At 38.1% G+C, this 72089-nt stretch overlaps 5 protein-coding genes and 1 non-coding gene across 9 annotated transcripts in view; 4 read left to right on the forward strand and 2 right to left on the reverse strand.

The window, feature by feature from the left end:
* Positions 1-16059: 16059 nt before the first annotated feature.
* On the forward strand, positions 16060-23235 carry LOC107798306 (protein farnesyltransferase/geranylgeranyltransferase type-1 subunit alpha). Its single transcript, XM_016621277.2, has 5 exons — positions 16060-16424; positions 16761-16870; positions 17566-17686; positions 21510-21605; positions 22351-23235. Exons 1-5 carry the CDS (start codon positions 16188-16190, stop codon positions 22831-22833), a joined length of 1047 nt encoding a protein of 348 aa, XP_016476763.1. The 5' UTR covers positions 16060-16187; the 3' UTR covers positions 22834-23235.
* Positions 23236-23878: 643 nt separating this feature from the next.
* LOC107798302 (endonuclease III homolog 1, chloroplastic) lies at positions 23879-32071 on the reverse strand. Of its 4 annotated transcripts, none has more exons than XM_016621271.2 (12): positions 31870-32071; positions 31596-31717; positions 31296-31359; positions 29680-29739; positions 28440-28588; positions 27071-27137; positions 26343-26434; positions 26038-26175; positions 25860-25964; positions 24854-24937; positions 24400-24456; positions 23879-24158 (listed from the first exon to the last, which is right to left on the reverse strand). In XM_016621271.2, exons 1-12 carry the CDS (start codon positions 32000-32002, stop codon positions 24123-24125), a joined length of 1107 nt encoding a protein of 368 aa, XP_016476757.1. In that variant the 5' UTR covers positions 32003-32071; the 3' UTR covers positions 23879-24122. The 4 variants fall into 4 exon arrangements, 3 of the variants coding, with proteins under 3 accessions (XP_016476757.1, XP_016476756.1, XP_016476759.1); XR_012704990.1 differs by lacking the exon at positions 23879-24158 and adding an exon at positions 25025-25088 and having other exon boundaries at positions 24434-24456; XM_016621270.2 differs by having other exon boundaries at positions 23879-24456.
* Positions 32072-39836: 7765 nt separating this feature from the next.
* On the reverse strand, positions 39837-39943 carry LOC142176868 (small nucleolar RNA R71). The gene has a single exon (XR_012705673.1). It is a non-coding gene; the product is annotated as a small nucleolar RNA R71 (small nucleolar RNA).
* Positions 39944-40766: 823 nt separating this feature from the next.
* On the forward strand, positions 40767-42044 carry LOC107792929 (uncharacterized). The gene is made up of 2 exons (XM_016615192.2): positions 40767-41277; positions 41386-42044. Exons 1-2 carry the CDS (start codon positions 40767-40769, stop codon positions 42042-42044), a joined length of 1170 nt encoding a protein of 389 aa, XP_016470678.2.
* Positions 42045-60442: 18398 nt separating this feature from the next.
* LOC142175855 (uncharacterized) lies at positions 60443-61133 on the forward strand. The gene is made up of 2 exons (XM_075242855.1): positions 60443-60575; positions 60628-61133. The coding sequence occupies exons 1-2, from the start codon at positions 60443-60445 to the stop codon at positions 61131-61133; spliced, it is 639 nt and encodes a 212-aa protein (XP_075098956.1).
* Positions 61134-66760: 5627 nt separating this feature from the next.
* The window catches only part of LOC107792930 (gamma-secretase subunit APH1-like), a 7931-nt gene continuing 2602 nt past the window's right edge, over positions 66761-72089 (forward strand). The window contains exons 1-5 of the mRNA XM_016615194.2: positions 66761-67034; positions 67863-68018; positions 70523-70608; positions 71204-71329; positions 72011-72089. The exon at positions 72011-72089 is cut by the window's right edge and continues 49 nt beyond it. Coding sequence (XP_016470680.1) covers positions 66922-67034; positions 67863-68018; positions 70523-70608; positions 71204-71329; positions 72011-72089 — 560 coding nt within the window. The 5' untranslated portion in view covers positions 66761-66921. The remainder of the gene's footprint in view (positions 67035-67862; positions 68019-70522; positions 70609-71203; positions 71330-72010) is intronic.

Raw genomic sequence — 72089 nt, forward strand, 5'->3', positions numbered from 1 at the left:
AAGTGATTTCTTCACATTATGAGTTAAATGCATTATTTTTATATGGATTCAAGCATGAAAATTTGTAGGAATTTAGGATTTTGAAGAAAAACCTAGAAATTGGTATTTTTGGATTTAGACCAGGAAATTGGATATGGGGTTTGGAATGAATTATATATTTGAGTTCGTGGGGTTATGGGTAATGTTTATCTTCAAAAAATTTCAGAATCCGAGAATATGGGCCCGATGGTGATTTTTATCGACTTTTCGAGCGGAGTTGAAAATTGTTGTAAATTGAATTATAATGAGTATTAGAGTACATATTTATGGATTTGCATCTTTATTGACTAGTTTTAGAGCGATGGGCATTGGTTTGAGTTGTTGGAAAGGATTTGGAGTCGGTTATGAAATTTCGGAGCGAGGTAAGTCTCCTTTCTAACCTTGTAAGAGGGAATTAACCCCATAGGTGAATCAAATTATTATGTGCTTCTATTTGGAGGGGCTACGTATGCACGAGGTGACGAGAGTCGGTGCGTAGCTACTATTATGCTTATGTCCGGGTAGTCTAGGACCCATATCATGTTGTACTTGCGATGTTTGCGCCCTACTTGTTAATTTAATTATTTAAAACATTTAGAAACTCGATAAGGGAATTATAAAAAGGTTAAACTTCATTTACTTGACCGTTAAATGAGAATTTGAAAGTCTTGGAATATTTGCCCCTTAATAAAGCTTGAATTGGTTGTTTAATGTGTTTTCTCTTTTGTAGAGCGGGCCGAACGCCTCGGTAGCAGATAGATGCATCTATGGTTTGTGTCATTCGACCTCGGCGATGCACAGTTTAAATACTATGTTGGATCGGGCCGTACGACCTCGGCATAATTTGCGCATCTTGAGATATAAATTGTTAAATGACGAGAATAAGTTTGGAAAAACTTCCTATTAATAAAAGAATTGTCCACTCACTTTTTGTTATTGAGTTTACAACTATTTAATACAATCCATGCTTAAGTATAACATCAGTATTTATTGTTATCCCATAGTAAGTGTCGGAGTCGACCCCTCGTCTCTACTTCTTCGAGGTTAGACGAGATACTTACTAGGTACGTGTTGATTTACGTATACATACTACACTTGCTGCATATTTTTGTGCAGGTACATATATGTCTGATGGCCTCGTGGGCGCAGAGGTGCAGTTATTGTGGGGACTTAGGTGAGATGCATTCTATACTACGATCCGAAACCAGCAGATTCTCCTTCAGAGTATTTATATTTTTCCTGTCCAATTTGTATTCCAGACAAATGTTGTATTTTATTTTACTTCCTAGTTGATGCTCATACACTTGTGACACCGGGTTTTGGGGTGATTATGGGTTGTTTGGTATTAAAATTATGAAAATATTTTTATTTACTCTGTAAAGTCCATCTTTTATTATATAATTGAAGGAAATCATGATTTCAAATACTAAAATGAGTAATTAAGTTAATTAATTATTATTGGCTTGCCTGACAGCGTTGTTAGGCGTCATCACGACCTATAATGGATTTTGGGTCGTGACACCTAGAGTCTCTCCTTTACATTTATTTCTGTCTATTTTCATTTCAGATAGTGGCTAGAGTTTTGTATAATCTATTAGTGTTCATACACTTGTGACACCAGATCTTGGCACACACTTTAGTAGACTTTATGATTTTGGAGTATTTACATATTCATGCGTTCATTCAAATGCTTTCATTTTATTCACTTGACTCTCTATTTCGCAAATTTTTAAATTTATGGAACTTAATTACTTGTAAGCCTATTAAAAGAAGTAATCACATAGTAAATTCATCATAGACTTACCTAGCGGTGACGTTAGGCGCCATCACGGCCTATAGGAGTAATTGAGTTGTGACACATATAGTCACTTAGACATTTTCAAGAACAACAAAATGACAGAATTAAGATGGACAGAAATAAGAAAAAACATAAATGGTTGAGGACAAAAATGCCTCATGACATATCTAATAAATAGAAATATAAACAACAAAAGTACATCATGGACAAAAATATAAAACAACAATGGGCAGAATAGAAAAGCATAAAATTAAAATGGACAGAACAGAAAAGAACAAAATGATAATGAACAAACATAGAAAAAATAAAAATATAGGAGGAGATAAAAGAAAAAGGACAGAAGTATAATTGATAGAATAGAAAAGGATAGACATAGAGAAAACAGAAATATAGGAGGACAAAAATAGAAAAAGACAGAAATAAATTAAAATAGAAATACCTTTTGCATGTCTGGCATGAAGGTAATTCCTTCCCCAACATTGAGGTCTAGAGAATGTTGAAGCAACTGCAGGAACCAGTTTCATATATTCTTTGTCTCTTTATCAACAACTTCCCAGGCCAAAGGATAGAAATGGTTCTGTGAATCCTGTCCAACAGCCACTAGCAGTTGGCCCTTAGCTTTTCCCTTTAAGAAAGTGTCATCTAGACCAATAAAAGTTCTCAACCCTAGCTTGAAACTCATCTTTAAAGCTTTAAAGTAAATATAAATCCTCAAGAATCTTCTCCTCCCTTCTTCAAGTGCATTCTTTGAAAGGTTAATAACCACATCACTGCTTGGATTACTATCTCTCGATTCAATTGCATAATCTTCAAGTTTATTGTAGTCATCACTAAAACTCCCATCTAAGCTTTCCAAGATCATTCTCTTTGCTCTCTTTCACTTTCCATAACTAATATTTAGTTCAAAAACCCTCTTCAAATCTGCCATCATCTCGCTTACCTTATACTAAGGATTATCATGTACTTTAAGCTTGAAATAACGTGCAATGGTACTGAAATCAATTGTATTGTTATCATAAGAAACACCACAATTATGTGCTATATTTAAGGTCTTGATCTTAACCCCACAATTCCTCTTTTTGGATATCAAACACTAAAAGGGACAACCAAATATATCACATTTATACCTAAGCCTTATTATGTCACTCTTCAACAATTCTAATTTTTTTTGTTTGTCAAAGAATACAATTTCATACACTTCCTAACTTCTGGTATGTCCTTATAGGCCATACCCTTATAAAACTCCTTGTACTCATTAAGTTCTTCAGTTATCTCCCTTTTTCTTTGTACTTTCAATGTTTCTAATTCTTCATAATCATATTCTTCTGAATTAGAACTAGAGTCAGATTCTAAGTCACTCAAGCTACAGTCAGTATCAGCCTCATCCTCATTGGTATGTGATTCTTTATGGTGTACAATATCATGGATACCATGAATAGGGGACTCACATTCATCCCCAGCATAAAGGTTAACAATATTATATTCATCACATATCAAGCCCAGTAAATGTCTAATCCCAATATCCTCTTCAATCTCATAGAATTTATCAGAAGGACCAGCAAAAATAACTTGATGAACCCCTACAAACCCTAGCTTATTTATATATTCATTGACCATGTCTATATATGAAAGTAGGTATGAATCATAACCTGTCCAATTGTGCACCAGTTTCTTTGTGTATAAGGCCTCATGATGTGTAACTCAATCACCATCATAATTGAATATTAAATCAATTAACACCATCTCCAATAACCTACAAACATAGCAAATAAGTCCAGTTAGCAAACAATAAAGAAACCAATAAAAAGGCAGAAGTAAAAAAGGGAATAATTAAAGTAAAAAATCATATAAAACTAGAGGTTCTCCTTCAATAACAAAAAGACAACATTCATCTCTGTCATACCACCATTGAAGGTGGTACTACTAACATAATACTTTAATACCAAAAGGTCACACAATTGGGGACAACTTCACTTAATAAATAAAGAAGAAATTTAGATTCTTGGGACCAGGCCACATAAAAGTCCACTTTCAGACTCACTCCTTAATAAATTAACCAAAAACCATCGAAGGTGGTCCTACTCACATAATACTATAATCAGAAAGTAATACAATTAGGGACAAATGTACCTATTACATCGGGACCAAAAGAAACCCTAAACCATGTACCAAAATAAAAAACTACGTCGGGATCAAAAATAACATCACATTGAGACCACATCAATAATAAAGCACGCAAATACTTGAAGTAGCCAAAAATATGAATATATAACTGAAAGTTCAGAAATAAATACATGGATGTCAATTAAACCCAACAAATCGAAATCCTCGACGAAAAACCCTAGAAAACAAAAATAACACACAAAATATTGAGCAAAAAACAGTTAAGGAAATAAAAATGAAGCCTTTTCATGGAGAAAAATGTTACCTTTAGAGCATTTATAGTGCAAATCAATAATTTTCATCTAGGTTCCAGCGGAGTCTTATAGAGAGAGTGAAAGAGAAAGTGTAAAGTGGTCCACTAACTTAGGTTCCCGTATTTTTAGTTGGAGAAAGGTAGGTCAAGTATGTGGGTCAGGAGCGAGTTCGGTTCAATTTGGGTTATAAAAAAGAACCAGATGGCCTTGAGCCTTAAGTCTATGCCACGTGTCTATTCTGTCTGTTTAGGAGTATTTTTATTTAATAGTATAACGGTAAGGATTCATTTGACTCGATAGTATAAAGAAGGATATTTTTAAATAATATTTAATAGTAGAGGGACATATCAGACTCTTACATAAAAAGGTCAAAATTGTAGTTGAACTATCATAATTAGTATAAAATTACCTTTTATCCGCCTATTGAGCCAAATTTACACCTACCGTTAATATTTTGGCTAATTCTTACCTTACAAATAGGGAAACAAAATGGATTTGTCCTTGTACTATTGTATATAGTTTACATTTGTCCCCAGTTATACTTTTCGTTCAAATACATTCTTACCGTTAATAAATTAAGCAAAAATACCCCTAGCCCTAACGTTTTGACACTGTAGTACTCGGGGCCCCCAAATAAATTGCCACGTCACCTTTGGGATTAATCATAACTAGCAACCCTAACATTTTCGGCCCATTCAGGAAAAACAATCTCACTCTCTTTCTAATTTCATTTTTAGGAACTTAAACAATCCTTGATGGGTTTTAAAAGCTTTCAGCTTGGGGGCTATGGCGTTAGAGAAGCAGAAGAAGTGATGTTGAAAAAAGAAGAAAGAGAAAAGTAAAAGGAAAAAAGAAAAAATAATTAAAATAATTTATTGGGTAGTGAATTTATAAAAATGTTGACATATATTATTATGTAGCAGTTTATTTGAGGGCTCCGAGTGCCACAGTATCAAAACATTAGGGTTAGGGGTATTTTTGCTTTCTTTGCTAACGATAAGGATGGATTTGAACGAAAAGTATAACGGGGGATAAATATAAACTATATACAATAGTACAAGGACAAATCCAAACTTTTTTCCTTAAAAATTACAACCCAAAATAAATTTAAATATACTACAGCTATTTATTACATGTCACTGTCCTATTGGCCTAACTTAAATCTCATCCCAAATTTAATTAAGTTGTCACGACCCCTATTTCCCTCCGTAGGATGTCGTGATGGCACCTAGTCTCTACGACGAGGTAAGTCTAACAAATTATAATAACTTGGAATAAAGAATATAACAATATACTAAAACAAGTTGAATACTAATATAACCTTCCAAATCAAATTATAGTCTCAATAGTACGCTCCCCAATATCGGTGAAACTGAGTCATAAGCTCTATAGAATAATTCTAGAATATCTAATACATCATTGTCTGAAAGAAATACAACATGAAGTAAAATAGGGAAGGTGACTCCGAGGCATGCGGGCGTGGAGTGGGTATACCTTGAAGTCTCCCAAGCAGCAGCTACAAACAACCTCTAACGACCAGCACGAGCATACGTACATGGATCTGCACAAAAAAATATGCAGAAGCATAGTATAAGTACACCACAACGGTACCTAGTAAGTATCGAGCCTAACCTCAGTAGAGTAGTGACGAGGCCAAGTCAAGACACCTACTAGGATATAAAATAGACAGTATGAAAATGTAATTAAAAGTGAAGAAACATTGATACAGAACAAGATGATAACAATAACTTGTACCAGAAACCAACAATAGAAATAACATAAAAGAACCAACTAAAAGGCTACAATGATCATGTACGGACAACAACTGCTAGAAAAATAAATAATGAAACAACAAGATATATTCCCACCAAAACACTTTGCAAAATGAAATAAACAACAAGAATTCAAACGAGGTATTGCCTCGTGTATAATGCAATCAAAACCGAGGTACTGCCTCGTATAATCAAGAATCATAACTGAGGTACCGCCTCGTATTCACATTTCTTAATTTCAATCATTATCTTTCCTTATGCCATTGTGTGAGCCTTAAATTTGAAAATATGTTTTGAAAACAGTTTTTTCAAAATAGTTACACGCGTTGTCACGACCCAAAACTCCTAACATGTCGTGATGGTGCCTATCTCAATGCTAGGCAAGCCGACAACCTCAATAAATCACAATTTCTTTTAAGTTTGAAAACATAATATTTCAATTTCATAGAAAACCTCACAAATCACTTACAAAAAAATACATTCCCAAAACCCGGTGTCACTGAGTACATAAGCATCTAAATGATAGCAAAGTCTGACTGCTAAAAACACTATCTAAAAATATAGAAGAATACAAAAACTGAAAGAAAAGAGAGTCAAGGTCTGCGGACGCCAAGCAGCTACCTCAATAATCTCCAACAGATAAACTTCGAGAACTAACAACCATCATATCCAGAAGTACCTGGATCTGCACACGAAGTGCAGTGTGTAGTATGAGTATAACCAACTCAGCAAGTAACAATACTAAATAAAGAACTGAAAGTAGTGACGAGCTTCACAGCTGAGTCCAATTACAGTAATTTCCAACATATTAAGGTAAGCATGCTTTCAAGTTCAACATTTAAGGCCAAAACAGTAACTTCATGTCAATTCAACTGAATCATAAGATAATATCTCTTAGAAACTTCCAAAAAAACAATGATATATGACAGCTGAAGTGCAACAGTAATGAAATCAAATGCATCCTCTCAGGACCACAGTCACTCAGCACTCAGTAGGTACCTGCGCTCACTGGGGTGTGTACAAACTCCGGAGGGGCTCCTACAGCCCAAGCCCTATAATTCGTACGGACAAATCATGTGCTATAGTATCAATATCTGTATCTGTACGGACAACTCACGTGCTATAGTATAATATATGGATCCGCACGGACAACTCCCATATTATAGTATAATATCTGGATCCGTACGGACAACTCACGTGCTGCACGGATAACTCACGTGCTATAGTATAATATATGGATCCGCACGGATAACTCACGTATTGCACGGACAACTCACATGCTATAGTATAATATCTGTATCCGCACGGACAACTCACGTGCTATAGTATAATATCTGGATCCACACGAATAACTCATGTGTTGCATAGACAACTCACGTGATATGGTATAATATATGGATCCGCACAGACAACTCACGTGCTATAGTATAATATATGAATCCGCACAGACAACTCACGTGTTGCACGGATAACTCATGTGCTATGATATAATTATCTCACAATCAGGCCCTCGGCCTCACTCAATCATAATTCTCTCCAGTCTCTCGGGCTCTTAATAATCATGAAATCAGCCCAAACAACAATGATATGATGCATCAATGATGAACAATAGAGACTGAGATAAAATAAATAAGTAAACTGTGACTGAGTACAAACAACAATTAAATAGATAGTTCAACATGTACACGAGTTATGTAGGTCCCTACAGTGCCAACATATAATCTAAATATGGTTTGTGGTTCAATTTCTCTACTACATGGAGAATGTACAGATAACAACAGATTATTCAACTACACAGTTCTATGGAATTTGACCAAGTCACAATTCCTACGGTACACGCCTACACGCCTGTCACCTAGCATGTGCGTTACCTCAAAACCGATCACATAACATATAATACAGGGTTTCATATCCTCAGGACCAAATTTAGAACTGTTACTTACCTCGAACTAGTTAATTCTTTATTCTGCTATGCCTTTGCCTCGCGAATCGGCCTTTGAACGCCTCAAATCTAGCCACAGTTAATTCAATTCAGTCAATACTAATTATAGGAATTAATTTCATATAAAAATACTAACTTTCCAACAAAATTCGAAATTTAACTCAAAATTTATCCGTGGTGCCCACATCTAGGAATCCAACGAAACTCACAAAATCCAATAACTCATTTAATTACGAGTCCAACCATACCAATTTTATCAAATTCTGATAATAACTTGACCTCCAAATCTAAAATTTTCATTCTTGAAAAGTTTTGCAAAAATCGTGATTTCTTCCATTTAAATCTGAAATAAATGATGAATATAACCATGGATTTATGAAATATAATCACTTTTGGATATAGGACACTTACCCAAGTCAAAGTCGTGATGAAATCCTCAAAATCGCCCAAGAACCCATGCTCCAAAAATCCAAAATGAAATTAAGGAAATGACCATTTTTGGTCCTTAAGTTTCTGCCCATCAATCACTAAAAGTCCATTTTTCTTCACTAAAAGTTTATTTTCTGTCACTAAAAGCCCATTTTCTGTCACTAAAAGTTCATTTTCCGTTACTAAAAGTCCACACCAGGACTTGCTTGCACCAGCAGTTATTTTTTTTTACTAAAAAGGCTCTTACTCCATCATACGAACTCGAATTTCGACGATGCCTGTTCTTATGAGTCACAAATAATAATACGAACCTAGTCGTTTAATCGAAACTCAATTCGGAGCTCATTTACTCAATGTGATACCAATTTCGCTCGTTAAACAATTAACTCGTGTTTCGCGCTAAAAACCCAATCGCGACTTGATGAAATTAGACCAACCTTTTCACATCACTCCTATAATTCATTATCAAAATTTCGGAAGTCTCGAAATCGAATTTCGATCTCTAGAACTAAAAATGGACCTTTGGATTATTACATGCTTATGCTCAAAGCACCAAACTCTTTCAAAACTCATCTGAGCCCATGAGACCCCAACCAAGTATACTAACAAGTCCCATAATATGACACAAACTTAGTCGATACCTCAAATTATATTGAACAACATTAAAACACGAATCGCACCCCAATTCAAGACTATTAAAAACTAACAAATTTCAAATTCTACATTCGATGTCGAAACCTATCAAGTCAAATCTGATTGACCTCAAATTTTGCACACAAGTCATAAGTGACATAACGAAGCTATTCAAATTTTCAGAATCAGATTCCGACCCCGATATCAAAAATTCAACTCCCCGGTCAAACTTCCAACTTAAATTTCTATTTTAGCCATTTCAAGCCTAATTTAACTACGGACTTTTAAATAATTTTGCGGACACGCTCCTAAGTCCAAAATCAGCATATGGAGCTGTTGGAATCATCAAAATATTATTCTGGAGTCGTTTACACATAAGTCAATCATCCGGTCAACCTTTTCAAATTAAGTTTTCATATTTGAGACTAAGTGTCTCAATTCATTCTGAAACCTCACCGGACCCGAACCAATTACCTTGGCAAGTCACATAACAACTGTAAAGCACAAATTGAGTAGTAAATGGGGAAATGAGGTTGCAATATTCAAAACAACCGGTCGGGTAGTTACACGCACTTTAGCCCACTTTATGATGCAGTGTGGCTTCACGTAGTTCCCCTAAAAGCAACACGCAATCAGTCCCACCGTATACCGCCGCATGCACATTAACCCCAAGCCTTATACCACCACATACATGTCAATATCATATCACAATAACAATTCACACTATAAGTGCCCATATATCACAACTTGACAACAACAACAATAACAACAACAACAACAACAATATCAATGTTTTCACAACAATAGTTCATGGCTCCACCACAACGTATACAAGAATATCAACAACAACGATGAATGAAAAATGCTCAATAAGATAGATGTTTCAACAATAACCAACATCGCCTCAACGAATGACTTTCACAACTTCAACACCAAATAACTCAGGAATGAGAGAAATGATGTATAACCACGATATTAGATAAGACTTACTCACAATACGAGAGATAATATTTAATAATGAGTCTCAATAATGAAAATCAATCAGTAAGGGGATAACATGAACAACTACTTCAAGTAACGAAAATCAATATGGAAAGAGATAACACGAATAATAACTTCAAATAATGATAATTATCAATGAAGAGGTAACATGTAATAATTAAAAGAGGCAAATAAGTTCCACTAAAGCATGGGAGCAAATTAGCAAGTAGGATGTAGAACAAGTACTAAACAAGTCAATTAAGACATGTAAGGATAGTCTAACACAATTAAGGACAAATTGACTATAAGAATTTATAACATGATATAGCAGTTCAATTAAAGCATGGAAATAGTCTAAGTAGCCTAAACCGGTCAAATACTACGTACAACCCGTGTACCCACTCGTCACCTTGCGTACACGAATTTCACTTAGTACGATTGAATCAAACAATACCAACCTTAAGGGGTAGTTCCCCCACATGAAGTTAGGCAAGACACTTACCTCAACTAGGCCAATTCAATACTAGAAAATAGTTTTTCCCTAAAAAATCGCCGCCACACGGCTCAAATCTAACTAAAATTGACTCAATATCATCAAGCAATGCTAGGGAAATCAATTGCAATAGATAAAGTTAAGTTCTTTATACTTTTCCTAAAAAGTCAACAAAGGTCAACTCGGAGCTTGCCTGGTCAAAACCCGAGTCCAATGGTAGATTCCGTCCATCCATGACCTCACGAGTTCATATATGTGATTATTTCCAAAATCCGAGTCGAAATCGACTCTCAAAACTCAATTTAAACTTAGACAAAGTTTCACAAATTTTCACTTTGATTCACATGATTTTGATGTTAAAATCTAAGATATGTTGATGGAATATGATTAGAAGTAGATTAAAATCACTTCCCCAGGGTTTGTAGGTGAAAATTCCCTCTCTAAATCGCCTTCTACCGAGTCTATGGTTCAAAAATGAGAAAATAGGTTCAAAAATCTTGTCTCCCAACCCTTTAACCAGCTGCAGATGTTACATTTATGACATAGGGTTTGCATTTGCGAAACCTTCGCAATTGCAGACCAGGGCTCGTATTTGCGAACTCTGACAGTCTTTTACTTCATCGCATTTGCAATATAGGCTTCGCAATTGCGAAGCTAGAATTATCGCAAATGCGAACAAATGTTCGCAAATTGTGAACTCTGCATAGATTTTGCTTTCTTCGCAAATGCGAAGGGGAGGTCGCATTTGCGACATTAGCCCCCTACTATCGCCTTCGCATTTGCGAGCCTGGTGTTCACAATTGCGACACCAGAGCATCATATCCAGATTTCTACAAATTTCAGTCCAAAACTCTTTGGAACATGTCTAAAACTCATCTAAGCCCTCGGGGCTTCAAACCAAACATTCACACAAATCTAAAAATATCATAAGAACTCTCTCGCGCGATCAAAATACAAAAATAACGTCTAAAACTACGAATCGAACTCTAAAATGCATGAAATTCAAGGAAATTTTCAAGAACTTCTATAATTACAACTAAACGTCTGAATCATATCAAATCAACTCCAAACGACACCAAATTTTGCAGACAAGTTCTAAATGTCATAACAGACTTATTCTACGTCCCAAAATTAAATTCCGATCTTGATAGCTAAAAGTCAATCTACGGTCAAACTTTTCAACCTTAAATTGCTAAATTTCGGCAATTCAACACAAATCAACCTACGGACTTTCAAAATCAATTTCGGGCATACACCCAAATCCGAAATCACAATACAAAGCTATCGGGCCCATAAAAATACAGTTCCGAGGTCGTTTTCACAAAAGTCAAAGCTTGGTCAATATTTTCAAATTTAAACTTCTAAGTCAAGAATCAAGGGTCCAAATCAACCCGAAAGCTTTCCGAAATGCAACTAATCAACCCCGCAAGTCATAAAATCATAAACACACAAGTGTGAAGCAATAAAAGGGGTAACAGGGCGCAATTACACAAAACAATCGATCGATTCTTTACATAAATACACCCATATAACCTGTAATTTTGCAATTGGTTCGGGTTGGTGCAAATTCAACTATGCAAGGTGCTACTTTGCCAGAGACTTGTGAACGTAACTTGCTTCACTTCTGCAAGGTGCAAACTCAAATTCCTCTGCCAGAGACCAACCGTGCGATTAATTTGGAAGTTCTAATGTGATTTATGTTTATTCCATCTTTTGGCATATTATCTGGATTCTGGATGGATAATAATCTTAATTTTAGCATGGTGTACCATGTGTATTGGCCCCAATAAAGAGATTAAATGACAAAGTTGAGCATTACTTATCATTTATGCAATATTCTCAATCTCAATGTGGTTTGTTGTGAAATTTTGCCATAGTTCCTATATGTATTAGAAATGTAATGCTTCAGTCATCCTTTCGCTTTTATAACATCCTGCTTTGTTTCAAAAAGTGGACTGTGAAGGACAATTGCTTTTGTTCTCAAAGTGAAGGTACAAGCTCTAGTTTTCGAATTAAGTCGGGTTGGTGCAAATAACATGTTATACGAGTGAGTTTAATTGGGTGGGGTTAAGTTAACCCAATAGGAAAGTGATACATAATAAATATTTACAATATTTTTTAATGACTTTTGAATTGTTAGTTTAAAGGTAGGAATGAACCAAACAGTTAACAGCAGGTGCCAGTTTGGCTCAATTGGTGGATGATGGGCAATTTTGTACCAATCCTCACAAATCATATTTCACTATTTAAGCTCGACTAATATCTTTATTATTTAAAATAAAAATAAGAGTAAAAAAAAAATTACTGCATATAATATAATAGTAGTACTAATAATAATTAAAATTAACAGTTCTATATATTTTTACTGGCATATATATTTTTGATAAAATAAAAGTATTTATTAAAAAGTAATAGGTTTAAAATCAACGTATTAACAAGTTAAACCTATTCCGAACTATTATTTATTACCACATTGATTTTATTTTTTATTGCACCATCTTTAACTAAGTCTACAAAGATCCTTAAATATTATAGATCTTCCTATATAACTTCCTTTTATGTGCTTTTAAGTGACTTGGTAGTGTAAAAAAATTTGACACTGTTAATATATAATAATTACACTTTTATGTAATTTTTAGATGCATAAGTTCCCTATAAGAAATCAAATATTTGAGGGTTAAATTAACGCGAAAATCATATTATTTGACCTGTATTGAGAATTTTTTAATTTCTTTTTGGAACAACGAGAAAATTTATGTCTATAAATATTTAAGCTTCATTTTAACGTTTAAGTTCATACAATTACATTTATTTTACTTCTGAAATGTCAGGCCCTAAACCTGGGGCGGCGTGGTCGGCATCTGGTGCCATACTTAGCCCAAGCGTATCACTCTGTAACTATGAACCCTGGATGGATAACCCTCAACTTAGGCCGACGAGGCCTACTTGCAAGCAGACAATACCAACCAAGGACGACAAGGTCGTACACTGAAATTATCTGAAGATAATATCTAACTCACCTGACGGGTAAACACACCCAAACATATATACATAACTATGTAGACCGACAAGGTCACCATGAACGTCTACAACCAGCAATACTAAATTGAACATATACACAAGGCCGACAAGGTTACAATACTGACATACAAAACATACAAAATTGTATCATGATCGAAAAAGGGACCCGACCTTCCCATCAAGTCTGTATATACAAAATGGACTTCAAAGTCTAGAGCTCATAACTCTGGGGGAGTCGAGCTTACCAATCAAGTTGATGCCCCGCTCTGTCTATTAGGAAGGTCTATCTTGCTGTCTATCAGAACATACAAGTATGAAATGCAATGCCTCCAGCAAAAGGGGTATCAGTACGAAATAATGTACCGAGTATGTAAGGCAATAGAATAACTAAAGTTGAAATTGAAGTGAAGTATATAGGAAACTAGAAGACAAAGAATGCTCTGAGATATACTCACTTGTCCCGACTTAACACAATGCAATATAGTAATATCATAGCTAACCGGCTATATGTAGGACTCAGTGTATCTCTCACTGACCAAGTAGCCAGAAAATAATAAACTCTCATTGGCCGTAAGGCTAGGAAAATATAAACTCTAACTGATATAAGGCCAGAGAAAAGTATTTCTCACTAACCAAGTGGCCAGGCAATAATATCTCTCACCAACCATAAGGCCATGCAATAGCAATATCTCATCGACCAAGTGGTCAGGCTACAAAAAATATATGTATACATTGTTATATATCATGTATATAGTATAATGGATGAAGGTACACATGTAACTCTTTATCTTTGTCCAACATCATGGAACAACATAAAGCGTATGAGAATCCCTATCAATAGGATGCAGTGGAAGTATACGGAAAGATGTAACACCTATTGGGATACGAGTTCTACTATATGCTTTTCTCGCATAAGATTCATCCAACTCGTACTTACTACGGATTCATGCCAATGAAAAAAATAGATAGCCATTACATACCTTATCACAATCTGTCCAATAATCACGTTGAACTCGCCTCGTCGCACCTTAATTATAACAACGATAATAATACTATCGTTAAGCTACAAAAGATACAACTATCGTAAAACGAACGACAAACCTATTTTATATTAAAACGGGCAGCATCTCTCCTATTTTTGTTGTATTTCTCACGCCCTATGTTGCAGCAACAATCCAAAAAACCAATAAATATACGGAATACAACCAGCACAATAGTATGCCAAGTGTTAAGCTCGGTTAATGTCTAATAAAACTATATTGTCAAACTCTTTCTCCTTTCTTTTTTCTAGGAAACTATTGATAATAACAACACAATATACTTAGATTATTTCATCAATTTTCCAGCCATAAAATGTTGTAGTAACACCTCCCAAACAGTCCAACAATCGACAACAACATAACTATAATTTTTAAATTACTGAAAATATATTTCTAACTTCTCTTTTCTTTCAAATCGAGTAACACAACCAACAATACATAAATAAGCTTCTTCTTGTCTAAACTAGAGATGAATTAACTTTTTTTTTAAAAGATTACAATAGCCTAGCAGTGCGCAACAACAACATGCTAACTCTTTCAAAACTTACAAATTCTAGTCTTTACAATCAAGTTACAACTCATAAAAGCTTAGACAAAGGATGGAGAAGCATAAACTCGTCTCACACCACTTAGAATCAGCCGAAACTTAGGCTCACCCCCACCTTGAATTGACCTCCAATGCAGAAATAAGAATGAGGAAAAGAAACTAGCAAGCACTTTGGGTTTCTTCGTCACTAGATTCGCCTTGAATCCCTTGAAATCACTTAGGGTTTGTGTGGAATTTTTTAGAGAAGTTTGTCAGAGTTTATTTTCTGATTTTATGCTCTTAAAAAAAGTGAAATAATGAATAAAATCAGCCCCTAAAAGGGCCCTTATGCCCGACGCAACTAGCCCATTTTGGGGGACTTATTTGGTCCTTTCATTTAAGTAAGTGTTGTTTAATTGGTGCCACATGCTGCCCCTTGTTAACTTAATTGTGTGTCTTGTTCTCGTTTAATAATCACGACACTGTGATAAATAATTCAAGCAAGTAGGACGGGTAAGCAAGCTGCTCGATTTGGGTAAGCAAGTAGCTCATTTTTATTTGCTCAAAATCTCATTTCTCACGGTTAAGTGCATTCATCAACTTCAACTTAGTCATACATATATTGAATAAAAATACGGAATGTAACATAAAAATATAAATTTAAAATTTAACTTTGATTCAATTTATGCTTTTATGTCAAAATTATTAGTTCAACTAAACCTAATAGGTAAGATAATGGAGCTACTCGAGAAATAAAGAGAACGGGAGACCAGATGGAACTTGGAAGTGGCTATACTTGCCGTTCTCGTTAAAATTAACAAATTAGAGTTTGTTAACTTTTTAATGGAGAGAAAAAAATATATATGGAAGAAACTTAAAGTTAAGGGACCAAAACGGATCGATGATATATTTAAGGACTACTTTAAACCTACTCCAAAGATAAGGAACCATTGTGTCATTTTCTCGCCTTTTGCCCATCATTTACAAAAGTTTGTCGAAACAGCTTCAACTAGAGAACCTTTCTTTTCTTTCTGCTAAACTCCGGCGCATTGAACTACCGCCAGCAATCACTAATTAAAGGTCCGATCAGATCCCGGAGATCAATCCGAGTAGAAAAATGGATACTGGCGAAGATAAGCGAACGCGAATCCCGTTCAAGGAAAGGCCTGAATGGGCCGATGTGAAGCCCGTTCCGCAAGACGACGGGCCCAGCCCGGTGGTTCCAATAGCCTACACTGAAGATTTCTCGGAAACCATGGACTATTTCCGGGCAATCTACGTAGCCGACGAGCGGTCTACACGCGCCCTTCAGCTTACTGCTGAAACTATTCAGTTAAACCCTGGAAATTACACTGTAAGTCTCTAACTGCAATTCCCTCTTTCAGTTCTTTCCTTTTGGTTTTTGTAATGCAGTATTTTTTGAATTTAGGTGGGATTATTTTTGTATTAACTGGAATTTTCGTGTATAAAAATGGTAAAATTGCATCTTTGGTGTAGAGTTCGAATCCGAACTTAAATGTTATGGAAGTTTGTGAGATAATTGCGTCGGAATTCGTATAGTCCCTCTGTTTCATTTTGTGTGTCTTAGTTTGACTGGACACAAAAGTTTTAAGAATGTAAAAATGACTTTTGAATGTTGTGGGCACAAAGTTTAAGAGTTGTTAGTTAATGGGTAATTTTTCATGTTTAGGTATGGCAATTCAGGCGAGTTGTGCTGGAGGCACTGGGTGTTGATTTACATGAAGAATTGAAGTTTGTTGATCGCATTGCTGGGGAGAACACAAAAAATTATCAAATATGGTAAGTTGAAATTCCACACAGGTCCCTTCTTAAGTAAAGGTGATGGAAACTAAATACTTTGTTGACAAGTGACTTATATCATAAACTGGTTAATACATATAACATGATGAAACTGCTTCTGATGGGATTTGACAGTTGGGGAGCTTTCAACTACCAGATACGCCATTATAACATATAAAACAAAAAAACGATAAGCAGAGACACTCGATTATTGAGTTCTGAATGTCCATCATGTGGTAGAAGGAGGTAAATCATGAATTAGTGGTGAATTGGTCATTTTTAGTTAGTTAGCGCCCTGGAATTCCATTCTTTTAGAAATAAAAATTAATGGCTCTAGCACAAGGACAAACAGGCTTCATTGAGCTGAGAGATAAGGTGAGACATGCACCTTTTCTATGAGATGTGCATGTTTCAAAAAAATTGCAGAACTTTATAAAATGTATTGTGTTTATGTTCTTGGAATAAAAAATGTTTATAATAAATACATTGGTGAGGGGGAAATGATTGTCTTTTACCCTTTTCAGTATCTATGTATCTGCATTTTATACTTGACACCATGCTTTCCTTCACAGAAAAGGGAAGTGGGGAAGGTTGTTCCTCCACACAAGTTATTCTTGATCTGTTGAACTCTTTATTTTTATCTAATTGTAAATATGTGCACAATTGTCGAAGTTCTTCATGATAGAAACTTACAGGCATCATAGACGATGGCTTGCTGAGAAGCTGGGAGCTGAAGCTGTGACAAATGAGCTAGAATTCACGAAGAAAATATTTTCTCAGGATGCAAAGAATTATCATGCTTGGTCCCATCGGCAGGTTGTCTTTTCATCCCTTTTCTTTTTATTGGGAGCGAAAATATGATTCCTTTACCTGTTTAAAAGAAGCTCATTCGCGTGAGTTGCATTTCATGTTACTAAAATCATGATCTGGATTATTCAAGTTCATGGAATTGATCCAAATCCTAGATAGAATTGACAAGATACTAAGGTTAATGGGAAAAGTCCTTGGCGCTTAGTTCAATTGGCAAAGATTGAGGGACTAGGTCACAGGTTCGAGCCCAAAGCCATGTGAATTTAGCCTGGAATTTAAGTGGAGAAGGGTAGAGGGACATGCCCATTATCTCCGAGTTTTGAAGGCTGTGGTTGGTCCCAAGGATTGGCCCTAGACAAATTTCTCTGTCATCCAAAAAAGAAAAAAATATAGTAAGTTCAAAGTAGGGTAACATAGGATCATATTAAATCTTAGGATCCCGCGCATCCCATGACAACTCATTACATTATTTTTGGGGGTTTGCTTCATTGTTGCTTAAAACATGTTTCATGTAATCAATCCCAATTATATCTTCCCTCTAATAGTGTTGTCAAATGCTTGAAAACTTTAAAAAGCCCCAAATTCTCCTTTGACTTCACAAGTAAGTGTAAATAAAACGGGGGCTTCACTGTAAAAGTGCAAATGATGAAAAGTAAAAAATTATATATGTAATGCAAGGAAAAAGTAAAAGAAAAAAACTGGATAAAGTTATAAATTTCTTTGAAAGCAAAGGGCAAAAGATGCACGTATACAAGAAGTATACCAAAAAATAGGAAACCTTACAAAAAGACATGGTTTTCTATGAATGTCACTCGATCATCTATACATAAGGGAACCTCATGGGTGCTCCAAAAAACAATAAGTCAAAAGAAGCTATTCCTCAAATAAACAATATCTTTCTCTTCTCCATTAAAAGCTCTCCTATTTCTCTTTCTCCATATGGTCAACATAAGTGTAGAGGAGCAACATCCCATGACCTGTGTGGTTGCGTCTTCTCTTCCGTCTTCGGAAAGCACAACTATACATTGTGTCTTTTCAGGGTGCCCGACATCACCCACTCCATCCCAAACCATCTCAAAATTTCTCACCACAAAAAAAATGCTATTCGACAGTGCAGAAGAAGGTGATTCATATCTTCTCCCGATTCTTTAACATAAAGCACCAACTACACAAGTAATTTTCCTCTTCCTCAAACTTTTCGTCGTCAAAATCACACCTCTTGTAGCTAGCTAAGTGAAGAAACATACCTTTCTCTGTATTCTCGGGATCCATATTGAATTATGTGGAAGACTAGCTTCTCATAATAGGACTTAACATAAAAAACGCCATTATCCCCGAGACCCTATCTCCATGCATCATATCTATCTTGTGAATATTTTTTATTGTGAAGTAATCCAAGCAAATTTTGATATTCTTCTACCTCCCAGTCTTGCAAGTAACTCCCAAACCTTAAGTTCCCCTTGTAGGCTCCACAACCGATGGACCAACATCTTCTTTTGGCTTGAAATAATGTGTACAGGTTCGGGTATGCGGTTCTCAAATGTTGTCTCTGCACCACCTATGCTCCCAAACCTTATCCTCCTCCCATCCCCCACTTTGATGAAATGTTCTCATCAAACTCTTCCTATCCCTTTATAATATTCCTCCATAAACCGCACCCATTGGGAAGTGAAGCATTTTTAGTCCTCCACCCCCTTCCAAAACCCCCTACTTCTCTACAATCACCCCCTTCAAAGAGCATCCACCTATACCCCGAATCTCTGTAACCACTTTCCTAGTAACTCCTTGTTGAAAACTCTTAGATCCTTTATCTCCGGCCCACCCCAACACTTTGATGTAGTAACAGACTCCCAACTACCTAGTGAAACTTCATCTCCCCACTTGAGGCATGCCTTAGAAGTCCCTCTAAAGTTTTTTCAACCTTCATATTACGCTATCTGGAGCGTGCAACAAAGACATAAAATAAGTGGAGATGCTCAACAGAGTGCTCTTAATTAACACTTCCTTTCCCCATTAGATAAATCTCTCTATTGCCAACCGGCAAGCCTCTTTTCTACCCTCTCTATCACCGGGTTCCAAACTGCTAGGTCTTTATTAGATGCTCCCAGCGGTAGTCCAGATAAGTTGAAGAGCCCCAATCTTACAATTCATCACTTGTGCTAGGACCTCTATATTCTCAACCTCGCCCACGAGGATAATCTCGCATTTTTTTAGGTTGATCTCTACGCCTGACACTACCTGAAACCAAGTCAACACTTGTCTCAGATGAAACAATTGTGCTCTGTCAGCATCACAAAACACTAAAGTATCATCCGCAAAGAAAAGATGAAACACCCTCACAATACTTTGACCACCAATCACTGCAGAAAACCCCCCTAAGTAACCCCAGCCACAGCTCTGTCCATCATCCTACTCAACGCTTCCATCCCTAAAGTGAACAACATAAGGGATAACTGGTCACCATGTCTCATCCTTCTCGAGCTACCAAAGAAACCGTATGGATTACCATTCACAAGAACAGAGAACCTGGTTGTTGAAATGCAAAACTTGATCCATTTCCTCCATCTTGCACCAAATCCCATCCTCAACATAGTGAAATCAAGGAACTCTCAATTAACATAATCGTTAGGCCTTCTCAAGGTCCAGTTTACACAATATCGCCGTCTCTCCTTGCTTCCTTCTCGAGTCAACCACTTCATTAACCACTAGTGATGCATCTAGAATCTGTCTTCCTTCCACGAAAGCATTCTGCGAAGTAGATACTGTCACATCTAATACCTTCTATGGGAAAGCACCTTAGATATAGTCTTATGAATGATTCCCACTAGACTAATTGATCTATTATCCTTCAAGCTCGATGCACCCTCTCTTTTGGGAACAGTGATAATAAAAGAGGCGTGGAGGAAAAAGTAATTGTAAGCATAAACAACACTTCTATGGAGAAAGGGACGGCATAAAACTTCAATTGACTAAAATATATGAAGTAACAGTAAATCAAGTTCAATAATCTTATTTAATTTCTAAGTCAGATGCAAAAAAGACAATTTAAAGTTTTTGATTTGGCAATAGAACTGGTTTTCTTGTGTTAAGTTCCTTATTTCCTTTACCTAAGGGTGACCTAGTGGTCAATGAAGTGGGTGTAAATCTTGGAGACCAGGGTTCAAATCCCTCTAGATGATTTCTTCCTATCTGTCTATGCCTTGGGGTAGAGTTACTCAGTACTTTTGCTGGTGGGAGATAGCAGGTATATGGTGGAATAGTCGAAGTGTGCACAAGTTGGCCCTAACACCACTGCTTTTATCCGAAAAGGAAAGAATCCCTAATTTCCTTTTCCTAGTTACTTACCAAATCATTCATATAATTTCTTTGACAATTAATCTCACTTTGGCAGCTATATATATTGAGCAGTGTTGCTATCTTCAAGAGCCAGAGGTGGCTGCCTTAGCGCCTTGGTGCTGCATTATATCGTCACTTTAGTGAGACGAAACATCAACCTTCACCATAGTCATTGTTTAAGCGCTTTACACGAGCCTTTAACAACACTACCTATAAAAGCATAAACAATAGGGATATACACTCCGAAATTTTGTGCTTCTTCAGCTACTATACAATTTCAACTATACCTTTGAAGTCGATTTCCAGTCAAATCAAGATGATAAAAGCGCAGACAAAGGGAGTAATTAGTTTTATCTATTCTTGGGATAATCTTACAGTTCTGTGATCTAACCTGGAACCTGCGAAAGATGAGCTTGGATCCTACTTTGTAGTACTTGTTTCTTTTTCTCATTAGCAAACCAGAATACTGATCTTCTTTTTCCTATTTATGCAGTGGGTCCTTCAAGCTCTTGGCGGATGGGAAAATGAGCTTGCCTATTGTCAACAACTCCTCGAAGATGATATTTACAACAATTCTGCTTGGAATCAAGTAACGATTGAACTTTTTTTCCTTTTTTTTATGAGAATAAATAATTCTTTGATAGTAAAGGAAAAGGACAGAGGAACAAGATGTCCTCAACTGACAGAATCAGAAGGTATAAACAAAGAAATCTCCAAACAAGAAGCATATACAACTCCCTTGGGAGCTTTGTTAAAAGTATGCCTGAAAATGATAAGATGGCAAGAAATGGATTTTTCTCAATCTAAAGCTGAACGCGGAATCTGTGCTGGAATCCTCTAGTGGTACCCAAACAAATACAGCACAGAACAAGCATAATACTCTTCCATAAAGCTTTAACTTCTTAACTTATCCCAAACCCATGAAATTTTAATGAGAAAAGACTTCTGGGGTTGACATATAAGTCTCCATATTTGCAAATAACCTCCGTCAAGTTCATTTGCTAAAGGAAAATGCATAAAGAAGTGTGCATGAGACTCATTACCATGTTTGCTTATTATATAGTAGCTAGGAGAAATACACAGCAGCTGAGTAGTGCTGCTTCTATTTGACTGTGTTCACTCTCATTTTAGTCTCTAGCAACAATTAGCTGTAAAAGTTTCATTCCTTTTTTGTTTTAATTATTCTAAAACTCCTAATTGATATTAGTACCCCTGACATTTTCAAGGAGCTCACCTCTAACAAATGTTTTATGACTATTAACTTTAAAAAGTTAAAAGGCTAAAAATTCCTTTGTGAAGGTCACTAGCTTCTCACTTTACTTTGTTTCTTGTAGAGATACTTTGTTGTGACAAGATCACCTCTATTGGGGGGCCTAGCGGCAATGAGGGAATTGGAAGTGAATTACACAGTTCAAGCCCTCAGAGCTAGTCCAGAGAATGAAAGTCCTTGGCGGTATCTTCGCGGTCTTTACAAGAATGATACACAATCTCTAGTTGAGGATTCTCAAGTAGCAGCGGTGCTTTTGGATGTTTTAACCTCCAAAAATAATCATGTGCATGCTCTGAGCTTGCTGTTGGATCTTCTCTGTCATGGTTTTGAACCAAGGGAGGAATTAAAAAGTGCAGTAGATGTTCTTACTCCACAGTCATGCTCACCTGATTTACCATTGGCGAAGAGAATTTGTTCCATCTTGGAACATGCTGATCCAGTGAGAATAAACTATTGGAATTGGCGCAAAAGCACTATTCCTGTTCAATCAGCTAAGTGCCAGAATACAGATAGGCTGGCTGATTTAAGTATGCAGGATGACTTGTAATAATATTGCAATGTTGTTGTACGAATATACAGATTGTCATCATCTGAATTCACTGAAGAAGTCACGTCGGACGCATCTGCTGGGAAATAACTGATAGACACGAAGAACTGGAAAAACTGTGCCCCGGGAATTTCTTATTGCCAGTTTTGTGTTACTGTCTTAAGTTTGGGCCCTGGTGTATTCCTCAAGTTCGGATGCATTGCTTATTTATGGTGTGGGTGACTTCCAATATTCCAGAGGAAGGCTGGTAACATGTGTAATTTTAGTAACTTCTTTCTGTTGAGTTAGTCTAAAAGTTTAGTACTTCTACTTTAATGAGGATATATTACAGTGGGGGTAATGTTTTACTCTCACTTTGGATTTCATTTTTGTAATTTATCAAACGGAAGGAAAATGTGACAACCTGAGCCTGAAAAGTTAGAATACAGCTCATATCATCTTAAATGCCATACTAAATAAAATTAAAATCTAAAGCCTGATAAGATAGCCACAGCTTAGCTCACTTCAATTTTCGTTCTGATCCTTTGACACGTGTAAGTATCTAGAATCACGTTGACTAATTACGTCGTGGATGCAAAATAATTTTCAATTCCCTCGACATCTTAAGAGAACTTAATAGAGAAAAGTACTTTTCGACCTTCATTATAGTGTTTGTTTCAGTGATGAAAACAAAATTATAGTTGTTTCAGGCTTTCAGCTAGTTTGCATCCGCGTGGTTACTAGTCCGCTGATTAACAGTGCAAAGATCATGTTGAGGAGAAAAGTTGTATTAGAAAAATAAAATTGTATAAGCTTCAAGATTGCTATACAGTCAAATTTATTTGTATACATCTTTTAACTTCCATGATAACCCTTGTCCCGATGTGCCAAATATTGTAAATCTGTAGTTTTACAGTTTCGTAGCATTTTGGAATATTTCAATAACTAATGAAAAGATACTCTAAGAGGATTTGGAATTGATTTCGAGAAGTGGACCTTTTTGCAAAACTGAACATAGTCTTCATCAACATCTCCAGAAATAACCATTTGATTCTTACCCTCCACACAATAGAAAGAAAATAAATTGAATGAAATGCTGGTAGAAGGATATACATTTGGAATTCATTGCTCCTCCACATTTTGAGGAGGCAAATAGTATCGATCCAAAATACTGATATCATGGAATGACTTTCCCTTAATCTCATATGAGTATCTGTTCTTACACCCGTCGTGGAGTGTAGGATAGTGAACTGAACTGTACAAAATGATCTAAATGCTACAATATGTACTTTGCCAGTTTGTCAACATCTTCACAGTCTCCCATCAAAACAAAACCAATAACTTTCCTGCCCAATCCACCAAGAAGGAAGAAAAAAGCATAGACGTTTATATGGCAGGTATAAAATATGATCTAAGAGCACAAGGATTTTCTATCGTTAAATCCAAAATGAAAATGTTATGGGAGAAATGACTCAAAAAACTGTATCCTCACTGCTAAGCTTGTTGAAATTCCATCTTATGTCACTTTTTGGGAGTGGAAGATGGGCTTGACACCTCTTTGAATGCGGATGGGCAGAGATCACTTACCGCACAGATTGCACAACGAGGTCTTAAAGGAGTACATATGGTCTGTCCAAAACCTACCTGTTTTTAAGATCAATAGAACTATGTTAACTGGGCAAAAAAAACAGAAATTGATTTGCAGGGGAACCTAAGATGCTGACAAGTTTCAACAAAGAAGAGATGTAGAGTTTTGAGATTGTTAGTTCCTAAACTTCCCACTCTTGTGGAGCGAATTCAAGCAAAAATGTTGAGCTTTTTGAGCTATTAAGATACGTTCCCTAGTCAGACACCTTGTTCTATTTTATATGAGCAGCACTCTTGTTAATGTCTATTACTGTGTTTCCACTTCCATTGAGATAAGATGAAAAAGAACCATGCAAGAACTTCCACCATTTTGATAGCTTTACATTACAACGATGGAGAATTTATATATGTAGCTATAATTAATGCCTGCAACGAAGATAGATTGCATACATACCAAGAGAGGATTGATTGGCACCCATTCTTCCTTCGGAAGCCAAAGCTGCAGGGACTCCCTAGTCTCCTCAGGGGTTCTAGTTTTCTAACGAAGGGCAAACAAGTAAGAAATTAAACAACATTCCTGCAATGAATTATGATATGATTAAATAATTGATAGATCCTTTAATACCATTTTGTAAATTAACTTAAGTTTTGGATCCCCTCTTCCACAATATGCTATCTAACAAAGGAGCCTAAAACCATCAAACAGGAAGCAATGAGGCTACATAACAAGCATCCTCTTCAAACCACCAGAAATTCTTATTGCTAGACAAAGCAGGCCCTAACTCAACAATTTCTTTATCTCTCCACTTACTGGTCATGTCAAATTCATTGCCACCATTATTTCTTACGACAGTCTCCGCATGCTGCTACGTCCTGTTTTAATGAATGTGAATCTAACCATTCAATTTTACACTTTTTCTTTACCTGCATTATCATCTCTTGAATTAGGGTCACTTTCATATTCTGCATTAGGTGAAGTAATTGCAAGTCAAATCAATCAAATCTTTTATACTTTATGCTGTTATCAATCAAATTTGTTGAATAACTTTCGTTCAATGGTAATGTTGGAGGAACTAAACTTTTCCATCTTGCTTGGAGTCTGCTTTGTTGAACATTAGGAGAATAGCAACTGTTTCTCAACAAGATTTACATCCTATACCAGGCCTAAAATGTTGTTGGCCACAATTATTATATCCAAGAGTGGTTAAAGCAGTGCTAAGATCCCACGCCATATGTCTGCTATTTTAAAGGTAATCCATAATTGTGGAAAGCTAAAGCAAGGCAGAAGTTCAAAGTTTCTTCTACTTTTCTTTTTTACTTGGAACTTCCATATATTTTATGCTTTCCTCAACCCATATGAATTTTTAGTCAAAGTTGGAAAAAAGTAGCGTCCATTAAGTGAGAATCACAGAGACCTGAGACATTACACGTACTCATTGTCAGATGTAAATCAAGAGTACCTGCTTTGTTCTGGGACGAGATACCCATCCAAGTCGATTACAAATACGATGCACATGAGTATCTACACATATCCCTTGAACGTTGTTCCATGCAACATTCATAACCTAAAGGGAAATACATCCAGCTGGTTTACAAGTGAGGATGACAAGGGAATAGGGAAAAACATAACTTCCTTACTAGATGAGCCATCTTGGGACCAATTCCTGGGAGTAGAAGCAATTCCTCCAGAGAACTAGGAATGTCCCCGTCATACTTTGAAAGACAAATTTTTGCTATCTTTTTCAGGTTGCTAGCCTTTCTCGTGTAAAACCCTACCTGAAAGGGAAAAAGTGCATACATTACCAATCAATGTTCAGAAAACTCTCGAACATGTTGATTAAAGGACAACGCTGAATGTTTCTTAATTTTTTCTACCATTTCAGCTAATCCAGGTCTAGCAAAAGGAATACAGCATGCAAGTAACTGGCGTAAAAGGAGCCTACCGGATATATCAAGCTCTTGATGGTGTCTTCATTTGTTGTGTCAATGGCGTCTGGAGCAAGCAAGCCATTTTGCAGGAGACGCTGGATAGCTCCTGTATGATAATAAGGCCTTAACGAATGCAAGTAAAATAACATAATTACAGATTATTTGAACCAGACCTAGGTCTAACGAAAACTATGTAATTTAGTAATGACACCACATGATAATTTAGCACTACAACTCAAAAATCATGTATTTCATTTTTAGCAACTGTTTTTCCATCCTATATTCACTTATTTCAAACCTGAACTTATAAAAAGGCCTCTATTTGCACAGGTTCTAGGACTTTTCAAGTTACAAATGGAGATTTGAAGGAAAAGTTCACTATACATGGTTGCGGGAGATCAGCAGAGATCTTTTTTGCCATAATCAACAGAGAAAACAAGACTCTTGAAATAAAATAAAGAAACAGTAAAAGGAAAGGCAGGAATGCTGAAATTTATGGGAAGAAGCTTTTGTAAGACTGCTGGAGCAATATGGGGTAAGATGATGAAGACAAGGACAGAGACACAGACAACAATGACAGATTTTTTGGTTTTAAGATATAATAATCAGTAGAAAACCAAATATCTTAGACAATCAAATTCAAACGTCAGGCACAATATAACTAGGATTGGCAACATCAGAGTTGAGTACAACATCAGTATGAGAGTTTTCAATTTAAAAGATTAGAAACTTTAGAACTTGCCATGATTAACTTGATCTTTGGTCTGGCTTGACAAGAGTGATGATACTAGGACCGCAAATCTTCTTTCCTGATGAAAACATGAAGTGACAAAATTAGCAACAAAGTCAAGATCGAGCATCCAGAATTCATCAATAATTCAAAAATTCTCCGCCAAAGAGTCAGCAACGGATACAATCTGCGAAACTTGAATGGACATAAAGCCATTTCTCAGTCAACAATTAGAAAAGTTCATTGTTAAACGCATCTAAGAGTCTGTAGCTGAAAAACAGTTTATTAATAATAGGTTCCTAAAGTAGGCAAAACACTGAATTAGCAGGATATTAGTTGAACACCTAAATTCATATAATAAAATAAAAGGATTACATCCAGTAATTGTATGTTTTGATGAACTTCTTTCACCACAAATGTTTTGCCTTCGTCCTTTTCCAGAGTAAAATAGTTCCTTTTTGAGGTAAAATACATGGATACTCTTCTACATTGCTGAAAATGCACCTCTTCACCTGTTCAGGAATTTAATTCCATGGCACATGTGTCACCTAAAGTTCTGACATTAGTTAGTCAAAAGGAGACAAGAGGTTGCTAATATCACATGAAAAAAGGTACCACTACACCCTTATCAGTGTAACTTCTACTCTTTTCCTTGTCCTTTTCATTCTTACCTCTACAGAATAACATTGTTTCTATCCTCATTATAGGTGTTATCTTCTTTTGTAAATCCATTTCAGCTGCTACTGCGTGCTGCTATACATATATATAAAAGGAAGAATTATCTTTCGGAGAACACATTGTTTCTTTGCCTGAGTTATCATTTGATTTGTAGTAATCTGTAGTTAGTCAAAAGGAGACAAGAGGTTGCTAATATCACATGAAAAAAGGTACCACTACACCCTTATCAGTGTAACTTCTACTCTTTTCCTTGTCCTTTTCATTCTTACCTCTACAGAATAACATTATTTCTATCCTCATTATAGGTGTTATCTTCTTTTGTAAAGCCATTTCAGCTGCTACTGCGTGCTGCTATACATATATATAAAAGGAAGAATTATCTTTCGGAGAACACATTGTTTCTTTGCCTGAGTTATCATTTGATCTGTAGTAATCTGTAGTGAGTCGTTCAAGGGTCTAGGAGTCATTCTAGAACTTTCTTTCTTTAATAATTATCATTTTCTTTAAAAAAGAAAATGGTAAGTGTTCACAGCTCCCCAAAAAAAAAATCACCACTTAACCCTTGTTGACATTGAAACCCTTTTTATCCAACAATTACTTACCCTTTCACCCTCAAACCCGACATATTTGAATCCTAAAGCTGCTTCAAATTCGTCCCACCATCACAAATATGCTTTTTCAATTAGTGCACAAAGAATATCACCTTGGCAGGAAGAGAACTCCCAGCTTTCTCACAACCCATGGAGTCTACAGGTGCATCCTCAGAGGATCTCATCTTGCGGATTCCTTCAAGAACTTTTTCCCAGTTCGGAGGTGGTCGCACTGAATCAGATAGACTGACGCTTTTGATTTCTGTCCTTCAAAACACCTTAGCTAAATGATATGGTTAAACAAGACAAGTGCCCATTGGCTCAACAAAATGTAGAGTTGCGCATAAGGATGCTTTTAAGTCCTTTTTATTTCAAACTAACTAGGGTAAAACCTAAAAAAACTCTTGCTATTGGCAAACCGCAACAAGACATAATAAACAGAATTCTATTAAAGCATCAAAATAGATCTCATTAACTAAGGCCAATTCTCTTTGTCGTGTCTAGAAAAATGAATTGAAGCAAAGAACTCTTCCCTTTTCTTCTTTATTCACTTTGGTAGTATAAAGATTACATCTTCATACCTTATAAAAAAAAATTACAACTTCCTATTGCAGATTTATATTCAATGGGTCAATTGAGGTCTTCAGTTCTGAATATTAAAAGTAATGACACCAATGAGTGGCATAATATTGCTTATCCCTCAAATTGGACTCTTATACTAGAAGTTAGAGCCATTCACCAGCAGATTTGACAGCAGAGAAATAGTTTCCGCGGTTTTAACTATACAGACTTGAGCTTTTGACCAACCAAACAGCCATTTGGACGATCTATAATTCATGTTTAGTTGGGTTTTCAAAGTTTTATAGATTTGTGAGTTTTGTTTCAACAAAAGTAGATTATTTTCAGGCTTATAGCTGTGAGTGTGATATTAAGTTAGAGATAAGATCTGTTTAAAATTTTGATCCTAGAGGTGGAGGTTTGTCACATCCAAAAACACCACTTTGTAGTGACATGAAGGAAGGGAAACTTGAGGAGGTTCTCCTTTTCAGATTTGAGATTGAGTTGTATGATCTTTTGAACCCTTAGCTAAGTAGAAGAAGGATTTCTTGTAGGTTTAGCACTTACCCCTAAGCTGGCAAGTTCTTTCCTTTTCTTTAAGTGCATATTTGTATTACCTCCTAAATCTCATGTTCACAATTCTTGGCAATTATATCTATCATCTCTTTCGAGTGTCATCCAAAGCTCATCAGCATAAACAATGATGCATATTGGAAGAGACAAGGCTAAAAACGTATCAAAAATTTATTCCTACTTCAGAAACAATAATTGAAACCTCCAGATTACCTCATTTACCTTTTCGTGTCAACTGGGATAGAGATTTTTCTCCAGTCAAATGCACAGTTTTGGCAGGTGCTGCACAAAGTAAAGAATGATTAGCAAAATGGATGAAAACAAGGAGATTGGGAAGTCCAAACGCTGATGGACAGGAAAGTAAAATAGTAGAGCTGCAAAGGTGACTGAGAGCTTGTAACTGTGACAGAGTTCTGTACCATTGAACAACAACAACAACACCATACTCAGTGTAATCCCATATAGTGGGGAGTTCTATACCATTGAAACTTCATAAAAAAGAGAAATGGCAATAACTCAAAAATTCAATCTTCAAATTCTATCTACCTATCATTTCCAAAAATGGCCTTTTTCACTTGCTAATAAAACACGTGCTTATACTTTCGTCCTTTTATTTTTCTTTCTGAGTGGGCAAGCACATAATTTCTATGTTAGGAACTAGGTAATTTTTAGTCAATTATCGACATTTTTAAGGCTGTCATGACATTAGATGTGCCATTGAAAAGTCACATCTATAGATCTTCTATTACTAATAAGCCTTGGATAAATGACTTGCAAAGACTAGGTCGTGTACTTCCTCACTCTTATCTCTCTTCAACACTCTAATTCTTTGCAAAATGCAATTTCAACTCATTCTTCTACACAACTTAATTTTGACATGCCTTAACATGCTTTTCTTTCATTTCATATCACTTTGATTAACACACAAGGAAGTTAAAGTGCTTAGTTAGGTTCCTTGCTACTATTGTGTCTATGTGAAAAAGAAAAGATATCCAACGGGTCATAAAGATTCCATCGCATTTACTACTTCAATTAGTCATCTCTTATCACTTTTGTTGCTTTTCCATTGATATTTTTTCAAACTTATCCGTCTTTTTAAAATTCCAAGAGTTAGTGCATGTCAAATCATGCGATTTTTTTGGTCTCACTAACTCAAACTTGAAGGAAATTTGCGCCTTGGGTCAATAAACAAGTACACCCTCTCACATTTCTTTTTAGCACTAGCTAACTACATAACTTGGACATTCTGCATTTTTTCCATTTTTTTCAACAATCACTTAATCTAATTAACAGTCTTGCTAAAGTTGTCTCTTCTTAGTGTTCTTGTACTTGAATAAAAACTTTAACAATATCATGCTCAAACTTCATTGTCTAATCTTTTGATAAGAAACTTCATTGTCTATTCATGCAAAGTTTTGATCCAATTGCATTCATCATTTCACCATTAGCTATAGCACTGACTGATTGTCAATTTTATTGTCATTGTACCCCAATAGAATGCGGTAGACAAGAATATAAAGTCCAGTAACAATCAAGCTTAAACAAGGTAATAGGTCTTTTGGTTTCTTAAAAATCGAGGGAGGTTAAAAACCTACTTCCTAAGCACAAGGATATGAGCAGCAAGTTTCGGAAAGGTTAGGAAGTTACTATAATAGCAACAAGGTTTGGGCAATCATTGCATCCATGTCTGCCTGGCAGACAAGCTGAAAAGGGGATAATTTCAGACATCTAGGCAAATAATCTTTTTCATTTGATTAAGGATATCTAGGGATATAATTATCATTGTGTTGATGGCGATAAGCGTAATTCTGGAGTCAAAGTAAACACTTGAGACTTACTTGACTGGGAATACATATGGTCCTTCGAATAGGAAAAATCCTCTATATCAGGCAGTTTAACAAACTGCAAAAGTCAAAAAGAAGATCAGAAAAGGTGTTCTTCTTCCTTTATGTCACTGAAAACTAAATGATCAAATTACCTTCAAAAGCTCAAATGATTAAACCAAAAAAGTATATTTAGATGGTCAAGATTACTGATGGCAAAAGTTATGAAAAGTCTATTCCCTCTATTGATGCACTTAATTACAAACATTTCAAGCCAAGAGTAGTAATAAAAAGGATATAGAAGGAGTTGCATACTTTCTGGGCAGAAGATTCTTCCTTGACCTCTTTGGCTATAACTTCAACAGTCTTTTTCACTCTCTTTCTCCGGACGAAAACACGAAGTTCAGGAACGGAGCTTCCACCTGAGCCTTCAGAACCTGAAAATAAAGCTTATACTATAATATTACTGAAAATTTCCAACAATACTGAATAACTATGTCCACCAATCATAGGCAGATAGGAAATAATCAAATAATGTTATTATAACTGGGAATGGTTTGGAAAATGGTCGTATTTTTTTTTAGCTGACCTGGGTTTGTCTCAGAAGGGGTTTCTCGCTTGAAGGAGCTTCGCGTTATTGGCATTTTGGCGGAGGAAATTGTTTGAATCCGAGTTGGGACTAAGGGAAGAAGTGCAGTGTTTCTCACAAGACAGAAAGACATTCTGACTAAAACCAAACTATGGGGTTGCTTCTTGGTTTCGGACCCTGCTTCCAAAGTGGAAAAATTAGAAGCCTAATTTGTTGTGGTATTTTGGAGCAATTAATTTCAGTATAAAATTTGCATGGGTGAAAAATAATAATTGTGCATAAAAATACCGGTTTAAAAGTAAGTAATTTATGTTCAATAATTTTTTACTAATAATCATCCTATAATAATATTTTATTATTAATTAATAATAATTCCTGCATTAGGAGTAAGTAAACCAATTGACGTGTGCCGGAGCAATTAATTTCAGTATAAAACAAGGTATAAAATAATACATCATTCGTTTCAAAAAGATTATTATAATTAGATTTAATATAACAGAAGTGTATAGGGTAAAATTAATTTATATTAAATGGTCGAATGATTACGTGACACGTGAAACCAGAGACACGCGGAAGATGAATCGAATAAGAACCAAGATCGGGGATAACAACTGCAGTTGGTGTCAGATAGATCCTGAAGGGGGCATAATCAACGGGAGTGAGTCAATCGTTTGTCACCAGATGGCATCTAATGAAGAATATTCTCTAGTAGTATTAAATAAGAAGTAGTTGCAGAGAATTTTGACATTCTTGGTATGCCGTTACACTTTTATCAACGGCATCCTTTATTATCATTTAAGAGAGGTTTGATCTTAGGATCTTGTTTCTTAGGTATAGTTATAAATAATATTTCAACAACCATTGTAATGACACAAAATCTTGCGCAAAACTTATGCTATATTCCATTCTCAAGCTAAAGAATACAACTTTACTTTCTGTTTTATATTGCTATTATTTTTGTCCTCTAAGGCATCGCTTCCGGAGCCAGACCTGCCATTTCCTTTGATCTTTATGCTAAGTCTTGTCTTTACTCTTATTTATTTATCATTTTTGGATCAAGTCAGTTCGCTTGTCTATAAATCACATAAAAATTCAACTATACCATTTTACGGGTAAACAATTTGGTGCTCACTATGGGGCTTAGACAGTTGCGTAATTGAGTTGATTCTTGCATCTATTACTAACTCATTTGATTCTTTGTTTCATAGCAACAATTGAAAATGGCAGCTAACGATATCAACATCGCACACAACATTTGAGGCGCATGAAAATCTGCCTCAACATGAAGATTCGATCAGCGACACCTGCAACGAGGGGGCGTGGCAACTCTGGTCCATGGCGGACAATATCCTCGACATGTACGAGAAATAACTCCCAATGATGTGGAGGACGAACATGTTGCAAAAACAGTAAGGATCTTGAGAGAGCAACAAAAGGCCATCATGGGCCATTTCTCAAGGCACGACCAGGTCATGACGGAATTGAAACAGGAATTATCATGTGCTTCCAACAACGCAAACGGAAGAGGCCCACTTCCTCTCAGCGCTCCTCCAAATCAAGCGTCTCTAAGAGTTGATAACAACACCCCGAGGGATGAGGTCGATTTTGACGGAGCCGGGGGTACCGACAACAAATCCGGTAACGACAACGGTAATGATCCCTTCAAAACCGAACTCATGAGATTCATGAGGGAGATGAACAAGCAGATGGATCAGAACGCGAAGGGGTTTCATGCCCGAATGGACCAGATTCCGGGCGCACCACCAGTGTTGAAGGGTTAATTCGAAGAAGTACACTCAGTTGTCATTTAAGCCGAGCGCAACACCGGAATTGATTCCAAAACGGTTCAAGATGTCAGACATACCAAAGTACGATGGAACTTCAGATCTTCAAAAGTACATCACAACGTACACAAACGACGATGAAAGGAAATGACTTGGCTCAACAAGAGATTGAGTTGGTTATCCTGAAGAAATTCGGAGAAACCCTGACGAAAGAGGCCTTGACATGGTATTCACTCCTACCCGAGCACTCAATAGATTCTTTTGAAATGCTCGCAGTTTCTTTCATTAAGGCCCATGCTGGCCTAAAAAGGTCCAAGCCCGGAAGGTGCACATATTCAGAATCACACAAGGAGAGTCTTAATTGTTGCGGGAGTTCGTGATCAGATTCCAAGAAGAAAGAATGTTGTTACCGGTCGTGCCAGACGAATGGGCAGCGGAGGCATTCACTAAGGGTTTGAACCCGATGAGCTCTGATGCCTCCTGAAAGTTGAAGAAAAGCTTGCTCGAATTCCAAGAAGGATGTTCATAACCGATATTAATCAAAAATAAGGATAGAAGATGATCAGCTCGGGTTCCCAATATCAACCAAGGGGCGGGACCGAGACAAGAGCCGGGATAAGGTCAATGATGATTTAGATGCAGACCAACGATCTTCCAAAGTTCATTTTTTGCCTTACGAGAGAGCCGAGGGACGCGACAATAAAAGGTTTCGGTCCTCGGATAGGTTTGCTCCCAAAAGAAGAACTGACTGTGGCCGAAACAACAGATCGATACAAGAAAAAAATGTACCAGGGACCCGGGATTCCTCGTATCCCATACTATCAGATTATAATTTCAGCATCAGCATAGTGGAATTGATATCGGCAATGAGAAATATCAAAGAAACATGATTTTCGAGGCTAACCAGATCTGATCCCAGCCATAAGGATCCTAACTTACGGTGCGAGTATTATGGGACTCACGGCCCCAGAATCGAGGATTGCCGGCATTTGTACGAGGAGGTGGAAACGTTGTTGAAGAACAGCCATCTCAAGGAGTTCTTGAGCGATCGAGCCAAGAAAGATTACGGCCGCAGTCGAGACAACGCAGAACCCTCGAAGATAGGGAAAGACCCTCCTTGGCTGACTATCAACATGATTTTCGGAGGGAATGAAATCAATGGTGTAACCTTCTCGACGGCCAAGAAGACAAATGTATTGGTGACTCACAGTAAGAGACTCTTGGAAGTCGCCGAAGACGACATCAGCTTCACGGAAGAAGACGCCGAAGGACTTCTTCTGCCGCATAACGACGCCCTAGTAACTTCTCTTAATGTTCTAGATTTCAAGATTAAACGTGTTTCGATTTACCCAGCAAGCTCAGTCACTATCATTCAATGGAGAGTACTAGAACAAGCCAAATTAATCGGAAGTATTATTCCAGCAACAAAACTCCTCATCGGGTTCAACTTGGCAAGCGTGACAACCCCAGGAGAGATTCTATTGCCCACGAATGACAAAGGGGTCATGAAGACCACCCTATTTAAAGTAGTGGACAGCAACATGTGCTACAACATAATTCTAGGTAGACCATGGTTACATGAGATGAAGGTCGTACCATTTACATATCATCAACTGCTGAAATTCTCGACCCTAGAGGGAATCGAGCAAATAATAGGAGATCAACCGGTAGCGAGAGAAATGAACGTAGTGTCAGTTTCCAATAGTAAAGGGAAGGAACCTAGCAAATAGCAATTACAGGAACCGACACCTGCTCCCTTACCGAGTGAAGAAGATAAAAGTGATGAGTCGTCGGAATCCCACCATGTACCGAGATACTTTCAGGTACCGGGAAGAGGTAACTCTACTACTTGACATCGGTTCAATTGGGGAGGTAAAGTATCTCGAATGGTATGCTAACGTAGTTGTAGTTCCGAAAAAGAATAACAAGTTACGAATGTGCGTCCTTGTATACGGTGTGCCATAAAGACTCATTCTCACTACCAAACATCGATCAAATGATTGATGCAATGGTCGGGCACGAGTTAATGAGTTTCCTCGATGCCTATTCCGGGAACAACCAAATTAAGATGAACCCTGAAGATTAGGAAAAAACTTCATTCATAACGAACTTCAGCACATGTTGTTATAATGTGATGCCTTTCGGCTTAAAAACACCAGAGCAACTTACCAGAGGCTCGTGAACAAGATGTTCGAGAAACAAATAGGTAAAAAGATGTAAGTGTGTGTATATATATATATATATATGGTCAAGTCTTTGAATGCAAGCAATCATTTAAAACACCTCCACGAAACCTTTAATATCCTTAGGAAGCACAACATGAAGCTCAACCCGGAAAATGCGTGTTTGGGGTTGGCTCCAGTAAATTCTTGGGTTTCTTGGTTTCACAAAGGGGGATCGAGGTAAATCTCGATAAAATCAAAGCCATCAAAGACATCCCAGACCAGCTGACAAGCATAAAAGAAGTCCAAAGGCTAACCGAAAGATCGGTCGCTCTAAGCAAGTTCATCTCTCGATACTCAAAAAAATGTCATCACTTCTTATTACTCCTAAAGAAGAAGAACAATTTTGAATGGACTCTAGAATGTCAACATGCATTAAAAGGCCTGAAACATTATTTATCAAGCCCTCTGCTACTATCAAAGTCAGGGGAAGGTAAACAACTATTAATATACTTAGCAATCTCAGAGGTAGTAGCAAGTGTCGTTCTAGTCCGGGAGGGCGAAGGTACGCAATTTTCTGTCTATTATGTTAGAAAATTTTGTTAGGAGCATAGACTCGTTATCCTCACCTCGAAAAACTGGCCCTAACTCTCGTAGTCGTCTCTTGAAAGCTTGGGCCTTATTTTCAATGCCATCTGATAGCCATTGTGACGACCTTACCTTTACTGAATGTTCTTCACAAGCCTGAATTGTCGGGCCGGTTGACTAAATGGGCGGTTGAAATCAGTGAGTTCGATATTGAATATAAGCCTTCGACTATGATTAAATCACAAGTTTTGGCCGGCTTTGTGGCCGATTTCAGTCTCAGGTTTGTAACACCCCAGAAAAATGTTGAAGTACTTCAACACTATCAAGAAAGCTGATGCTTGCGTAGGCACGAGTTGCTATAGCCGGTTGAGACTAAAACTGTGCGTTGTTGTAAAAATCAAGTCTTTTGAAAAGGTTTAGAGTGTAAGAAATTAGTCTTAAAGTTTACAAATATGGATAAAAGAAATAATCTCAAATGAGATGGTATTGTCGGGCATATCTCAAATGCGGTAATGGGGGGATAAATCGTGAGTATATGTGTAAAAGTAAAATCATCGATTTGATAACCTCGGAATAATTCTTAGCACGTTCGAGGACGAACGTTTGTTTAAGAGGTGGAGAATGTAACGACCCGACTTATCATTTTAAGAATTAATGCATCGTTCAGTTACTTAAGTTCTCGAGCATATTCGCAATATGTATTATCACTCGCGGGTGTGGTCGAGTTTGATTTACTGAAGATTCAGAATTTAAGGAAAAGAACAATCCTTATTTAGAAGCTTAAATGGAAATAGTTGACTGGAGAGTTTACTTTTGAGCAAATGACTCCGGAATGAAATTTTGATGATGTCAATAGCTCCGTATGGTAATTTTGGCCTTAGGAGCATATCCGTAAAATTATTTGGAGGTTTGTAGAGGAATTTGGCTTGAAATGGCGAATGATGATTTTTTGGGAAAGTTTGTCCGGGGGTTGACTTTTTAATATCGGGGTCGGAATCCGATTCTAGAAATTTGAATAGCTTTGTTATTGCAATCATGACTTGTTTGTAAAATTTGAAGTCATTCCGAATTGATTTGATGTGTTTCGGCACAAGATATAGAATTTGAAAGTTCAAAGTTCATATATTTTGATTTGAAGTGCAATTCGTCGTTTTGATATTGTTTGATGTGATTTGATGCCTCGAGCGAGTCCGTGTTAGGTATTGGAACTTGTTGGTATATTTAGACGAGGTCTCGGTAGCTTCGGGTGTGTTTCAGATGGGCTACTAGCCATTTTCTTCTATTTTGAATTGCTAAATATGTCATCTGGTTTCCTTAATCGCATTCGTGTCATCTCCTTCGCGTTCGCGAAGTGTTTTTGTGGAGAAGGAATTATTTGTTCAACACGTTCGCGAGCCTCCATCCGCGATCACGAAGGTCTACCTTTCCCTTTGATAGTAGGCTATTTATGCAATTTAGACACTACTTACACTCTAATTTAGCTGCACTTTATTGATATTTGAATGCCAAAAGATAATAAAATGCCCTAATTAAGAATTTGATGCTTTGCAGGAGCTACTTCAAGCTAGGAGGGAGCTAATGAGTGTTTTGGAGTCAACATGGAGTGTGAAAGGCCAATCGAAGGTTAGCCCATTCGAAAAGGAGCGAGAAAAACAAGCGAGACGACCCCTCCAAGTGAGAGGCCGCGAATTGGTCCGCGAACTCAAGGTAGTGAGGCAGTGGAAATCCGCGGTCGAATCCGCGGCCGCAGACGGGCAGACGAAAGCTAAACATGCAGGGTTAATTATGTAATTTCCTAGGCGACTAACCTAAACCTATATGAAACCTAAACTTGCCCAGAAGTGGGAGAGAGCTGTTTTTAGAAGATTTTAGAGGCAAGAACGAGAGAGAGAAGACGGATAATTTCCTAAGAGTTTTCATCTTCTTCTTCATACTTCTATTTGTTGATTATGAATTATTTTAGTGATTTATTTTCCATTAGTATGAATAGCTAAATCTATTATCTAGGGTTGATGGAACCAATTGTTGGATGAAGTCTTGACTCTATTTTGTTATAATTGAGTCGTGTTTGTTCTATGATTGTTCAACTACGTATTGTATTGTGGTTAATTGAAAGGGCCCTCGATTAATCGTGTCTAGTTACCTTGTGTTGCTTGAGAAAGAATACTTGGTTAGATTGTTGTTGAACAACACCACTTTTGGGTAAGTCAAGAGATTAATTACTTGAATTTAAAATTGTGGTTAGAAATAACGAAACTTTGGTGGGATAATTCTAAGTTGCATAAATTGTTAGCTAGAGTAGTTCGAGAGAATGCTTCAAGTAAATTATCATAATTGATCGAGAGGTAATTACGGTAGCCCGAAACTCATAATTCTCATAGAGTATTACGGTGAGATTATAACTAAAGAGTTGAGAATTAATCCGGCAATTGGGGAAATCAATAGCCCTAGATCCTTTTACTCTTGAATTCAATTTTAGTCTTGATTATTGCTAATTTTATTATCATTTTTCCTTAGCTAAATAAATTCTACTGATTATTCATAAAACTCTTGCATCCGGAAGTTGTCTGAGCTTATCATTAGCATTATTTAAAGTTGTAGTAAATAGGTTAGTTCCCTGTGGGATTCGACTCCGGACTTGAACCGGGTTATATTTGCAGCGACTGCTTAGTCCTTTTTACAAGACATAGTTGGGCGTGATCAAATTTTGGCGTCATTTCCGGGGAACTAACGGTGTTATTTATTACAACTTAGAATAATTGCTAGGATTCTTAGTTTAGATCAATTTCTTATGGTGTTTAAATTTTTCCATTGAAATTCTCACGTTTGAATTCTCATGTGACTCAGGTGTATGCCTAGAAGCTCTTCGAGGACTGGTGAACTTTTTGAAGGACTCTCAGACCCCGAGAAAGCATTCAAGGCATTAAATCGAGCCAACAAGAAGAACAAACAGTTACAACAAAAAAAACTCGAAATTGAAATGGACAACGTGGACGATGTCAACGAAAACAATCGAAATAATCGGGTTGACCCAAACAATGGAGTGGTGGCACCTCTTATGCTAGAAGCTTCTCTTTATGATTGGGCACAACCAACTGCTGATAACTTAGCCACCACCATTGTTGTACCTCAGATATAAGCGGAGACATTCCAGATCACCAACAACATGTTGCATCTGTTGCAAAATAAGGGGATGTTCTCTAGGTCATACATTGAAGACCCACAACAACATCTGAAGAATTTCCTATCAATATGTGTGGCCCAAAGATAGCCGAATGTGACTCCTGAAGCTGTCACGCTATTACTGTTTCCATTCTCTATGACTGGAGAGGCTCAAACTTGGCTGAATTCGCTCCCAATAAACTCCATTGCCACTTGGAAAGAATTAGTCAAACAGTTCTTAAACAAGTTTTATCCTCCCAACAAGACTGCAAGGTAGATTGATGAGATATTGCAGTTCAGGCAGAAAGCAACTGAGACCTTACAAGAAACCTGGGAGAGGTTCAAAGGTATGCTAGTGAAGTGTCCACGCCATGGCATTACAGATCAGATGCTGGGACAGAGATTCTACATGGGTCTAGCAGATAGTTTGAAGGCCAATGTAGATACTTCAGCTAGGAGTGCATTTTTGAGCAAGACATTCACATAGTGCAAGATTTTTCTTGACAAGATGGCTCAAAATTTAAGCTGGATGGCTAGAGGTACGACACTTACACCAATATTGCATTTTGTTGCTCTTGACCCAAACAATTCCCATGCAGAGAACATAGCCACTCTCATGACTCATATGAGCATACTGACAAAGAAAATTGATGAGATGGGTACAAAGCAAGTGCACATTGTTGATACAACGAATGGAGGATTGTGCACTCCTTGCATAAACTAGTCATATGTGTGCTCGTGGAGTGGAGAGAATGACAATCAGGGATTCAGAGAAGACATGAATTATGTCAATAATTTTAGAGGTCAGAGGCAAGGTGGGCAACAATGGGGACCAACACCAAACCAGCAGTACAGACCCAACCTGCCACAACACAACCCCAATTCTGGAGGTGCATGACCACAAGGTCAAGTTGTGCCTTATCAAAGGCAGCAGGGCTATAATCAGCAGCACCAGCAACAGTTGGCATACCAACCACCTCATCAACAACATGACAACAACATGGTAGAAATCAGGGGTATGCTGTAACAACTCATTGGAACAAATGGTAAGATACAAGAAAAGTTAGCAGCACATGATTCAACAATCAAAGGCATTGAAACTCAACTGGGACAGATGTCTATGGCCTTGAACAATCGCCCCCAAGGAACATTGCCCGCAGATACAAATATTAACCTAAAGGAACAGAACCCAAATCAGCTAATGGCGGTGAGTCTCAGGAATGGAAGAGATTTAGATAGAGAGCAAGAAGTTGCTCAATTTACGAGAGAGACTACGCCAACTACGCCAGTTACATTAGAGGCAGATGAGTCAACAGAGCTCACCGAGGTTATAATTGAACAAGCACAAGTTGATAAGGGTAAGGAGAAAGATGGTGAACAAGTCTCAGAACAGGTGGCACCTCTTGTGCCAAAAGCTTCCAACAAAGAAAAGACATCAAGTAGTGGACAGAGGTTGACTCCTGCACCATTCCCTCAGAGATTGGCAAAACAAAAGAAAGATGACCAATGCAGGAAATTCATGGAAATGCTTCGACAGATTCAATTGAATATTCCACTGATGGATGCTTTGAGAGAAATGCCAGGGTATGCAAAAATGATGAAGGACCTGATGTTGTGGAAATTTGACTTCCAGGACCTGTCCACTGTAACTCTGACACAGACCTGCAGCGCGGTAGTGACAAGACTTATGGCCCAAAAGGTGTCTGATCCAGGTAGCTTCATTATCCCATGCACTATTAGGAGTTATGCTTTTTCTAAAGCATTGTGTGACTTGGGAGCCAGCATAAACTTGATGCCCTTGGCAATCTATACAAAACTAGGCATAGGCAGAGCTAGACCGACCTCAATGTTGCTGCAACTGGCCGATCGTACAGTCAAAAGACCGACAGGAATTCTTAATGATGTGCTTGTGCAAGTGGGGAAATTTGTATTTCCTGCAGACTTTGTTATTCTTGAATGTCGGGTGGATGAAGAGATACCCATCATTCTGGGAAGGCCATTCTTAACCACTGGGAGAACATTAATTGATTGTGAGACTAGAGAGTTGAAAATGAGGTTGAAAAATGAAGAAATAATATTCAACGTTCAACAATCCATGAGGAGACCCAATGAATTTGCAAACTGCTCACTAGTGGAGGCCATGGATGCGATACTGCAAGAAGAGGATGAGACCCTTAATGTCAAGGATCCACTAGAAGCCTGCTTGATGAATTTGGAAGAGATGGATGGTGAAGGGTTGGAAGAGTGGGCCATGGCTCTCGAAGGTCAAGGATTCTGGAAAAGGGAACCTCAGTTCGAGCCCCTACGCTTAGAAGAGAGAGCAACACCACCTGCAAAACCATCAATAGAGGAGCCACCACAGCTAGACTTGAAACCGCTTCCAGCCCACCTCAGGTACGCTTTCTTGGGGGCTAATTCTACTTTGCCTATTATTATATCATCTGGTTTGCTAGTTGTACAGGTAGAGCAACTGTTGTAGGTATTTCAAGAATGTAAGAGTGCCATTGGTTGGACCATGGCAGACATAAAGGGTATCAACCCAACCTTTTGCATGCAGACGATTCTTCTGGAAGAGGGGCACAAACCTTCCAGGGAGCATCAATGACGACTAAACCCGAATATGAAGGAAGTAGTAAATAAGGAAGTGATCAAATGGCTGGATGCGGGTATCATCTTCCCCATCTCTGACAATAACTGGGTCAGTCCTGTCCAATGTGTGCTGAAAAAGGGAGGAATGACGGTCGTACAAAATGAGAATAACGAGTTGATCTCGACTCGTACTGTCACGGGGTGGCGGATTTGCATGGACTATCGAAAACTGAACACATCCACTCGAAAGGACCTTTTCACATTGCCTTTCATTGACCAAATGTTAGACAGGTTAGCTGGGCGGTCCCACTTTTGTTTCTTGGATGGATACTCGGGGTATAACCAAATCTCAATAGCCCCGGAAGACAGAGAGAAAACATCCTTCACTTGTCCATATGGCATCTTTGCCTTTCAGAGAATGCCCTTTGGACTTTGCAATGCACCGACTACATTCTAGCGGTGCATCTTACCCATTTTCACTGACATGGTGGAGGATATTATGGATGATTTCTCCATGGTTGGGGATTCATTTGAAGATTGTCTTCACAACTTAAGAAGAGTGCTCAAAAGATGTGTAGAGACAAATTTGGTGTTGAATTGGGAAAAGTACCATTTTATGGTACAAGAAGGAATAGTGTTGGGGCATCGGGTGTCTAGCAAAGGCATTGAAGTCGACCATGCTAAGGTTTATGTGATTGAGAAGCTGCCACCGCCCACTTCGGTAAAGGCAGTGAGAAGTTTCCTTGGGCATGCCGGGTTCTATAGGCAATTCATTAAAGATTTTTCCAAAATTACTAACCCCTTATGTAAGCTGCTTGAAAAAGATCAACCCTTTATGTTTTCTAATGATTGCAGGTTGGTTTTTGAGGAGCTGAAGAAGAGATTGGTGATTGCACCCATCATAGTAGCACCCTACTGGGAGCAACCATTCGAGCTCATGTACGACGCTAGTGATTATGCTATAGGAGTAGTCTTGGGGCAACACAAAGACAAAATGATGCACCCGATTTACTATGCAAGCAGGACGCTCAGCGGTGCACAACTCATTTACACCGTAACGGAAAAGGAAATATTGGATGTAGTGTTTGCCTTCGACAAATTCAGGTCGTACTTAATTGGTTCAAAAGTTATTGTTTATACTGACCATGCAATAATTAGGTACTTGATAGCAAAGAAGGAGTCAAAGCCAAGGTTAATCCATTGGGTTCTGTTGCTACAAGAATTCGATCTAGAAATCCGTGACAGAAAGGGGACGGACAATCAAGTGGCATACCACCTCTCAAGATTGGAAGGAGCTGAAAAGAGAATGGAGGTTGAAGACATAACATAGACATTCCCGGATGAACAGTTACTTGTTGTGACAATGGAGGAGACGCCGTGGTATGCTGATGTCACGACCCGAAATTCCCACCTTCGGACCGTGATGGCGCCTAACATTTCACTTGCTAGGTAAGTCAACGTTAGACTAATATTAACCAATTTTTAAACAATCTTTAAATTATTAATAATCAAGAAACAAATGCAGAAGCAAAGTTTGAAATATGGTGAAATAATCCATAAAAATGACGGTGTCTAAATACCATCCCAGAATTAGTGTCACAAGTGCACGAGCTTCTAGAATAAATACAAATAAAGGTCTGAATAAAATATAGCTATCTGAAAATAAACACATAGCTAAAGTAAAATAGATGGGGACTTCAGAACTGCGGACGACATGCAGTTATACCTCAAGTCTCCTCTGATAGCTGAAATCCGAGCAAGTCTATGGTACGCCATTGAGACCAACTCCAAAATCTGCACAAGAAGTGTAGAGTGTAGTATCAGTACAACCGACCCCATGTACTGGTAAGTGCTGAGCCTAACCTCGACGAAGTAGTGACGAGGCTAAGGCGGTTCACTTACATTAACTTGTATGCAATATTGATAACAACAACAAATAATAGAAATAAATCAGGTAACTCATTTATGTTAATTGAAGCCAACTCAGCAGTCATAATCCATTATTATTTCAACCAATTCTTTTGCAGCGTGCAACCCGCTCTCACAATAAATTCACATTCAATTCTGTTGCAGCGTGCAACCCGCTCTCACAATATATTAACTTTCGGTTCTGTTGCGGCGTGCAACCCGCTCCTCCAATATATCCATTTTAATTAAGTCTGTTATATATTTATTTCAATCAAGTATATATATAGACTTTTAAATAAGTCTGTTGCGGCGTGCAATCCGATCCCCCAATATTGACTTTTCATTAAGTCTATTGCGGTGTGCAACCCGATCCTCTAATATTAACTTTTTAACAAGTCTGTTGCGGCGTGCAACCCGATCCTCCAATATTAAATTTTAATAAGTCTGTTGCGGCGTGCAACCCGATCCTTCCATATTTCCATTTCAATCAATTCTTATAGAAGAAATTCACCAATATTCTCAACAATTAATATAAAATTATAAGACAACAAACATACAACAATTATAATTTAATTATAAAACAAACAATGACAATTAATAATTTATTATATAAATCAGGGAGAAAATAGGCAGTTTAATATTTAATATGCTAAATGTCAAATAACAATTAAAACACATAATTCAAATAGCATGTAACAATTAATGCAAGAATTAATATTTTGACAAAGAATAAGAGAGAAACAATTATTATAATAATTAATTTATGATTAAAAATAATTTATGATTTTTCAAGTAAGCCAGCAAACAATTAATTTGACAATGTATAGACACTCTTCACCTCGCCTATACATCGTTCACATGCAATTCACATAAGAAATAATTTAAGGGTTCTCTTCCCTCAAGTCAAGGTTAACCCCGACACTTATCTCGCTTTGCAAATTATAATAAATTATTCAACCACACCTTTTCCTTTTAAATTCACCTCCCAAATCTTCAAATATATTCACAAACAATTCGATATATTCAATACGAATCATAGAAATTAATTCCATATGAATTTACAAATTTTCCGGATAAAAATCCAAAATTTATTAAAATATTCGGCAGTGGGACTCAAGTCTCAAATCCCGAAAAAACTCACGAAATTCGAACATCCGTTCCGATACGAGTTCAACCATACAAAATTTGTCCAATTCCGATATCAAATGGACCTTCAAATCTTAATTTTTTATTTTTGGAAGATTTTATAAAAATCTGAATTTTCTTCCATAAATTCACGGATTCATGATATAAACGAGTATAGAATCATGAAATATAATCAATATAGGATAAGAAACACTTACCCCCAATATTTTTCCTTGAAAATCACCCAAAAATCGCCTTACCCGAGCTCAAAAATGGAAAAGGGTTGAAAATGGGACGAATCCCATTTTCCAGAACTTAAGTTCTGTTTCTGGAACTTTTATCCTTCGCGAACGCGGTCAGTGCCTCGCGTTCGCGAAGCACAAATTCCTGCTGACCAATTTTACTCTTCACGAACGCGAGGGCTACTTCGCGAACGCGAAGCTTGCTTGGGTTGGCCTTCGCGAATGCCATTTTCCTGGCCAGCCCTTTCCCTTCGCGAACGCGGGGATTCGATCGCGAACGCGAAGCTTTGCACCTCGACTCTTCACGAACGCGTTCCCTCAGTCGCGAACGCGAAGCACAAAAAGTTCCAGTCCAAATTTCCTCTTCGCGAACGTGAGGCTCCCCTCGCGAACGCGAAGAAAGAAACCAGAAGCAGGTTTTTGAATCTGTTAACCACCCGAAAACCAACCTGAGCCCTCGGGGCTCCAAACCAAACATGCACTCAAGTCCTAAAACATCATACGAATTTGTTCGCGCGATCAAATCGCCAAAATTACACCTAGAACTACGAATGGGACACCAAATCAAAGGAAGTTTTCAAGAAAACTTTAAGACTTATATTTTTACAACCGGATGTCCAAATCACGTCAAATCAACTCCGATTCCCACCAAATTTGACAGACAAGTCATAAATATTATAGTGGACCTATAACGGATTCCAAAACAAAAATACAGACCCGAGGTCAATAAATCCAACATCAGTAATTTCTTAAAAATTATTAAGATCTCAAGCTTTTAATTTTTCATCAAAATTCCATATCTCGGGCTAGGGACCTCGGAATTCGATTCCGGGCATACGCCCAAGTCCCAAATCATGATACGGACCTACTGGAATTGTTAAAATACTGATCTGGGTCTGTTTGTTCAAAATGTTGACCAAAGTCAACTTAGTTGAGTTTTAAAGCTATATTTCACATTTTAATCCATTTTTCACAAAAAAAACATTCCGAAAAATTATACGGATTGCGCACGCAAGTCGAGGAATGATAAATGGTGATTTTTGAGGTCTTAGAATATCAAATTACTTATTAAATTTAAAGATGACATTTTGGGTCATCACAGCTGATAAAGATGACAAAAGAAAAAGTTCTTCCGCGATTATCGAGCCTATTATTGTGACGAACCTCTATTGTTTAAAATATGTGTAGATAACATGATCCGGAGGTGTATCCCCGAGAAAGATCAACCTTTTATTTTGTAGTCTTGCCATGCTTCACCATATGGTGGACACTTTGGAGGAATCCGAACAGCAGCAAAAGTGTTGGAATCGGGATTGTATTGGCCTACCCTATTCAAGGATGCCCATGCTTGGGGTAAAAAGTTACTATGAATGCCAAAGGACATGCAACATATCTCACCGTCACGATATGCCGATGACCACAATTCAAGAGGTGGAGGTTTTTGATATGTGGGGGATCGACTTTATGGGGCCGTTCGTCATCTCGTATGGTAACAAATATATATTGGTAGTGGTTGACTATATCTCCAAGTGGGTCGATGCGATGGCTCTCCCAACCAATGATGCAAAAGGGGTAACAAATTTCCTAAAGAAAAACATCTTCACACGTTTTGGCACCCCGAGAGCTATAATCAGTGATGGTGGAACCCATTTTTGTAATTGAGCGTTCGCACGTCTGTTGGAAAAGTATGGAGTTCGCCACACCGCACCACCCACAGACGAGCTGGCAAGTTGAAATGTCTAATAGAGAAATTAAAAGTGTCCTCACAAAGACAGTGAATGCAACAAGGACTGATTAGGCGAAGAAGCTGGATGATGCATTATGGGGGTACCGCACAACATTCAAAACTCCAATTAGTATGTCACCGTACAAGTTGGTGTTTGGAAAGGCATGCCACCTTCCGGTAGAGCTCAAACATAAAGCACTTTGGTAACTGCGGCAATTGAATCTGGATATAGAGACCACAGCCACCAGCAGAGTCACTGAGTTACATGAGCTCGAGGAATTCAGGTTCCATACATTTGAGAATGCTAGATTATACAAATAAAAGATGAAAATGATCCATGATAAGCACATCTTAGATCGGAACTTCAAGCCCGGAGATCTAGTGTTGTTATACAACTCGAGATTGAGATTGTTTTCGGGTAAGTTGAAGTCTCGATGGTTAGGACCCTTAAGAGTGGTGCAAATGTTCTCAAGTGGAGCTGTAGAGATTGAATCCAAAGATGGGACAAACAAGTTCACGGTAAATGGGCAAAGGTTGAAACATTACCTTGGAATGGTCGAAGAGAAGGGGGATAAAATGGTGATAACTTTGGAAGAGCCCCAGTACACGAACAAGGAGTGATAATGAAAGCCTGCGTCGTGCTGCGATGTTAAATCAGGCGCTTCCTAGGAGGCAACTTTTGGTCTATTGTAAATCGTCGTATCGCGACGTTAACTTAGGCGATTTTTGGGAGGCAACCTATTATTTTTCTTACTTTGGTTGTTGTAATTGATTTTGAACGACTTTGACCGATCTACTAGTGTGCAGGGCAAAAATTATGCGCAACGGAAGGATTCGGGGGTCGAAATTAACCCGAGAATAGGTAAAAATGCGGCAAACACAAAAATTGGCTAGAGACAGAGATCTGCGTTTGTGGATTGGACCGCAGATATGGCCACGAATTTTGGCCTGTGTTCTGCCCCCCGTCCGCAGCCGCGGATTAGGGCGCGGATATTTGGACCCCCTCTGCCCAGAATCTGCAGCTGCGTATTGGACCGCGAATTGGGGCGCGGATGCGCGGGCGTGTCCAGGTAAGTTTATTTTTATTTTTAGTCCCCCACCACACACTTAAACCCCCTTATTTTCCCTAACCCAAACCCTCATTTCCCCCACTTCTCTTCTTTCCTTCCTAACTTCAAGAACCCAAACCCCTCACTTCCCCCCACTTCTTTTCTTCCCTTCCTAACTTCAAGAACCCAAACCCCTCCCTTACCCCATATTTTCCTTTCAACACAAGACTCTTCTCCTTCCTTCTCTTCTGCACTCAACCGATCTCCAACCTCCATTCTTCTCAAGATCTCCAAGTAAGTATATGATTTTATTCCTCTTTCTTAGTATTCTTTTTTCTTTTTTGTAATTTTTTTTTCTCAATCTTTTCCCTTGCTATTGTATGTATAGGGTAGTAAAATCATAGTTGCTTTTGTCTGGGATTTGGATTGTGGTTTATATGTGGTATATGGAGGCTATGTGAATTGGTTGATTTGGGGGAAGCCATTGTTGGGTTTGTGAGGAATGGTAGTCTAATTGGGTCTTTGGGTGACTTGGGGGAACATATGCACACTACATGTTTGTTGATTTGCCTTAATGAGTGTTGAATATAAATTGTGACCAATTGTGCGAGTGAAGTCTGAATAACCGCCATTGGGACACATATTGCTCTATCCACTGATAGTAGTATTTATTGTGTAGGTAACATGCAACATTCAAGGAAGAGGCGCATTACCGGGGCCTCATCAAGTGTTCATGGAGGCTCATCTCGGGGACGGGCACTGGCCAGCTCAGTTTGATCATACTAGGTTTGTCGCCAGAGCTGCCCAAGACCATTTCAGTTTGAAGGCCACTAAAAAACTTGTACCTGAAAGGGGTATTGACAGGGTGTCCCTCCAGGATGAGTGCCCTAATATGTATCAGGAGTTGATCAGGCGTAGATTGGACAACTTTTTCGAAGATCCGGAGGAGGGTAACTTGATGCTTGTTCGGGAGTTCTATGCTAACTGCCCCGAACATGAGGATAAAATATGCATTGTGTGACACACGAGGGTGGATGCCTCGATAGAATCCATCAGGAGAGTGTATCGATTGCCTGAATTCAATGGGGAGGAGGATTTCTATGATACTTACATGAGAGAACCCATCACGTGGAATGGGTTTTTCAGAACTATCTGTGCACCAGACAAAGAGGTAGTGTGGGTTGTGTCGGGATCTAAGCTACACTCTTCCTCACTCACTTTTGAAGGAAAATGCTGGTTGTACATCATCAAAAGTCGCTTGTTGTCGTCCCACAACACCACGAAGGTAAATGGTCCGAGAGCTGCCTTGATATGGTGCTTCGTGAATGGACACGAATTCGATGTGGCCAATGTTATTCAGTCTGAGATGTTCGTCCATTCACCACAGAAGAGGTATGGGTTCTTTTTCCCATCTCTGATCACTAGATTGTGCCGGGCAGCAAGGGTTCCTGAGAACCCAAATGCGGATGGCATGGTAAAGAAAGAAGCAAAGTTCCGGGCAGACAAAGTGACCATCAAGAAAGACCCGGTGGCACCAGGGGCAACTCATAGTGACGATTCTAATGCATCGGAAGAGGGCGATGAAGAGTAGGAGGAGGTTAAACCTGCCTCACCCCCATATGAACAAGCTGCAATGGCTGAAGGACCATCCCAGGGCAGACGAAGCACGCGAAATGATAGCCCTAGAACAAGATATGGCAGGACTGCGCACTTCCGTCATAGAATTGGGGACCAGAGTTGATGCTTTGGCCACCCAAAATGCGAAGTCATAAAAGAAAATCATGGGCTGGCTGCGTGCGCTGGGGAGAGCATGTCATCTCGACCCTGGCACTGTCTCCGATCAAGACTGATCCACTAGGGAAGTTCCTTTACCTCACATTACTTTGCTTTGTATGACATGGGGACATGCCATCTTTTTAAGTGTGGGGGTGGGGGATACTTTGTTGTATGTGTATGTAGATAGTTTCGTAGTTTATTTGTATAAATCAATTTCGACTTAGCACGACGATGGATATCATTCGATGGGTTTCTTGAGGGACTAAAGTCGGGAAAAAAAAGAATTTCTTTTGTAGTAGTGTATCAATTCCCCCTTGATTTTTCTTCAACCACGGTTCTTTTCCAAGGGTTTTGTTTGAACCAGGAGTTGTTAGATTTTTATTTTTAGTTAGGAACTTATGGGCTATGGGTAGAATTAGAATAGGATCCCGTAATTTCGTAATGCCTTGAATATAACAGTTACTTTAGTGTGACACTTAGGCTCATTTGTTGACTCTTGTAAGAAGGCCTTAAAATGTATGTTCTTAATTTGGCTAAAGTACCCTAATCTGAGTGTTTGATGATCTAATATGGAATGAGTCATGTGCCATGTATGTGTGAGGCTTGTTATATTATGTGCACGACATTTAACGCCCAAAACTTGCCCTGTGTGTCTGCAAAGCAAAATTGTAGTCTTGTTTAGTCTGGGAAGTGATATAGGCATTTCTTTGTTGAACCATATATATACATACTCCACCCACCTATTTGTTATGTACCATAGTTAACCCCGTTGAGCCTGTAATCCTGTTTCCTTGGCAACCACATTACAAGCCCTATCCCTTGTTTGAATTGACCATCTTTTTGAACCCTTTACCTCTCGTAAGCACTTGAGATACTATGGATTTACAAAGGATAAAGTGTGGGGTAGTTGGTGGAACTTTTGAGTGGAACTAGGGAAATAAGGAGAAAGGTATATCTTGTTGGAAAAGGCCACTAGTGAAAAACAAAAAAGAAAAAAAAAAGAACATTGTTAATAGTGTATCATGTTGATTGGTAATAATTCTTTGGTGGCTTTTAAGGTGATTGTGCTCAAAGAAGAAGTGTGGGGTGGTATATGTGGTGTTAAAGATGAAAATATTGTTTTAACTTAGGTGTGAACTTGATTGTAAAATAAATGTATTAAAGTGCTTAGGGAGGTGTAGTCACTATCATATCCAAATATATCCTACCCAACTTGTAGCCTACATTACATCCAAATAAAGTCCTACTTGATCCTAGACTGAGTGAGCTCAATTAGTAGAGTCGTACACTACGGGGGCAAGCCTATGATGCGTTTTCTGTGGCACAAGAATGTCATTTCTGAGAGTGAGTGAATTTTGTTCCTTTTAAAGTTCCTCAGTGTGTGTGAATTTTACTGATTGTGAAATGAGTCTCTTTTGTTGTGAGCAGGCACTTGATTCATGAAGGAGAGGTAAGTCTGGACCTATGCATTAGAGTAAGTAAGCCGATTAGGAACATTGCATGGCTAGAGGGAGTCAACTTTTGAGGTGTAGATGTTGCACTAATATCCTCAATTTATGTGAAATATTCTTGGTGTGACGAGTAGGGAAGTCGCTTAGTGAAGTTAGGTCTCTTAGAGTGTGGTTTGATTGCTCGGGGACGAGCAATGGTTTAAGTGTGGGGTGTTGATAGTAGGCTATATTTATGCAATTTAGACACTACTTACACTCTAATTTAGCCGCACTTTATTGATATTTGAATGCTAAAAGATAACAAAATGCTCTAATTAAGAATTTGATGCTTTGCAGGAGCTACTCCGAGCTAGGAGGGAGCTAACGAGTGTTTTGGAGTCAACATGGAGTGTGAAAGGCCAATCGAAGGTTAGCCCGGTCGAAAAGGAGCGAGAAAAGGAAGCGAGACGACCCCTCCAGGTGCGCGGCCGTGAAGTGGGCCGCAAATTGGTCCGCGAACTCAAGGTAGTGAGGCAGTGGAAATCCGCGATCGAATTCGAGGCCGCGGACGGGCGGACGAAAGCGAAACACGCAGGGTTAATTATGTAATTTCCTAGGCGACTAACCTAAACCTATATGAAACCTAAACTCGTCGAGAAGTGGGAGAGAGGTGTTTTTAGAAGATTTTATAGGCAAGAACGAGGGAGAGAAGACGAATAATTTCCTAAGAGTTTTCATCATCTTCTTCATACTTCTATTTGTTGATTATGAATTATTTTAGTGATTTGTTTTCCATTAGTATGAGTAGCTAAATCTATTATCTAGGGTTGATGGAACCAATTGTTGGATGAAGTCTTGACTCTATTTTGTTATAATTAAGTCGTGTTTGTTCTATGATTATTCAACTACGTATTGTATTGTGGTTAATTGGAAGGGCCCTCGATTAATCGTGTCTAGTTACCTTGTGTTGCTTGAGAAAGAACACTTGGTTAGATTGTTGTTGAACAATACCACTTTTGGGTAAGTTAAGAGATTAATTACTTGAATTTAAAAGTGGGGTTAGAAATAACGAAGCTTTGCTAGGATAATTCTGAGTTGCATAAATTGTTAACTAGAGTAGTTCGAGAGAATGCTTCTAGTAAATTACCGTAATTGATCAAGAGGTAATTATGGTAACCCGGAACTCATAATCCTCATAGAGTATTATGGCGATATTATAGCTAAAGAGTTGAGAATTAATCCGGCAATTGGGGAAATCAATACCCCTAGATCCTTTTACCCTTGAATTCAATTTTAGTCTTGATTATTGCTAATTTATTGTCATTTTTCCCTAGCTAAATAAATTCCACTGATTATTCATAAAACTATTGCATCCGGAAGTTGTCTAAGCTTATCATTAGCATTATTTAAAGTTGTAGTAAATAGGTTAGTTTTCTGTGGGATTCGACTTCGGACTTGAACCGGGTTATATTTGTAGCGACCGCTTAGTCCTTTTTACAAGGCATAGTTGGGCGCGATCACCCTTCTTTGCATTCGCAGCTCTTCGCATAGAAGAAACTGTGAGCTGAGGACTGGTGATCATTTCCTTTATGCGTTCGCATTCTTCTGTCCGCGAACGCGTAATTATGCATTTCCCTCGTTCGCGTTCGCCTGCTTCTTCACGAGTTCGCATAGCTCAGTTCGTGGGCACCAGATTTTCCTTCTTCGCGATCGCACAACTCTGCCCGCGATCGCGTAACACCTTTTAGGCAGTAGCCACTTTCCTTCTATGCGATCACATTCGTTCTTCCGCGATTGCGATGTTTTGATGCCTGGGCAGAAACATTAAGTTTCATTTTTTACGAATTGGAGCTCAGGAAGAGGCGATTTTCTAGAGTTTTCAGAGAAAACAACGGGGTAAGTGTTCTTAACTCAATATTGGTTAAATTACCCGAATCCATGGTTGTTTTTAACATTTAATCGGTGAATTTAGTTGGAAAAATTGTGAAAACCCTCTTGGTTTAAATTTAAGATCTAGAGGTCGATTTATTATTGGAATTCGATAAAATTGGTATGGTTGAACTCGCATCGGAATGTGTGTTCGAATTTCATGAAAATTATATCGGATTCTGAGAGGCGGGCCCCGCGTTGATTTTTTGGAATAAATTTTTAAGTCGACGTTTTATTATCCGGAATTATTTCCGATGAATGTTAATGAAGTTATACAATTAATTTCGATAGATTTGAGCGGTCCGGAGGTCAATTCAATCAAGAAGGCGATTTTGGAATATAGGCATAACTTCAAAAAGGTAAGTATGTTGCCTAACCTCGAGTGGGAGAATTACCCCTTAGGCATCGAGTCTTATGTGCCATTTGTGAAATGTGAAAAGCCGTGTACGCGAGGTGACGAGTACGTACTCGGGCTTATATGTGCAAAATTTATTGAGATAAAGTCTTAGGCATATTGTGTAGTAAATTGGATAATTGTTGGCATATATTTAATCATCTATTTGTCGTGCCTAAATCCTTGATGTTGAATCTGTTGTTATATGACAATTCGATGTGCTTGTTACTTGATTATTTAGGTAACTCCGTGAATTTGTTGGTTTGATAATTATTGGAATTTAATTTCATTATGGATTTTCCCTCAGCAAATAATTAATTAAATGATCTTAAGAATAGGTGTTTATATAATTATTGAGAATTTGGATTAATGAAGGCTTTGCTTTATGCTGAGTAATTTCTATCTATGTTGATTGTTTTTGGGGTGTTCTACAAATTGTGTGGAGCCTTCGGCTACTTGTTGTGAAAGTAATTGATTTGTTGTATCTTTGTAATTTTGGTTGTGGACATTGGGCAAATTGTGATATGAATTGATTCTGTTATGTGGCCGTAATAATTTTCTGTGTAAATTGTTGTGTTGTGTGAGTTATTATTTTGAGGAGATAAGGGTGACATTTCACCATTGATATTATGTGGGTATAAGGGTGGTATTTCACTGTTGATGTGTTTGTTGGAATATTGTCTGGGCGGAGCGATAAGGGCAGCTATAGGAGCCATAAGGGTGGCTATAAGATCGATAAGAGTGGCTATTGATATTGTCAGGGCAGAGGGATAAGGGTGGCTATAGTAGAGATAAGGGTGGCTATATGAGCGATAAGGGCGGCTATTGATATTGTCAGGGCGGAGGGATAATGTAGGAGAGATAAGGGTGGCTATAGGAGAGAAAAAGGTGGCTATTTTCAGGGACGATATGTGATGATGTGGAGTCATGGTGTTGATGATTTTCATGTGATGCTGTGATTTTCTTGTGTTTATTTTTATACCTTGTGCAATTTGAAGTGTTGTTCATAAATTGATAACAATATGATTTATGTTGAAATTGGGAGTCTATGGCTATTGTCAGGTGGATTGTAAAATGAAATGTGAGCACGAGGTGCCGTGAGTAAATAATGAGGATATTAGCACGTGAATTGTCCGTGCAATTGTGATGTGAAATATGGGCACGAGGTGTTGTTATTAAATGATAATGATATTTGGCACGTGAATTGTCCGTGCAGTTATGATAGGTGCCAAGAAATTATGATGATTTAATTATGGGCACGAAGTGCCGGGAAATATGAAAAATAGACCGAGTTATATTTTATGATTATGAAATGAGGTGTCACATGGTGACTTTTTAGTTTGAAAGAATTATATTCAAAATATTTATTTAGAAGGATTATTATTTAGAAAGTATTATATGAAAGAATTGTATTTGAAAGATATTGATTTGAGGAAATTATATTTGAAAAAGATTTATTGAAGGAATTATACTGGAAAGATATTTATTTGAAGAAAATGTATTTGAAAGAGTTTTATTCGTAAGAATTATATGTGAAAGATATTTAATGGAAGGACTTGATTTAATTGGGTGTAATTGTATTTATTAATTGTTAAGTGATATTGATGGTGTTCTTATTGTCTTGTTGTGCATATCACTGGTTGTTTTATGTTGCCCTTATTGTTATCTGCTTCCTATTATTTTGTATATTATATTGCACAGGCTATTAGACTAGTGAGTGTCTTGACTGTACCTCGTCTCTACTCCACTGAGGTTAGTCTTGATACTTACTGGGTACCGACCGTGGTGTACTCATACTACACTTCTGCATATTTTTGTGCAGAGTCAGGTATTGGAGATATCGGACTTGAGCAGAGTTAAAGCGGGATCTTAAGGATTCAAGGTAGAGCTGATTGGTCGTCGCAATCCCTTGGAGTCTTTTTATTTCATTGTACTGTTAATTTTTAATCAAACATTATTGTATATTCGGTCCTCGTGATCATTTCATGTATTCAGTTAGAGTTCGTGAATCAGTACTACCAGTCTTGGGAGGTTGTATATTCATATTTGTTGCGCTGCTAGTTTTGATTACTTATTTAATTTAAAAAAAATACTTCAAAATGTAATTGAAATCGGCTTATCTAGTCTTAGAGACTAGGTGCCATCACGACTCATGTGGTGGGATTTTGGATCATGACAAGTTGGTATCAGAGCTCTAGGTTTATAGGTTCTAAGAGTCACGAACGAGTCTAATAGAGTCTTGCGGGTCGGTACAGAGATGTCTATACTTATCTTCGAGAGGCTACAGAATTGTTAGAAAATTTCCACTTCTTTTATTCATGTCGTGCGGATTTGTTGATTGTAGAATTTGAGAATTTGTATCTCTATTCTCTCACATATAGTGAGGACACACGCTGTCGGGTTAGCTGAACAGGCATCCGCACATACTACTAGGGTTGCAAGAGGCAGATGCCGAGGTAGAGGTCGAGGAAGGGCACGTGTCGCGACTAGAGAACCTACCATAACAACAGTTGAGGAGCCGCCAATAGCTCCAGTTGGGGGACAGGTATTAGAAGTACCTGTTGTTACCCCTGGACTTCAGGAGACTTTAGCACAGTTCCTGAATATGTTTGGTACATTAACTCAGGAGAGATTGATCTCTGTTGCACCAAATATTTCGCAGATTGGAGGAGGAGCTCTGACTCCTACCACAACTCCAGAGCAGCAGGTTCACATTAGTCAGGTTCCAGGTGCAATACCGGTACAACCTGTTATTCCAGTTCGGCCTGAGGTCAGGCCAGAGGCATCAGAAGAAGAACAAAAGAGATTTGAAAGGTTTAAGAGGTATAGTCCACCTACTTTCAGTGGCACAACTACAGAGGATGCCCAAGGACTTCTAGAAAATTGTCACTGTATTCTCCGCACCATGGGTATTGTGGAAGTGAGCGGAGTTGCCTTTACTACATTTCAATTATCGGTGGTGGCAAATCTATGAAAAAGGTAGACCAGTCGATGCAACACCACCAACTTGGACTCAATTTTTGGAAATGTTCTTTAAAGAGTTTATTCCCCAGACTATCAGAGATGTGTAGCGCACAGTGTTTGAACGGTTGCGTCAGAGCACTATGACAATGTCAGAATATGCTATCAGGTTCAGTGAGTTAACCCGTCATGCACATATCTTAGTTCCTACAATCAGAGAACGGGTCCGCAGATTCATTGAGGGTCTCGATTATGATATTAAAATATGCATGGCTCGAGAGTTGCAAACTCATACTTCATTTCAACAAGTAGTGGAGATTGCAAGGAAGATTGTGGGTGTTTTAGGTGAGGAAATGGAGTCTAAGGAGGCCAAAATGTCTCGAAGATCTGGAGGGTACAATGAATTTTACTCTTCAGCTAGGACCCATTATAGTGGAGGCTCGAGCAGTCGGTCAACTCAATCCGCACATCAGATTACTCGGGGTGCTCCAGTTTATAGTGCACCACCGACACGAGATTCTTACAGTGGTTATTCTGGTTATCCGGCACAGACTCAGTACGAGTAGCCGCGACCTCAGAGGGGTTGTTATGAGTGTGGTGATACTAGGCATATCATGAGAGATTGTCCCAGACTTGGGATGGGTGGATTTCATCAGAACACTCCAGGTACAAGCTTTATTCTAGTTGATACTCCACGTGTACAGTTAGCTAGAAGTGGAGAACTGGCGGGTAGTGGGCGCCTAAGAAGTGGAGGCCCGACCCGTTGATATAATCACTATGATTTGGCTGAGGCAATACACCAGATGGTGTCGTTACAGGTGCGATCCTGATTTTGTTATAAAAGGATATTTTCCATTAGTTTGATTCAGATCTGAATATTGAGGTGAGTCCTCCTATTATGCTCCGCTTATGGGTGAATTTCGTAAATTTGTGACCCACTTATATGTTTATCCCTGTTGGGAGATTTAAAGGTGTGAGACCGTGTCTGTCATTTTATTTTTGGTACACCATTGAGGGCTATAAGTCCAAAAGTAATTTTTATTTTTCATTACAGTGGGTTTAATGTGTTTCGGAATAATTGATTCCAATTTTTTTTATGAATTATATTCCCTACCGGTATGAGGGTTTATTATGTATTGTGAAAACTATTTATGAAATATATTAAAAAGAAGAAAGAAAGAAAATTAAAAATTTTAGTTGGCACAATGTGCAAAATACTTGTGATTCGGAGTTGAGGACGAGATCCTCGCATTTTTATATGATGTGAAATATTTAAACCGGGCTACAAGCCGCGGTGGAAGTTACATAAGGACGAGGTCCTTATGGTAAAATATTTATGAGTTTAAAATTTTCCCTTTGTGAAATTTAATTTGTACAATAATATTAATAGGGAGTCATGCCTGTTAGGCTTATTTTATAATTCTTGTATATTTTCTATTCATATTCAGCCATTTTCGTGCTGTAAACATTGAGTTTTAGCCTATGAGGTGAGTGCCCAGGTGGCGTTAAATGTGACTCATTAATCCGAGTAAGTAATCATGAGGTCTTCATGCCTCGCATTCTGTTGTCAGTGTTGTGAAAATTCGAAATGAGGTGGTAGTTAATATGAGAATAATTGATGATGCTGGAATTAATTATGAACAACTTTTAAGACTAGAGATGTGGTGATGAGCATACATAAGATGTGCTTCATATCCTGATATCATTGTGATAATGCAATGCTTGTAATGCTGAGATTAGTGTTATTGATATATACATTGTGGTGTTTTGTTGGGTTGTGAATGTGTTGTTAGGAGTTGTTTTGGTGTTACTCTAGCAGGTGGTTAGGCTCAATTACAGGGGAGACTCTGCCAAAATTTCTGAAAAATTTGGGAGTTAGAAAAATTTGGGAGATTGATATGTGTGAAAGAAGAGATAAATTATGTTATGTGTTTGAGGGCGAATGATCCTAAGCGGGGAAGAATGTACTTACTTCAACACTATCAAGAAAGCTGATGCGTGCGTAGGCACGAGTTGCTATAGCCGGTTGAGACTAAAACCGTGCGTTGTTATGAAAATCAAGCCTTTTGAAAAGGTTTAGAGTGTAAGAGATTAGTCTTAAAGTTTACAAATATGGATAAAAGAAATAATCTCAAATGAGATGGTATTGTCGGGCTGATCTCAAATGCGGTAACGGGGGGATCAACCGTGAGTATATGTGTAAAAGTAAAATCATCGATTTGGTAACCTCAGAATAATTCTTAGCACGTTCGAGGACGAACGTTTGTTTAAGAGGTGGAGAATGTAACGACCCTACTTGCCGTTTTAAGAATTAATGCCCCGTTCAGTGACTTAAGGTCTCGAGCAGATTCACAATATGTATTATGACCCGCGGGTGTGGTTGAGTTTGATTTACTGAAGATTCAGAATTTAAGAAAAATAACAATCCTTATTTAGAAGCTTAAATGGAAATAGTTGACGGGAGAGTTGACTTTTGAGAAAACGATTCCAGAATGGAATTTTGATGATGTCAATAGCTCCGTATGGTGATTTTGGACTTAGGAGCATGTCCGAAAAATTATTTGGAGGTCTGTAGAGGAATTTGGCTTGAAATAGCGTAAGATGATTTTTAGGAAGTTTGAGTGGGGGTTGACTTTTTGATATATGGTTCGGAATCTGATTCTGGAAATTTGAATAGCTTCGTTATGTCAATCATGACTTGTCTGCAAAATTTGAAGTCATTCCGAATTGATTTGCTGTGTTTCGGCACAAGATATAGAATTTGAAAGTTCAAAGTTCATAGATTTTGATTACTTATTTAATTTCAAAAAAACAAAATGGCTTCAAAATGTAATTGAAATCGGTTTATCTAGTCTTTGAGACTAAGTACCATCACGACTCCTGTGATGGGATTTTGGGTGGTGACAAGGTTATTACCCCCGGCTGCTAAAGAAGCGGTGATCGTGTCGAAAACATCATCAAAAGTTTGGACCCTGTTCACGGATGGAGCTTCCAATGTGAAAGGGATCGGGCTCGGGGTAGTCCTAATCACGCCTTTGGGAGAAACCCTGAGGCATGCCATAAAAACTGTTCCGTTAACTAATAATGAAGCCGACTATGAGGCTTTGATTGCAGGACTCAAACTGGCCCGAGGACTTAGCTCCGAGGTCATAGAGATCAAATGTGATTCCCAGCTGGTAGTAAACCAAGTATATGGGATTTTCGACACAAAGGAGGAACGCATACAACAATATGTGATTAAAGTTCAAAGTTTGGTTGCACGATTCAGGGAATGGATTATCACACATAACCCGAGAGAAGAGAACGTAGAAATAGATGCATTGGCCAATTTGGGGTCATCCACGGAGATGAAAGGATATGACTCCGGTACTATAGTTCAACTTATGCATTCCGTACCAGATGTGGATAACTATTGTGAAGTAAATACAACATACCTAGTCTGGGACTGGAGGAACGAGTTCATCGATTATCTTCGGCATGGCAAGCTGTCTGAGGACCCGAAGGCATCCCGGGTACTACGCATAAAAGCGGATCGCTACAGCCTTTTGGATGGATACTTATATAGGATGTCATTTCAAGGCCAGTTAGCTCGATGTTTAGGAGCCTAGGAAACGGACTACGTAATGAGAGAGGTCCATGAAGGAATTTTTGGGAACTACTCCAGCGCAAATTTGTTGGTGATAAAACTGGTTAGGGCCGGATACTACTGGCCCCAAATACAACAAGACGCAAAGGTATTCGTTAAGAAATGCGACAAGTGTTAGTGATATGCACAGTTGGTGCACCAATCGGCATAACTCTTGTATTCGGTACTATCCCTATAGTCATTCATGAAATATGTGATGGATATAATTGGGCCGCTGCCGCCTGGTCCCAGAAAGGTAAGATTCCTTTTAATTTTAACCAATTACTTTACTAAATGGGTTGAAGCAGGTCCTTACCAGAAGATAGGTGAGCGCGAAGTAGTCGACTTCCTACGGAAAAATATAATTTGCTTGTTCGGAATACAAAAGGAGATTGCCTGTGATAACGGGCCACAGTTCATAGGCTCCAAAGTTACAAAATTTCTTGAAGACCTGAAAATCAAAAGGATCACATCCTCACCATACCATACGAGCGCTAATGGGCAGGCAGAAATGACATATAATGTGATCATTCAAAACCTCAACAAGAGGTTAGAGACGGCTAAAGGCAAGTGGCCCGAAGTGTTACCGAGTATGCCATGGGTGTACCGGACGATGGCAAAATCAAGCACGGAAGAGACACCTTTATCTCTCATGTACACTATAGAAGCTCTGATCCCGGTGAAAGTAGGAGAACCAACCCTATGGTTCTTTCGAATGGATGAAGAAGCAAATAATGAGGCATTGTTGGTAAAGATGGAATTGCTTGATGAACACAGAGACTTGGCACACATAAGAATGATGGCTCAGAAGTAAATGATGGAAAGGTACTATAACCGGCTCAGAAGCCTAGGATGGAAATGTACTATAACCGGAGGGGCAATCTCCGCTACTTTAAAGTAGGAGACTTGGTTTTGAGGAAAGTGACTCAAAACACTCGAGAAATCAACGACGGAAAGCTGGGTCCAACATGAGAAGGAACATATGGCATTTCAGCTGTCACTGGTAAAGGATTATATGAGCTGGAGAATCAAGATGGAGTCAAACTGCCAAACAACTCAAATGTGATCCACCTCAAAAGGTTCTATTGCTGATGGATCCTGCATATACTAAAAGTATGTGCTGCACTCTTTTTCCCTTCAACCAATTTTTGTCCCAATATGGTTTTTCTGGCAAGGTTTTTAACGAGGCAGCAAAACAGAAAGCATACTACAAAGGAAACGCCATCAGCAAAGTTAAGATCTTTATATGACAAGGCACTGAAACAACAAGTCGCTGCGGGATGGTTAGATAATCTTTGGCTCGATGGCAAAGTTCCTAACGGGAAATAAAGCTTGCCACCGAACCAAAGATTATTCAACAGTTCACCAGAGTTTTTCCTCAAAGAAGCAAGACTTCCAATGTTCTAATTCTCATACTTCGCATTCGAACACAGGGGGAATAGTATGAGAATACGGTAACATGATTGCCACAAAAATCGGGACTACGAGACCCGGGAATAATAATGTCTCATCGAGACCGGGGACTACACGACCAGCCCCGTAGAAACAAGTTATACAAGTTAGCCACATGTATTGGCAATCTCTTTTTTCAGCAAACAAATGCTTATGTACTTTTGAAGATAGAAGGAATAAAACAAAGTCCTTTTATTTTATCTTGTTTCTTGTCCAAACGATGAATTGATTTTATCATTTGAAAGTAACGAAAAACTTCAAATGCCTGGGCCGAAATAAACAGGAGACGTCCTCTTCAAGAGCACCGTAAACATAAAAGAGCCATCTCTTACGAAACCCTCGTAGTAAAGGGTTGGTTCCGGAAAAGTTTATATCCGGAACCTAAAAGCTATCAGAAGAAAATACACCCAAAGCCTTATCTAATTTGACACAAAAAGAATAAACGTTGCGCAATACTTAACCAAAAAGTCTTCTTTATTTATCAGCATGCCAAAAGGCATAAGTGCAAATGTACAAAGGGAAAACTGCCGGTGCAGGATCTTGGCCTTCATCATCATTCCCTTCAAGTTCCTCCTCGATTCCCGAATACCCGGAACCGGTACTTGAAGAGTCAGTTGCGTCAGGCTGAGCCGGGAGATATCCTCGAGCAGTTAACTCCAGCGCTCAGACATTGGCTATTTCATCATTGATATCAATGACGTCCGCTTTGGCCTCCTCCAAGGTTTTTCTCCTCATATAATACATAGAGTATATCTTTTCAAAGAAGAGGGAATCTCCTTGGTGTTGGAGCTTTGCCTTGAGTCTGTCAACCTCGGCTAAAAGTCTATCTCTCTCGGATCTTGTGGTGCCAAGGCTAAGATCAAGATCACAGATTATAGATATATGAACCCAGTTTTGCTCCATGAATTTCTTATACCTCTCTTCCATCCAGGTCTACTTTTCCTCGGTAGCAGCAGTCTCTTCAGCTTTGTAGTTCAAGGCTGCCTCCAAATTATTCACTCTTTTAGTGGAGGCAGACTCGCGCTCGGTAGCAGCAAGCATAACATCTTGGACCTCATCCCGTTTAGACTTAGCCTCTTGAAACTGTACATTTAGCTAAGTGGCTTCTTGGCTAATGGTCATCACTTCTTGCTCACTTTGCTGCAACCGAGCCTCTAGCTAACTTACCTCAGGATCTTTTGGTTCCAGCACCGGTAGGCGAGCAATAATTTGGTTCCTCTCCGATAACAACAGATCCCGCTCGAACATATGTCCCTCTTTATCAAAGATCAATCTCTGAAGGCCCTCAAAAGCAAGGAAGTTGGCATGCAAAATGTATATCGAAGTCAGAAACCTTGTTATAATAGATGAATAAAAAACAAGCAGTAAAAGAACAAGTGTGGTACCACTGCCGCATTGTGCATGGCATTATTCAACATACACTCACACAAAAGGGAGTGTATTTTATTCTTATCCTGTTCTTAAGCCAACAACTTCAGATAGTTGGCAAGCTCCACCGTCCTGGACAACATATGGCACCCCTTTGAAATCGAGAGAGTGACACTCATCCTCCCTCGGGGATCTGGAGAAGGAGGTGAGTAGTTGTGCCCTAGATTTTCGTGCTTAGGGGATTGGGGAGGAGAAACATCCTATTCTCGGGCATCTGTGGATGGTGGAGGAAGCGGAGTGGATGATCTGGTGATGGAAAAGGTGCAACTAGTATAGAAGGGCATGGAGTTGTTAGTGTTGTAGGTTGAGAAGTAACTACAACATGGGCAATGTTGATTATTGGTTGCTCATCAACCAAAGGCACAAAAGGCCCAGTTTTCGACCTTACAGGACCAGAAGCAGCAACTAGTACCAGGAGCGAGAATCAGCATTCTCTACTATCTCCATTTCTTCCCAAAGCGCTCGGACCTCGCCTTTGGTTGGGGTTCTAAGCTTTCCAGATTGAGCATTTTGTTGAGATGATGAAGATCGTTGTCTCCGTTAAAGGAAAGCCTCTTCATCACTAGCTTCCCCGTCATCATCAATGACCATAGTAGCTTCGGCGAGGTCGGCCATGACCTTCTTTATTTTCTTATTTTTATCCTCATCTGAGGAAGAACGTCCCCTTTTTGGTTGCTTATACTCTAGCTGGAAACCCCAAGAGGAAGCACCTGCACCGAGGCAGATCCGAGGGCACCGCTCCGAGTAGGAGCCTCTTGTAACAACCTCGCAGGCTCCGCGGGATCGGCCAAAACCTAGACTTCGGGGCCTGTAATAGAACCCTGCGGGAGTCTTGAGTCAAACAAAAAAGGTATGGTTGGCAAGTTTTCTTATGTACCTACATAGGCGGAAAGTAGAAATAATCAGTTTACCGTAGTTCTTGATCTTCTACCCGTATTTCGGGCTACTCTTTCCATCAAATTGTCTCTCGTGTAGTAATATCCAGAATCTTCTAAACCCATTGGTCCAGGCCTTCAACCCTAGGTGGTATCCATCGAGTAGATGAATAACGAAAACAAAAGGGTTAGCAATGACACTGGACAACCTTTTTACTAGGAAAAAGATAGATTACAAACTTACGTAAACGACTCCATGATTAGGGAAAAGATGAAGTTGTGGCTGAGATGATATCCCTGGTTGCAATGATGAAAATTGCTCCATCCACGATCATTATCATCATCCATACTGGTAAGCAGAGCATGGTGGCCACGCTTGCTGAAATTTGTTACTCCCATATGGAAGATTTTAGGGGAGTAAAGGTTCATAATATGTGCCAGGGTTAGGGTTTTCTCTATCTCCGTGCACAACCCCCGCAGACAAGCCACCGTTCGCCATACAGAGGGGCCTACTTATGCCAAACAAACCTGATACCGGCGGCATAACTCCAAGATCATGGGGTCAAGTCCCCCGCTCAAAGAAAACGGAACCAAAGTGAAGGGGTACATATAGACATACATAAAACCTTTCTTGGTGAAGGCAACCCGCTCTACTAGGTTAGGGAAATGATGTTTAGGTCATGGCAGTTGTAATCCTCCTTCACAGTAGGAATACTGGAAGGGCGAATAGAAGAAGGATACCTACTAACAGCTCAAGTTCGAGGATTCGCAGAAGGAAACTTCTCTTGAAAATCATTAAAAATGCTCAAGTATTTTGGTATGATGGTGCTTACCGTAGGGGGATCAACATCAACATCAAACTCTTTATCTTTGCTTCTCTTGGGGCCTCCACCAAAGAGAAGACTAGCGTTCTTAAAAGATTCAGTAAAAGAAGCTATAATAATAAGAAGATGATAGAGTTTTTTGAAGAAAATCCGAGAGAGATGGAAGTAGAAGGAAGTTAAGTGCAAAGAGGATAAAAGAGCTTATGAAATTCTTAGAAGTAAAATAGGCAAAATGATGCGTATAAGTAAAGATATAAACGATTAAAATCGTGGTCATTATTACCTCAAGAACCGGCGAAAATATTATTGAATCATGGGGCAATATGTATTCGAGGTATTAAATGCGAGTAGACGTGCGTCAGAGACTGCTCAGAGGGTTTCGGAAAATTTTCCGCCAAGAAAGAAATCTTTACCAACTTCCCAATGACACAAAGATGTATCACTGGAAAGTAGGGGGACTATCTGTATAGGGTAAAATTGGTTTATATTAAATGTTCAAATTATTACGTGACACGTGGAACCGGAGACATGCAGAAGATAAATCGAGTAAGAACCAAGACCGGGACAACAACTACAGTTGGTGTTGGATAGACACCGAATGGAGCATAATCAACGGATTGTCAACATATGACATTTAATGAAGAATGTTCCCTAGTATTTAAATAGGTATCTGTTACAGAGAACTTTGGCATTAATGGCCTGCCGTTACACATTCATCAATGACCCCCTTTTTTGTCATTTAAGATGGGCTTGAACCTAGGATTTTGTTTCCTAGGTATAACTATAAATAGTGGTTTCAACAACCATTATAATGACACGGAATTTTGGGCAAAACTTACGCTACATTCCATTCTCAAGCTAAAGAATACAACTTTACTTTCTGTTTTATATTGCTATTATTTCTGTACTCGGAGGCATCGCTCCCGGAGCCAGACCTACCATTTCCTTTGATCTTGACGCTAAGTCTCTTCTTTACTCTTAAGACCCGTTTGGCCATAGATTTTGCCAAAATAAATTTGGATTTTATTTGGCAAACACATGTTTGGCCATAGATTTTGCCTACATTTTGGCAACATCCCAAATTCCAATTTGGGCTAAAATATCACTATTACATTTTTTTAAAATTGCCCAAACTATTGTATTTTATAAAAGAGCACACCATTTATTATTTTGTAACAATATTGCTTCGTCTTCTCGGCCACCTGATAGTGTATCATGTAGTTCATTATAAAAATGATAATTTTGTATCAAATTTATTTATGTTCAGGACTATGATTTGCGATAATATAATGAATGTTATTGATAATGGTATTGTTGAGTATTTGCGATAGTTTTTAGAACTTGTGGGTATAAGTCATATTTCATGTTTTTCCAAAATAAATCTGGGAAATATGTTTTGAAAAGTGATGTCCAAACACATTTTCATCTTCAAACTAAACTTCACCCAAATCAGATTTTTCAGAACAAATTTGGGAATCTATGGCCAAACGATAGCTTATTTGTTTATCATTTTTGTATCAAATTGGTTCGCTTGTCTATATAAACCAACGTAACAAATTAAACTGTACCGTTTTACGGGTAAATATGAAGACTTTTGAGATATGTGTCTACTTAAGTAAGCCATAATATTTGTATGACCGTAAAACTTTTGAAACATGTGGTTTGAAACATGTGAGAATACTTGTGTGACTATAAATACTTCCTATTAAGAAAATATAAAAAATATCTATCTTTTTAAAATGGATTAATAAAAAAATAATGGCAATAGAGTACAATATTTGATTCGCTCCCATACCTAATAAGTCAACCAAACCATAGAGAAGGTTATGGGGTTAAAATCCTGGTTATACATACCTATTACCATTCTTCTTTTAGAAATTTGGTAACATTCATCCCCTAAAGTTTCATTTTGAAAGTGTGCATTCCCTTTCTTGGAAGCAATATTTTTCTTCTTGCTTTCCAAACTCGCACCACATTAAAGGCAGCTGTGCTTGAACTTGAAGCGTTAAGGAAGAGGAAAGCCATGACAGTGGCAGCAGGAATTGGATACGCTTTGTTAGCTCTCGGCCCTTCCCTCTCCCTCTTCGTCGCTGTAATCTCCAAAAAACCCTTCTTGATTCTCACTGTTCTTTCGAGGTAATAGTCTTTTATCTCTACTGTGCACTTCCAATTCAGGGCTGCTTGTCTGAAATATTACTTAAAATGCGCAAAGATTTTTCCTTCAAATGCAGATTTTCTTATTCATAGGTGTGATTTGTTTATTGTAAATGCAGACATATACTTTTCATTTCTTTGTGGCAAATTTGGTGGTCTTTTTACTTTCATGGGTATGATTTGTTTTTTTCTTTTTTTTGACAAGTAATTAAATATTTTATAAATTTATGCACTAAGCCAGTGCATCAGGCATAATTACAGGTTATGTAAACCCTCGATTGTGTCTAGCATTCCATCTACATCATGTTCAATTACCAGATTGCACCAAAAAGCTAACAAAAAATACTTCTCTGTTCAAGGCTGTGAATGTTTCTCGTTGTGCCTTCAAAAATTCTATTGTTTCTTTCAAGCCAGACAGTAGGTATGATTTGGTTATTGTAAATGCAGATATATTGTTGTCGTTTATTCCTTATAAATTGGTTATTTTTTCTTAATTTGGTTACTGGGTGTGATTGGTTTGTGGTAAATGCTGACATATAGTTGTCATTCTTTGTTCATTTCATTATTATAGCAAATCCCTTTGTTGCCCAGTGCTTTCTTTTTGTATAAGTACTAAGGATAACTATATGAGCTACTGTTATTACATTTTAACCTCATATGATGTTTTCTTCTGCTGCATTTGTGGCTCAGTGTTTGTCAATTCGTACTGTGGTTTGTGTTGTGCTGGTTTGCAGATTTCCATGTACTAGTATTACACACTTCTGATTGTTGTATGTGAATAATTTTTCCTTTTCTTCCTTTTTTGGGCAGTACATTGGTATGGCTTATGAGTCTGATAGTAATGTCAGCACTATGGAGAGCTTTCCTTCCACTGAAAACAGCAGCATGGTGGCCGTATATGATCCTCATACTCACTTCTGTTGGTTTTCAAGAAGGGCTTCGTGTTCTCTTCTGGAAAGTTTACAAGTAAGTCGGCATACAACTAATGTCTTGTGTATACTTTTCTATCTGCATTGGTCAAACTAGTTGTAACTGAGTGAAAGTCGTAGGTGATATAGATATCACTTAAATCAGTTTCTTTGCTGAAAATTTTATGAAGAGGAGTAGAAATGCAAAAATAGAAGATAGATATCTTGACCTTAATGCGATTACTTGTAGCTTTCCCAAAAACTTTTGTAGTTTTATACGCATGATTGATTTTCTATTAAATGTGAAGGACTTGCATATGCATGAAACTCACTTAATTTCCAGTGCAAGAGGTCGTCAAAGTGGCACTCTATGAAAATGTGAAGGATCTCTCATATGTATTAAACTCATATACAAAACCATGGCCCTGTGCAAGGATGACATGGCAAACCGAGAAATGGTCAATCACCTCTATCAGAAATGTATTAAACTCATAGCAATTCCAATGCTAGAGGTCATCAAAGTGGCGCTCTCTAAATTATTCTGTGAAAATGTGAAGGACTTGCATATGTATTAAACCCATATAATTTCCAGTGAAAGAGGTCATCAACATGATGCTCTCCAAATTAGAGGCATTATTTATCCCCACCAGACCTAGTGTTTCGCTACCTGGACCAAGGTCATACTTTAGTTAACATGATTGTAGATACTTGCACTCATTGTGCCAGTTAATGAACTGCTTGAGAAAAGAATGTGTTGAAGCTAATGAATAGCCTGTTTGGCCAAAAATTGAGGTGTTTGGCCAAGCTTTTGGAAGGAAAAAAGTGCTTTTGAGGAGAAGCAGAAACAATTTTTGAGAAGCAGAAAAAAGTAGCTTCTCTCCAAAAGCACTTTTGAGAAAAATATACTTAGAAGCAGTTTTCAAAAGCTTGGCCAAACACTAATTACTGCTCAAAAGTGCTTTTCAAATTAATTTAGCGAAACACAAACTGCTTCTCGCCAAAAAGTACTTTTTTAAAAAGTACTTTTGAGAAAGCACTTCTCAAAATAAGTTGATTTTAGAAACTTGGCCAAACAGGCTAGAAGTAACTGAAATGCAGAAAGGAGTAAGGGTAGCACTTTTTCTTTTTGAATAACCACAACTTTATTAATATGTGCACTTCATCTAAGAAAGGACAAGAGTGGGTTGCTCTAGTGGTGAGTATCCTCCACTTCCAACCAAGAGGTTGTGAGTTCGAGTCACCCCAAGAGCAAGGTGGGGAGTTCTTGGAGGGAGGGAGCCGAGGGTCTATCGGAAACAACCTCTCTACCTCAGGGTAGGGGTAAGGTCTGCGTACACACTACTCTCCCTAGACCCCACTAGTGGGATTATACTGGGTTGTTGTTGTTGTTGCACTTCATCTAAAAAAGATTTATTAAAATGTGCACATCCTTTTCATGAGTAGGGGATGGTCCATGTTTTCCTTGCTATGGTATGGAGACTTGGTGTGTAGCTATTTCTTTTGATACCCATGCATGCATTTATGTCTAGGATATATGTCCATGTCTTCCATGTTGGAAATAAGAAAACTAGTACAGAGGAATGTAAACTCATATTATCAAATATGATCATGAAAATTATTTTTCTAATAAGAAATTGGTAGAACATCCTTTCTCTTCATTTTACCTTTTCCTTCTTCAGCATAGCTCCTCTATTTATTATTTTTAATCAACTTGGCAAAAGTTCAAGAATGTGAACCAAGTTGATTATATCTTAATTCTTGCATAAATCTTCCTAACAGCCTTGTCATGTCATGTCAGGCATGAATGTTTTGGTCAAATTCATGGTTGTCTATCCCAATCTCCTTGTAAATTGTTATGGTTGGTCTTTTGGGAGAACTAGGTTACGATTTTTTCTGCCACGCAGAGAATCTTTTGGTACCATAAACCTAACAAACATGCAGTTGTAATTACAACTGCTATTGATTCTTGAGAATTGAGATGTCTTTTTCATTTTACAATTTGCTAATCTGCATCCCACTTTAGCTATATTTTCTTTAGATAACTGAGAAATCTCATGTGAGCTAGCTGCTTAAGCCCAATTATGCTCACCGGTTTGAAACTGGGGGGACTATGGGCTGGACCCTCTACCCCGATCAGTCAGTGGCAGGATTCAAACTCGCGACATGCGTGTAACCTACATTTCCAGCTTTAGCTAATTCTTGAACTCCTAGTCATAATGAATCTAAAAGTACTACTTCTGTTCCCCATGAAACAATGCTTTCTTCTTCGCTCCAAACTGAGAGTGGTCCAATCCTCACTTCCCCTTTGTCACATCCCCGTGTTTCTCTAGTTTCAGTTCGAAGCATCATTGCTTGGCATGTTTTTTTTCATTTGATAATTTCCTTTCGGACTGGGGCGTTGCTGTATTTGAAAATTTCCTGCTGCTTTTGCTTGCTTATAACTGTGACCTCAAAAGACTGGTTAAAATTTGTTGGGAAGAGCTTTTATGGCTTCCAATGCTTTTATCCTACTATTATGTAGAATTTACCCTTAACTTTGTATCCCATGTTGTGTTATGTCAGGAAGCTGGAGGATATATTGGACGCATTTGCTGACAGGGTCTCTAAACCTCGTCTCTTTCTAACGGACAAGATGCAAATTGCTCTTGGTAGAATGCTGAGGATATTCTCGATATGTCTTTTGGTTGCTAGTATTTAGTTTTGATACTTTTGCCATCTCCCCTAGAATTTTACTGGTCAAAGTTTTCTTTTCTCACTAAAGTACCTAACAGGCTAGCCAAAATCAGTTTGGTCATTGATTGTCATATGAGCTACTTCTACTAGATGGTCCCAAGTGTTGAGTGTGGTAAAAAGATAGGGGGATTTGCTTTACAAACTAACGGCAGTTAGCTCGATATAAATAACCCCTTTTACAGTTTAAACTGTTAATAGATATTCTGTTAATTAGAATAAACATCTTTAAGGGTCATCGTTATTCATTGTGATTCTGAATCCGCGACACGTTTAGTCAAAATAGTGCTGCTGCAGTGTTGTTATTTGCTAGTGGGAATGCTTAATCTGGGGTTCTATCTGTTTGTACCCCTTTCCAGCTCCAATTTGTTTCAATTTTCTAGTATTGTTTTGATCTTTTCATTTCTGGTGATTGATAACGTGAATTACTGTTATGCTATTAGATATCTGGTGTAGATACTGATATTCTTTCTGTTGATCTTCCATCAATTTCTGATATGTGTTTACATGCAGCTGGAGGTTTGGGACATGGTGTGGCTCATGCTGTGTTTTTTTGCCTTGGCCTTTTGACACCGTCGTTTGGACCAGCGACATATTATGTAGAAAAATGCTCAAAGATACCCTTTTTTCTTGTTTCTGGTAAGAGAAATCTGCTATTTCTGAGTTCCACTTTTATTCTTTTGGAAACAGCTTCTGAGTACCTTGTATTATTGATCTTTAGTGATCTTCCTATATGTAAAAGAGTTTGAGCACCGACCCAAAACTTTATTGACAGTGAATAGAGTAACTTAGGACTATTATAAACCTCTTTGGATATCCATACACAACTAATAAGGTTTTATTCTTTAACACCCATCCACGCGTGTAACTCGGTTCTAGAATACTTGAACACTTTTTCATTTTATATTTCATATTTATTTAATTTTTATGTTTTTTTTAAAAAGAAGATTCAAGAGTGGGCTTGTAGTAGAGAGAAAGCTCAATAGGCTGAAGAGTCGGCCTGGAGCAAAGTTAGTGACTCAATAGGTTGTATTCGGAGAGAGAAGCCTAGAGCTTCTTGATGTGCTAAGTTTTTTTTTTTTTTTTGATAAGGTTGATGAGCTAAGTTGAGATAGAAGTGCGTATAGGCAATATAGTAAGTAGAGAGAGTGTGTCTGATGACGAGCTTTCCTAAACTTTTTGGCTCCCTTTTCTTGGTGCTGCCATACTGTTTAACTTAAAAAATAGTGTGCAGAAGGGAATAGGGCATGTTGCTATATTGTTGCTTACTACCTATATGGTTATGCAGTCTTAAAACACTATTTGTATTCTAAATTGCAGCAATTATAGCCCTTGCATTTGCTACGATCCATACTTTCTCCATGGTTATTGCGTTCAGTGGGTATGAAGAAGGAAACAA

Source organism: Nicotiana tabacum, chromosome 22 (genome assembly GCF_000715075.1).
Source record: "Nicotiana tabacum cultivar K326 chromosome 22, ASM71507v2, whole genome shotgun sequence".
Taxonomy (NCBI): domain Eukaryota; kingdom Viridiplantae; phylum Streptophyta; class Magnoliopsida; order Solanales; family Solanaceae; genus Nicotiana; species Nicotiana tabacum.

Coding starts and splice junctions, on each gene's coding strand:
- LOC107798306 (XM_016621277.2), top strand. CDS start 16,188: ATGGATACTGGCGAAGATAAGCGAACGCGAATCCCGTTCAAGGAAAGG. Junction 17,687..21,509: donor ATGCTTGGTCCCATCGGCAG/GTTGTCTTTTCA, acceptor CTATTTATGCAG/TGGGTCCTTCAAGCTCTTGG. Junction 21,606..22,350: donor ACAATTCTGCTTGGAATCAA/GTAACGATTGAA, acceptor TGTTTCTTGTAG/AGATACTTTGTTGTGACAAG.
- LOC107798302 (XM_016621270.2), bottom strand. CDS start 32,002: ATGTCTTTCTGTCTTGTGAGAAACACTGCACTTCTTCCCTTAGTCCCA. Junction 31,718..31,869: donor CCCTTCTGAGACAAACCCAG/GTCAGCTAAAAA, acceptor CTTTATTTTCAG/GTTCTGAAGGCTCAGGTGGA. Junction 26,435..27,070: donor CAAAGATCAAGTTAATCATG/GCAAGTTCTAAA, acceptor ATTATCATACAG/GAGCTATCCAGCGTCTCCTG.
- LOC107792929 (XM_016615192.2), top strand. CDS start 40,767: ATGGCGGTGAGTCTCAGGAATGGAAGAGATTTAGATAGAGAGCAAGAA. Junction 41,278..41,385: donor CCAAAAGGTGTCTGATCCAG/GTAGCTTCATTA, acceptor ATACAAAACTAG/GCATAGGCAGAGCTAGACCG.
- LOC142175855 (XM_075242855.1), top strand. CDS start 60,443: ATGCGACAAGTGTTAGTGATATGCACAGTTGGTGCACCAATCGGCATA. Junction 60,576..60,627: donor TGCCGCCTGGTCCCAGAAAG/GTAAGATTCCTT, acceptor GGGTTGAAGCAG/GTCCTTACCAGAAGATAGGT.